The following is a 72089-nucleotide window of genomic DNA, read 5'->3' as shown; positions in this document are numbered from 1 at the left end:
CTAAGGACTTCAGCATATAGTTTATCAAGAGATCTTTGCCCCAAGTATATGCAACTCACAGAATCTAGTACAGTAAAAGGAATAAAAACCTCTAGAATACTCTGAAAAATTAATGCATAATTAATTTACTACTCCCCATTTAATTTTGCCAAAGCAGTCTGTAAGACCAGACTAGTAGCCCATGGAGAATAAAGAATTATTATTTAATGATTAGAATCATCATGATCTCACTCTAAGATGGATCCATATACATCTGAACCATCCAGTGTGGACTCCCATACTCTCTGTTCTGATCAGCTCGTTTCCAGAATATTTTGGCATTTTCTGCTCACCAGCACATAAAAGACACTATCACTTTTAGGCTTACCAATGCTGGCAAGTTGGAGGTGTCTGCTGATAAAAAGAAGGTTTTTGTTTATGTTTTGTTTTTGCTTTTACTCTTAAGATTCTGGATATTAGTACATCTGTGGAAGGCAGAAAAAAAATCATGCTTGGTCTGAGGATATACATTTCTAATATTAGCACCATCAATACCAGACACCTATCCATGGGCAGGTAGTTGCTGCATTTTCTTAAGCTCTTTCCAAAAATCACTGATAATTTATAAATTTTAATATAAGAATGTTTTAGATTTATTCCTCTTGCACATTTTGAAATTTTGTTTTTGGGTTGCTCTGTCTCAAGAGGCATCTCAGTGGTATTAAGTCAATATGTATTAGTATACAAAGATAATATGATTAAACTATATTAAAAAAGCAACAAGAGAAGGAAGGAAGGAAAAACTGCATCATAAAGAATTTCAATTAGAGAGATGAAAGAATTTCAACAAAGAAGAGAGATTCTAAAAAAGATGGGGAATATACTGAAAATGTATGTTTTTCTACTGAAGTAAATTATTATTCAAAGGAGATATAGAAATAAAGATATTTTCATGCAATCACAATCCAGGCCAATTATTACTAGCATTACCTGACCAAAGGAACTTCCATAGAGTATTCCCGAAAAAGGAGACAATTGAACACAGAAGGATGAACTGAGATTGAATAAGAAATAATAAATTAATGTTAAATATGGATAAATGTAAACCAGTACTTATCAGAATACAATATATTTAATTTGACTAGAAGTGTAGAAATTAAACATTTAAAATAATGTAATATAATAAGGAGTAAATAGTTTGAAAATCAGAAACATGATATATCATTTTCAAATTAGAAATAGAAAAAAGAGAGTCTAAAGAAATGTACAAAAGATTGGGGGAGAGAAAAATATAAATTTAGGACAAAAGAAATCACAGACATAAATAAGATAAATCCAAATACTTTTCACAATAAAATTAAAGTCACCTGTTAAATGACAGTAGTTTTTGAGTCTATTTGTTAAAAGAAACTCTCCCATGCATTTTACAGATATGTAACTAAAATTCAATGGAAAAGACAGGTTAAACGTATGGAAAATGCATATTGGGTATTTACTTTTTTAAAAAAAGTAAAATTTGTATGTTTTTATTAATATCAAACAAAATTTTCAGTCACCTAAATATTAGTGGACATGATAATGGGCAACAAAATCATGGACTAATCCAGAAAATGAAACACTAAGTACCAGTAGAAATAAGGTAACTTAAGCAAACATAGAGTAACAATACAAGTTGCTGAAAGATAGATTTTTGATACAATTTCTGTTCATGTGTGATGAGGAGCATCAATAGCAGTTTTAATGATTACTTGGGTGGATACCCAGGTAATTGTTATATTTGTCTCAATACTTCTTATATCTCAATAGCAGATTAGAAGAACAATAAAATAATGAAAGGGACACATCTATTCTATAGAATTTGCAGTTTCTCTGGCTTATGTAAGCTTCTTTTCTTGGAATGATATTATTAGACTTTCTTTGTAGTGAAGGAATAAATCATTAGAGTCATCATAGGATTGATTTGGCAACAGTATTTTTTCCCCTCAACCCCAGCTGGCAGAACCTTGTCTAATTTGTAAATCCCAGGATGTATTGCTGTCCTTTTGAAGAAGTCACATTATTTATTTTCTACAACATTAATTTTATTCCAGTTTTTCTTCTCTAGATAATTAGGGTGTCTTGAAGTCTAACCCATTATTCATTTGGGGCTTATAAATCCTTCCACCATCTGAACTGCCTTTCCAGATTGGAACCTGCTTTCAAGGGTTTTTATTATCCCTTCCCACACCTTTTAGAACATGTGGCTTAAAGAGCCAAAATCTTTTCCTCTCAAACTATGAGCCCCAGTTTTATCTGCATAGTGTTTCTGATAATACAGAACAATAAAAAGAACATGTGGTTTATGTGTATGCATCAATACACAGGACATATACATGTAAGTATACATATGTGTAGACTTACACAAATTTATTATAAATAATTTGTAATATACATAATTATTACTGCTGCTACTATTATAAATAATTATTATTACTTACACATAAATATCACAACTAATATGTAAAATATATATGTACTTTTTTTTTTCTTGCTATCCTAGTACTGGGAATTAAACACAGGGGGCTCTACCACTGAACTAAATTCCCAGTCTTTTCTATTGTTTATTTTGACTCAGGTTCAATAAGTTGTTCAGGCTGTCTCTAACTTGCAATTCTTTTGTCTCGGCCTCCCAAGTAGCTTGGATTACAGGTGTGTGCCACCATGCCTGTCTTACTTTGATATTTCCCACACTATGTGTAATATGCATCTGTGTATATTTCTATAATTATGACCTATGTTTAGTTCAGTTTTGTTTTGTGTGGATCATGATGCCAATATTCTAGGCTTTCCTTTGGGTTCAAGAAAATGTATTCCTCTGTCTAAACTTGTTTTGTCCCCAGATCACCTCCATTTGAAGAGTTTCATCTCAACATCACAGTGTATGAGAAATATTGTGTGTGTGTGTGTGTGTGTGTGTGTGCACGTGCACGCGTGCATGTTCCCTTGTTCTTCTTGGCTTGTTTCATATTAATTAGATTCTTTTCTATGTGATCCCACTATGATTCGATTGAACAGTCCTGTTTCCAGTCAAAGGCAGGCCTATGACTAGGATGGGTCAAAAAATGAACCTCATAATACTTAGTATTATTTCAGGTGTGTGGCTCAAGCTTCTCTAAAAGTTCTTCTTGTTAAATTATGAAGTTAAATATGAAAATAGACATGTTTTTAGCTTCAGATATGTTTTTTTTTTTTTTTAATGAAGCCACTATTGGTCATCTGGTCCACTAGGAGAGGAGAGCCTTCCTAGCTAGCACCTACAGACAACATCTGGGCTTCTAGATTCAGTAAGCAAGCAACAGATAGAGTCTGGACAATACCATGTGCTATAGATTTGTCTCAATCCAGCTATGCCTTACGCCTTCTTAACCATGTGAGTCATTGTGTTCTCCTAAGTGAGTTAGGATTGGCTTTCTGTCACTAGCTATCAAAGGTCCAGAATAATATTTGCATTATTTTTGCATTTAACTTTGAAACTTTTTATTGAAGTATATAATTGCAAACAGAAACAACTGAGTGTCATAAGTATTCAGTCTGGTAAGATTTTATCAAAAAATAAAAAACACTCTCAATAACATGATCCATATCAATAAACTGAATGCTCCTCAAGTTCCCCTGTAGTGCCAGATTCCTGGGACCCCAATAGACCTCCAGGAGCCAAATCTGATGCAATCACACAAGAGTCTTTATTGCAAGGTCAAGCCTGGACTCATAACCCTTCTGACACAGCGGTCCCAGGGAGTGAGTCCTGGTCCTTGGTTCAGTGAGATTTTATAGGTTTGGGGGGATACTCTATGAGTCACAACATCACACAGCAAATCATTCCACACTGCAGGAAAGTCAGACAACAACTCTTAACATTGATTAGCACATTCACTGGTGGGAACAAGTTGGGTAGGGGTGATTGGTTAGTACAAGAGGGGGATTCCTTTGAACTGATTGGTTTAAGCTACAAGGGGTATATTGCTAAACTACATGGTTTCCCAACATGTTATCAACCACCATAAACTACTGGGGGGTCATCTGGCATCCCAGGTATTTCCCTGTCTCATGCTGATTGGTGGTTGCTAGGGGGTTGCTATGGGTCCTCACCTAGCCTAACTGAGTCAGGGACACCTGATGCCACAGATCTCTCCTGTTATTTGTAGATAAACAACTCAGCAGGATAGGTAAGTGCCTAGGAGTGCTCTGTGGGTTTTTCCAAGGACAAGGGTCATGCCCCCTTCCTTGGACAGGCTTTCCTCTGAGGTACAGGCTGGTTTCTCAAAAATGGAGTCACATCAGTTTCTCACCCCAAACTTCTTTATGCCTTGTTATAATTTAGATATGAGGTATCTCTCAAAAGCTCCTGGTAACATGGTAATATTTGGAGGTAAAATAGGCATGCCCTAGAAATGTGCTACAGCCCCTCCCCTTCTCTCTCTCTCTCTCTCTCTCTCTCTCTCTCTCTCTCTCTCTCTCTCTCTCTCCTAACCCTGCCATGAACAGAGAAGCTTTCTTTCCCTAGCCCTTCCTCCATGGTGTGCTGGGACTCAGAGTAATGGACTGAGACCTCTGAAATCATGAGCCCCAAATAACTTTAACTCCTCTAAATTGTCCTTTTCTGGTATTTTGGTCATAGTAATGAAATCTTACTAAAATATAAATTGGTACTGAGAGGTGGGGTCACTGCTATAACTAACCTTACCATGTAGTTCAGGAGTTGGTTTGTGGTAGGGATTTTGAAAATTTAGAGATGCAGGTGGAAAAGCTTTAGAATGGTTCTGGTAGAAACTCAAAAGACCAGAATGCTGAAAGAAATGCAAACTGTACTCATGAGGTTTCAGAGGAAAATGAGGTCTCTATTAGGAATTGCAGGCCATTCATACTATATTCTGGCAAAGAACTTGGCTACATGTTGCCCATGTCTTGAGATTTTTATGTGAAGCTGAATTAATTAGAAGTGATGCACTAATTAATCTGGCAATGAAAATTTCAAGACAGCACAACATTTAGATAATGGCATGGGAATTATTAGCAACTTTTTGCCAGGTTTATTGTGAGAAACAGAAGCAGAAAGCAGAGATGAGGGTTTTTAAAAACGTGCTGTTTGGTGAGAAAAGTGCATGTACAGCAGGACCAAGGATGTTGTGGTTGTTGAAGAGATTATAGTGCCTCAAGATGTTTTAAGTACTTTACACAAAGACAATAGGAAAGATGCCCTGAGGGCATCTCAGGAATTTGAAGATCTACCTACTGCAAGCACAGAATATAGAAGGGAAAATCCATTTGAGAAGATATCCTAGGGCCACCCTGCTTTCATTAGGAGCATAGGAAGTTGCTTCACCATGCTGAGCCATGTATGTACCACAGGTACCAAGAGGCCACTATAGCCTTGATTCCAGGGCCCCAGAAATTGTGTGAACTGGCAGCAGACCTGGGCATCATCCACATGGTGCTGATTCTGCAGGAATACAGAGGTCATAGAAGCTTCCACTGGGATTTCAAAGGAAGACCTGGGATGCCAGGCAAACTGTATCAGGGTCAGAGTCTCCATATACTTCCCTGACAGGGTGATGCATGAATCTATGATGGTGAGGTGGAAGGTGGAATGTAAACCCCAGGAATTAAGAGATGTCAGTAATGTGGACTATATCCCAAGAAAAGCTGCTGATTGAATACACAGCCAGGCTGAAAGAGATCCCATGTTCACTACAACCAGAAAGGCTAAAGTGGTGAGGCTGTCCAAGCTCTTTGGAAAGCATACCACATAGCCATGTGTCATTGATGCTATACAGAGAGCTATAGGTGGGGTTCTGAGACCTGTTTGTCTGGCTAGGTTTTGGTCTTGTGTTGGCCCTATCCCTTCTTTCTATGTCCCCATTCCTCCATTTTGGAATGAGATTATTTACTTTGTGCCACTATATATTGGATATATATAATATACTTCTGATATTTACAAGGGCATACAACCAAGAATTTGCCTTGAGGGTCAGAGGAAATTTTTGAGTTGGATTTTTGGGTAATACTGAAACTTTTAGAACTATAGGATTCTTAGGAATGTACTAAAATCATTTTGCATTTTGGTCACCAATGTTTTGGGAGCTGGGGATGAGATGTTTTGGTTTGAATATGAAAGTCCACCCCAAAACACCTATTAATTCAGGAATGTTCAGCAATAAAATGATCAGATTATGAGAAATGTAACTTAATCAATCTATTCTAGTTTGGATGGACTGACTGGGTGGTACCTATAAGTAAATAGGATATGGTTAGAAGAGGTGCGTCACTAGTGGTATGCCCTAGAATTGTGCATATTCCCTATGGCCCCTGTCCCCTGCCTGTTTGCTCTCTGACCCTGCCCTGCACTGAGGAGTTTACCTCCACTGGGCCTTTCTTCCATAATGTGTTGGGTCACCTTGAGCCCAAAGTAATGGAGTCAACCATCTGTGGACTGAGACCACAGAAACCATGAATCCTAAATAAAGTTTTCCTGCTTTACATTGGTCTTGTTGGATGATTTGGTCCCAGGGATGATAAGCTAGCTAAAGTATGCCACTTCTAATTATGACCCCTTGACAAAGAATTATAATGTTGTTTTCTCTTTATTCAATATTTCATTATAAAAACTTTCAAACAGGAAGAAATTTTATTAAATTTTTATGGTAAACACTTTTATAACTAGCACCTATATTCTACAATTAACATTTACTATATTTTCTTAATATCATATCTAGACACGTATTCATTTCTAAATCCATTCTTTAATCAAAGAAATGGGATGCCTGCTATAATTTTTGCTGGATCACCTTTAGGGGTGACATTTTATGTAATGATCACACTCTTTTTCTCTTTGAGTACTCAAGGAGATCTAAAGAATATTTATATTTGTTCTTTCCTAAACTATTTAACTGTTATATTTCAAGCTGACCTAGGCTTTCCATTTTGGAGCAGTAGTTCTTCACAGAAAAGAACTTCAGTGGGAAGATAATATCAAAACCATAGCAGAGACCCAATGTGCTCAGTCATTAGCCTTTATCCTCTTAATGCCTCTTCTTGTTATGAGCATCAATTCTATATAAACATAAATGGAAAAGCAGAAAATATTTGAGAAATTAAAATATAGCCATTCATCCTCAGTATGATATTTGGAAAGTAGTTTAAAAAATCAGTATTTCAAACAGAAAATTAGCCTTTGATTTATTGGGGAAATTATTAAGTTCAAATTATTATTATTTTTTTAAAGAGAGAGAGAGGGGGGGAGAGAGAGAGGGAGAGAGAGAGAGAGAGAGAGAGAGAGAGAGAGAGAGAGAGAGAGAGAGAATTTTAACATTTATTTATTTTTTTCTTAGTTCTCGGCAGACACAACATCTTTGTTTATATGTGGTGCAAACCCGGGCCGCACACACGCTAGGCGAGCGCGCTACCGCTTGAGCCACATCCCCAGCCCAAGTTCAAATTATTTAAAGGCTGTTCTCACCTAAGCTTTCGTTCTTATATGAAATTTCTAATAGCTACACGATAGTTTGTGTTAATGATCATGAGGGTTTTTTTGACTCATAATCTATTAAACTTATGTCATTTGTAATTGTATGAGACATTAAAAACTAAAACCTGTTATTCTTTTCTGGGTGAAAATGGTACTGATGCATGCTTTGATGATCTAATAGACTTGGCAAGATGCTTAGAGTATTGAATATGGGTACAACTTCCTAATGTTGTGATGTACCGGAGCACATATTATACCATGGAGTCTATGGTACCATAGAATCTGTGCTCTAAACACATCATTTGCCTTTCTGGTCTCTTCTCTGATTCCCACTGCACCCCAAAGGTGGTGATTGAGTCTCTAATTTTGACCCTCTTTTCAACCATGATCTCTTTGCTATTTGTGGAAGAATATGCTTATTTGTGCTGTGTTCTTGTTTTGCCTATAACAACCCTCATTAAAAATATTGTACTTTGTAATTCTGCTCAATACTTAGAAACTAAATTGAATCTTCACCAAAAAATCTTGAGTATATACAGAAATATAATTTTTATGTGAACATTAACTATAAATATCTCCTTATAATCAACAAGGCCAGAAAAATTCAAAGTTATAATAAAAATGTTGACTGGCTTTAAAACTAACAAATTATGATCTTAATTCTTTTGACTTAATTAATTCAGTTGGTCATTCACTTTGTCTTTCATTGATTCAATCCTCAAACATTAATTAAGTGCCTTCTCTGTGTTCATTACTGTTTAGAGTACTGAAAGAACAAAGGTGGAAATGAGAAAAGTCCTATCTTCATGGAACCCACATAGAGAGAGGAAAATCAGGATAAAAAGCCTAAGAATAGAATGAGCTTGGCATTTTTATGGAGCTTAATGAAAGACGGTATAATGAGGGCCTAGTGATCAAATAGGGAAATAGTAGGAGAGCAGGACAGTAACAGAGAGAGGATTCAACTCTTTCCAGGACTCATGGCATAGTAAATATTTTGAATTAAATTGTATTTGATGAGAGGTTATTAGAGTAACTTCATCAGGGAGTGACAAATTTATCAAGGCTGGCTTAATGTTCCCTACAGCTTAACTGAAATTTAGGCAGGCTTCTTCCTGTCTTTAGGCCTCAATTTCTCTGTTCTAAGAGCATTTACTTTAGAAAATTCATAATCATAAATTATTTTTATGCCCTTTTTATATGTAATTGTTTAAATCCTGTTTCATGTATTATAATCCAAGATCATTTCCCTCTAGGACCTGGGAGACATCCCTTGAAATGTAAATAAGTAATAGAGGGTCCCTGTCTCCCAGGCTCTGTGGGAATCTAACATCAGCAAGGACCTTATTCCAGGTTACCATTTTGCCTCCTTCCATGAAGACATGGAAACATTTTCTTTTTCTTTATGTAAAATCAATAAACAAACACAGAGGATGCAAGATTCCCCACCTTGGTTCTTAAAAATTCTTCAGCCCATTGACCAAATAGCATTGAGCTTAGACTGAGTTCTGGCAACTTTTTCCTATTGCAATATTCTTGGAAAAAAGTCATTGTTGCTTGTTTAAGTTTTTTCAATGCAATTTTTGCTTTTGTCTTGTCAAAATAGCTACCCAGTTGTGATAGTTAATGCTGAGGAGAGACCTGTTAGTTACAGAGCTATTAAGAGAAACCATAATGGAAAGTTGTGCTGCTCCAGTGGTTACAGGAAAGGATCCTCACAGGGAGCTTGATCTGGGAGTTGAAAAGAGTGTGGCAATTAATCACAAGTGAGTGTGGGAGTTGTGAAGAAGTAATGATTTTTGCAGAATGTAAGGGCCCTGTGACAAAAGGAAACATGGCCATGAAAGGAGCAGGAGAAGCACAGTGAGCTAATCAGGAGAATGAGATTCCCCCTGTAGCGGGTCATCAAGTCGGGGGTCAGTCCACATAAAATGTAACAGGCTAAACATCTGGGCTTATTCCAAAGCAAGTTCAGAAATTCATGAGGCAAACGAAGTAGACAGAATTCTGGGATACCTTGGAAGACATAAGGAAGTAGGAACATCAGAGGTCTGCCAGACTTGCACTGAACATGCATATAGCTACTATTTGCTAAGAAAGAGAATTGTAACAGTTCTGGGAAGAGAAAGTGCTGTGATGGGGGAGAGATATACAAAGAAAGAATGCAGCTGTCAAAAATGAGTACTGAAAGCCCAAGAGGAGAATCAGAGAGGCATGTATGCACAGGGACCTTATGGTAGCTGTCCATGGTCATGAAGGGATTGGCAAGGGAAGCCATAGGCAAAACAAACAAAACAAAACAAACAGAAATAACACCCTACCATCAGAGTATCTTAATCTCTTTCATTTATTTTTTTAAGTTCATTGAATATCAACTGTGTGCCAGAAAGCTTGACTTTAAATTTTTAGAATCCACACAATACCACCCATTTTGTGACACCATATGCAACTCTCTTTTATTCATAATTTGCATTTTTATAGAGGTTTTCTAAAAGGAAAAATAGGCTGGCCATAGGACATGAGTTTGTGAGAGACACTTGGCATTTAGATTTTCATTGCAACGTAATTAATTTGTATTCTAGCTTTAAATATCAGTCTCTGTGGCTTAGAAAATGTGAATTTGCCCAGATATATAGGGCCGCTCTGCACAGGCTAACTGCCTCCTGAGCTCTCTGAGCCTGAAAGACAGACTAGTATACACTCAGAGGTTTTTATCACTCCAGAATTTATGGAAAATTCTTCCCATTGGTCAGATTCACAAAATGTTCACATACACGTTAAGTGTAATGTCTTGAATGAAAAGCCTCCTCAGCTGAGAAATAAAACCGTGGTGTCTCTATAAATATCTCTCAAGGAAGCATTTTTTTGGACCATTCCATACTTGAGTTACTTTTAAAGCATGAGGCATAGTTCACTTATCCCATGAATACCATTTAACATTATTTGAATTAACACTCACCCTTTCAGATCTTATAGCTACTAACATTTAACTACCTTGTTGATTGGTTAATTCATCTTCCACTAATGTTCCCAGCATGCAGACTTGACAGACTATTACCTTACTTGTAAATGGATTATTTGGTGTTTTAAAGTCAGATGTGATTTGACATAACATGACCTATAACTAAATAAACAATTTAAAAGCCATATGCCCACTCACTTTGCTATTCTATTGATTTTCAGTTAGTGCCTAGTGGCATGTAAAAAGATTTTTAAAAAGTAGCTGCTTTTATCCTACTGAGGCATGATGTGTTATAAAAAGCTTAGCAATATTTTGGAGTAAGTCAGATCTTGAATTAAATTACTGTCAGCTTTTTATATATCTCTGTACTCTTCCTTTTTTTTTGTACTGAACAGTTATTAGGAAGGTTGGGCATAATATATGCAATGAACAAGAAAAAGTTCCTTAATAAAGAGATAGTAAGAATTCATAATAATATTATTAACAGTGAGAATTGTCACTGTCATTTTTAGCAAGAGTATTTTCTGACATATTTTTTTAGGAAAGCAGCTTTTGAATTATACTTAAGGAAGTCCTAGCCTTGAAGTTTAAATTGTATGTGTTCTCTTAAAAAAAAAAAAAGAATTACAAAAACAAAATTTGGTGTAGGGTCTTGGAAGAGGCCCATGCTAACTAAGGAACCCTGAAACTTAAGTTATATTTACTGTAAAGTAAATAAAACTCTAACAAAACAGACTATGGTTTATAGTCTAGAAAATCTATACTGTTACAGTAATTAATTTAGTTTTCCCTCAGGAGTGATATAGAACTGAATTCAAGGATGTTCTTCTCTCCAGAGATATCCATATTCTTTTTCTTATACCTTTATTTAAATTTGGAAAATGGCATCAGATTAAAGCACATATGTCAGCTAAAGTGTCACTGACACATAGAAAGATGAGTCTACATATGTATCCTTGCATTTTAGAAATAGATGTTCACCAACAAAGTTCAGAGAGAAATCAGAGCTAAATAAACAAATATTGAGAATTGTGAGATTAGACCTGGACTTACTTATAGTTTAGGGAAAGTTCTCAAGTGTCATTTCAAATAAATTTAACAAACATTACTTAGTTTGAGCCAAATAAACCAAAACGAGATCTGAGAAGGCTTCATGGATAGAGGGCATGCATGTAGTGCCAGAAGGTGATTTGAAACCATCTAATTACTTTTTCTCTTGATATCCCTATTTCCCAAATTAGGCACTCCTATCCTCTTGAAAGAATAGTTGCAGCCTCTTCTAAGAGGTCTCTAAATGCATCATGATCAGGAATTATTTTTCCTTACACCACTACCTATTGCTCAAGACTGAAACATAGGCACATGAAAAGTGTAAAACATCTAAAGCTTTTTTATTTTTATTTTTTTCCAGAGACAAAGGAGACACTGCTAGAAAATACAGGGCTATGGGGCTCTACTCATATACAAGATTAGAAATTGAGGTCAAGATGACTGTGCTCCTTGACTTACAAATGGCAGAGACAGAATTTAAACCCAAATTTCCCGGCTGCCTCTGGCCCTAGAGCACATACCTTTCGTTTCTTTTGATGCAGATCCACATCCTCCCTGATTACTTCTCTGCTCCTCTCTCATTCACTGAACATAAATTGCTGTTTTTAAAAATTGTTTATTGTACAAGGTGTTCAGAAAATTATAGACTTATGACAAGGTTTTTTCAGAAATATGTATCTCTTTCATATACCAAGAGCTGATTTTCCAAAGTGCCTTTGAAAAGCAGTCTCAGCATTTGCAGCCATATCATGCAAACTAGGATCCACACATAGAAATTGTTACTTTTGCAAAGGAGGTAAACTAGCCGCAAACTGTTATGTGAGCTACTCTCCAAAAGGAAAAAAAAAAAAAAATGTGGACTCCCTGAAGAAAACTAAGAAAACTAGTTCATGAAATACACTTATAAGTTTTAGAATTATTAGTCACCTTTCACCAATTTAAATGTGATTTTTGATGCTTGTGACATGTTAATAAATGATTTATTTTATTAGATAATTTTTAAAGTTATAATTCTAATAAAAATATTTAAGATTGAAGTTCTAATATAATGCAACTTTTTCATGATGAAATAAACCAAATTTTACTATAATGTTTAACTAGATTCACGACATTGTTAGGTGATAGACAGGTGTGAATGGTGGGAACATGAGGTTAAAAGAATAATTATATAAAATGGACTCACTCCTCACTTGCTTTCTTTTCCAAAAAGCAATTCACCTGCAGTCCTGACTTAGTTGAACTGGATATGTCACATTCCTCACCAAACTAACTGTTAACTGCAAGAGAAATGCAGGCCTCAAATAATGTTGATAAGAAGAACCCAAATTACCCTGAATGGGGAGACATTTGTGACCCTTTTCATAACCAGATCATGAAACTCAGGGAGATAATGACAATTGCTCCTAACCATAAAATCTGTAAGAATTGGTCAACATGGGCCAGTTAGAACTGGTCAGCATGGGCCAGGGTGACCTAGAGTTGTCATGGCAGTGGGAACTTAAAAGTCTAATATCATTCTGCTGTTAGTCAAAAATCAAAAGGCAGACCTTGGTAGGCCTCTCTGGAAACTTCTCTGGGATCCTCAATAAAACTGTAGTGCAGAAGAGTTACCGTCCCACTGATATGGGTCTTGGACATCAGGATCAGATCCTCATTCCTCCAGTGTTGAAGATTAAATACCTGAGAAATGCCAAGGCAAGTGTAGAAAGCAAGTTTTATTTAAGGGATAGAACAGAGATTATAGACTTCTACAAAGAGAAGGGGACCCAGGGCTGGTACCTCTGGGAGGGGAGGGTGTCTTGCCCTATCATATATCTCAGGTTTCCTTTTTCCCCTTCTTCTTTCTATTTTGCCTGTGTGGCCATAAGGTAAGAAAAAAGTCACCCAGGGAATACTCATTAGCAAGTCCTTATGTTGGGAGGAGCAAATCCCTGGAGGTATTTGGTGACCAGTTAAAAGGGAGAAAGTGCTCTGGAGGTGTTAGTATTTCATTTCCCTTTCTTTGAATTAGACTCCACTTTTCTGACTGGATCATTCATTATCTACACAGACTACCTGTTCTTTGCCACCATCTCCCTCTCCTTTCTGAGGGCCGACTCTCTCCCTTGAGAGTGTTTCCTTTCCCTTTCCCATCCCTTTAATAAACTCATTCCTATTACCCTGAGCAACATATCTGAAATCTTTCTGACTTGACCCCAAGAATCTGGGTCTGAAGGGAGGGTCTTTGAGCTTCCTCAGCTTCCCAGAAGGCCTCAGCTCAGTAACAATGTGGAGTCCTTAAATAGTTTTCACTTTAGCAGTATCTTCCTCTCTTCCATTTTTCTTTTTCTCCCAGTCATCTCTTTGGCTGAAATTTTAACTCTGTAAAGGGCAAAGGGCTTAATCTCCATTTGAATATGAAAAAAAAAGACTCTCTCCCTAGGAGTAGAAGAAAATTTTTATGTCTTTGCTCCCAGTAGGAAACAGGATACATTGTAAGAAGGAAAAAAAAATCTAAAAGAAAAAGAAAAGTATGCAAATTAAAAGAAAAATCTGTTATCTGAAATATTTTGTTAAAGTTTTAGGAGGAATTAAAAAATGACCTTGAATACTGAGCATGCCCAATAACTACAAAAAAAAGAGACATTTTTCCAATGAATCTGAGCTTTCCTAAAAAGAAATCTGCAGGGAGCCTGTGAATAGACAAGTGGAAACAGAAGAGAGGCAGCAGGCTGCTGTCACCAAGGCAGACACTATGAAGAATTTGCTTTGCTTTGGTAACTATCTCAATGGGGATGCAGCTCAAAAAACTAACAAACAATTTTTTCTTCCTCCATAAAGTTTAGGAGAAAAAGAAAATAAGTATGGGGAGAAATTATGTAAATAATAGTACTATGAAGTTTTGCAGTAGCTTTTTCTATGAAACATAAAATCCTCTCAGAAAAATGTCTAATTAACCCTCTGAGCATGCTTACGAACCAAGAACTCTGAAACTCTCCACATGTGCACAAAGTGATTTGAAAAGACTCTGTGCCTTACTAGGGCAATTGCAGAACTCAAGTGCTGCCTATGGTTGGGTCACAATTTACTAATCAAGCCTCAGGAGCTCACTGGTGTATGCCAATGCAAAAGCCATGACCCAGACAATCAGTATGGAAATGTATTTTAGCATGGATCACCCAGTGGAATACCCAAAGCCTCACTCTGTTTATTGAATTCTCTGCTTAATCTAGCAGTTAAGTATCTTTTTTATTCTGAGTTATAAATGCAATACAGTGAAAGCTCATTAATTTGGATTTCAGTGGCTTGTGAATTTTATAATTTCAAAAGAGGTTTATACAGCACTTTCTTTAGAGTATCAATAAAGAAATATTTAGTAAGCAAATTAATAGCCAAAAATAAGATCCTGGGGGCATTCTAGAAACACTACAAAGAAAGAACCTTTCTATCACCCTTAAATAATTTATTATCTATCACCTGCTTTCTTACAGAGGCAATTGTATGCTAATTTGAAATTGGTCTTATATTTTTATTTTTAAAGATCTCCACAAAATTCTTCCAAATTTTTTTTGTTAAAATTATACTTTATTTACAATACATACAAATATTGAAACATTTAGTTATTTTTTAAAATCTATCTTTTTTTTCTCATGGATGCCATCATAAGGATCTATCTATCATCATCTTCTATATATATTTAAATTTTCTTTTTACCATGGTCAGCCTCCACTTTTGATATTTGTTTCGTACAGGTATTGAAGCCAGAATTAAGGACAGGCAGTTAGTGTAGCATAAGTGATCAGGTTCATGGATAAAATGGAGGTCAATTTGAGTCCTGGAAGTTGGAAACTGCCCTTTGGAGATTTGAATGTTCTTGTTTTCAAGAACATTTTCAAGAATGTCTTTGTTACTACCCCTCCCCAAAAGCTCCTTAATGAAGCAACTTGTGAGCTACTAATCAAGGCCCCCATGGCTGCCACTCCCTTCCTGCATAACACTTCACCTTGGCCTTCCCAGTTCACCTGCTCACCTGCTGGCGACATCTCCCAGTCATTATATAGGATGGGAGAAATGAAGGAGAGAGAAGAATGCAAGAGAACAAAGGAAATTTAGATGTATAAGAGACAGGACTTCCTCATCCCATAGACTCTGACTTTGGATCCCCTTCTTCTACTGGGAGAAGTCTGTTTTACTATCTTTTAATAAAGCTTTCTACTCTCTACTCTGCAATTGCCTCTGCCTGCTTCTCTGGTGTTATATTTCAACATTGAAGGAAGCAGCACTCCTCTAGGTAACCAGTAACTGGCATTATCAATATCAGTACCTGTTTCCATAACCATTCTTTCCTTTTTCTTAGAGAGATTTGGGGGCCTCTCCTAACCTGCCCTTGTTCTGACTCTTTAATCCTATATATTCTGTGCTTCTAAATTTCCTGCTGGTTGCCATTATTTCTTCCTGGTGCTGTTACCAAAACTTTGGTCCTTGACCCTAATGCCAATTCATGCCAATTTAATAACAAGGATATGGTTTTGAGAAAAAGGGGGAAAAAAAGTTTTATTGCTTTGCTAACAAAGGGGAATCTACATGGGATTCCATTCCCAGAGGCTGTGGTTCTTCAACCCTTCAGGGAGAATAGAGGGTTTTAAAGAAGCTCTTCAAAGGTTGCACTCTTGGTTGAAATTCACTTGTTAATTTGGAAATAGTCACTTCTTAGATCTTCTGACAACATCTCTTTCCTGTCCTGGGTGTGTATTCTGGGACTAATAACTCCAAGGGGAAAAGGTAGTCTTGTTCCCAGCCACAGGTTAGTAAAGGGGAGGGGAGAAGAGGAAAATAAAAAACAGTTCCTTTAAAAATAAGTAGGGAGAGCTACATTTAAAAGGTGAAGTAGATCACTGTTAATTTTCTCACTGTCAATTTCTACATTCCTTTTCTATGGGAAAATGGGAACAACATCTCCAAGCTGTTTCCTTCTGAAAGAGGGCAAAGTTGGGGGGAAGTAACCCAAAGTTCTTGTTATCTGACAAGTGGGCCATGGACAGACAGTTAAGGGTATTCAGCATCAGGGCAGTCCAGAAGCCCATGGTGGCAGTTGGCAGGTGACTGAACCAGGCATACCTAGGGCAAGGTTCATGTTCAAACAATAATAAACAAGCAAAGCATTACTTTTTTTGTAAATAATTAATACAAAAGCAATTAGTTTTTCAGCTGGTCTCTGAAATGCAGGACAAACTTGTGACTCTATAGTCGTTTGTGATAGTTAAATATTAGGCAGTCCCACAAAATAACCTTCCCTTTACAGCTTCTAGCTTTAGTTGGTTTTGGTAGTGCTATCACAAGTGTGCTCAAGGACAGATAAGTAGACCTCAGTTGAGGAAATGTTCCCCACCCCCAGGGTAGAAAGGGGGAGAACAGGAAAAGAAAAAAAAATATCCCTTTAAGAATGAGCAATGAGGGTTATGTTCAAAAAGATGAAGTGGACCACTGTTACAGTGTCTAAGGAATAGGTCAGGAGACATTTTTGTGTCCTCATCCCTGGTTCAAGCCTATGACTCATTTCCTAAGACTATTCTTGCTGCAAGGTGATCATGGGCAAAGATAAAAAAATTTAAGTCTGTTTAATGTATAAATGAGGCTAATATTTAGGTTATCTAACCAACCGGGTTAATTAACTCAACTTAAAAGCAGATGTTTTCACAACTTTCTGTATGACAGTATGGGGGTGCTTGAAAACCTGGGAACTCTTGGTTTGAGGTAGGTTATCCTTGAAATCATGGAATTACTATTGATGTGATTAATGTTAGTTAGCCATGAACAGGGGGATAGAGGGATAGGACAATGAAGGACAGATATTAGGCCTATGCACCAAGACAAAATCAGGAGCCATAAAACTGAAGACAGGCAAGCAGTGAGAAATGAGATCTGAAATGCTTAACCTTCTCCAGGCTACACTGAACTATGATCCCTTGAGGGAATTATTACGTAAAAGCTCGGGGAATCCCAACTAAAACATATAAGTACCAGAAAAGTGGGGTCTGGTCCATCAAGACTCCCTATAGCTAATTATAACCCCTTAAGGGGCACTGTTGTTATGCTCGAGTTCGGGACCTCCAAAAGACCCCCAGAGACCCAGATTGATATAAGCAGCAAAGAGGTGTTTATTGTGAGCTAGCTTAGTCCTCTGTGCACAAGGCAACTGCTGACACTGAGAGGCTCTGAACCCAGGGTTTGCAGCAGTTTTATACACTCTTTGGGGGAAGGCAGGGACCCCACATACATCATAGCATCTCTTAGCAAATCATCACACACCATGGGAAAATCATAAAACAACTCTAAAACATGGTTAGCACATTCACTGGCGGGAACAAGTTGGGTAGGGGTGATTGGTTAGTACAAGAGGGGGGTTCCTTTGAACTGATTGTGTACGTGCTGAACTACATGGTTTCCCAACATGTTATCAACCACCATAAACTACTGGGAGGGTCAACTTTCATCCCAGGTATTTTCCCTGTCTCATGCTGACTGATGGTTGCTGAGGGGTTGCTATGGGTCCTCACCTAGCCTGACTGAGTCAGGGACACCTGGCACAGCAGATCTCTCTAGTTATTTGTAGATAAACAACTTAGCAGGGTGGGTATGTGCTTAGGAGTGCTCTGTGGGTCTTTCCAAGGACAAGGGTCACCCCGCCCCCCTTCCTTGGACTGGCTTTGCTTGGAGGTAGAGGCTGGTTTCTCATGGTGGTTTTCAGATAAGTGTCATCCTTATATCTTGCAACCAACTAAGTCACAACCACCCTGTCAACCATAATATTCAGACCTTCACAAAGGAAGTTGCTGAGGGCTATCCAAATGTTAATAAATCAATTTAGGAGAGACAAGGAAATCCAAGCAAGAACAAAGGACTTAGTTACCTTAAAAACTCCAGCCCATGAGCACCTTGGTGTTATCTCTTCCAGGTGGTCCCTAGAGTCCTAGCTAGTTCCTAAGTTTGATGCTGTATGCAACCATCTCCTTTCATTCTCTCTATTAAACTTTTGCTTACTACTCCATATCCACCCAAATTCTTTCTGGCAGAGTCACAAAAACTGGCACCCAAGGACTTCAGTGGCGTCCCTAGCTCAACCCAGCAGGTCCCCAGCTCTGTAACACTAGAACATGGATTTTTTTTGTAAATGGGGGAACTATTTTCACAAATTCTTCCATTCAGTTCTCCTCTCAATCACTGATTTGAGATGGTTAATCAGATGTCCTCTGCATGGGGAAATTTTAAGAAATAGAGCTCTTAGGCAGAAATATGTTATTTTCTTTCTAATGCAGGTTACTATATCACTTTAATATTATCATTAACAAATTTTACAAGCTGACAACAAAATAATTAATATAGGAGATGAGAGCTTACCTAATAATCTGATTTTGAAAGTCATTTTTAAGCAGAAATTATTAAGAACACAAAATAGTCAGTATGGGATCCACCTGTCTCAGTGTCCCTTCATCTGTTAAATGCAGATAATGCATTTTATTTGACAGAATTGTTCTCTGGAAACTACATGGCATGGTGCTTGAAATGAAGGCTTTCAATGTGTGATGTTTATATTCTCTTCTTTTTCCTTTACACACATATGTCCATGCACACGTATATGAATAGAAAGCAAAATCCCTGTATTTACTTAAATGTTTATTTAATGTAGGTTTAGTGGGTTTTCTTAGAGAATCTCATTTTAATATATACTAGTAAAAATTTCCCCAAGCTTTCTTTCTATTTTTGGAACAAAGAATACATATGCATTGGTTGCTAATTTTGCCTGTATATGCTTGATCTCAACAGAGGTTATCATTATTTTAATGCATCATGGAAAGTGTGCTTGTGTTTACTTAATCCAGTGGCATGGTGTGGCGGCCATGGGGGTGTCCCTTCATGAGAGCAGAAGTCTTTTGACTCATATTCCAAGATACTAATCATGTCATTTTGAGGAACTGAACATATTGTTTAAACTCAAAAGGACAGAGACTCAGCCTTAGCACTGTGATTGAGTTAATTTACTTCTCTTGAATTTATATTGCAAATTTTTGTTTTAGAAATAACACAAAATAAGTTCTTGCTAAGTATTTATGAAAGAATAGAGGATTGAATACAGAAAAAAGTCCCATATCTAATAGAGGTTATCCAATCTTTAAATATGTCTTGACAATTAGAAATACTCTGTCACTTAAGGACTGTGGGTTTTAGGTTTTTGAAATCCTGATCTGTGCTTACCTACATGCAAATGCATCACACACATACAAACACACACTCAGCACTTTGCTATTTCAGGGACTTAGTCTTAACCTGAAGGGATGAATATTTATGATTGACTTTGATTCCATTACGCTTACTTGCTTACTTTTTATATTGATTGTTGCATCTCCTCCTTGCCATAATGTTGACACTTGTGCGGCACTGGCAAAATCGGAGCAGATGAGTAGGCTGGACTTCAATTTTCTGGTGATTAACTTTCCTCTGTGCAATTTAAGTTGATGTAGACTTTGTTCACTGGCCAGAGAATTGCTGGCTGTTAAAATTGTCACTTTTGTTTAGCTTTTACCTCATCTATTTTTACTTGTTGGAAATCCAATAAATATATTATTATTAATAATAATACTATCCACATATGGAAACTTTGGAAATCAAAGTCCCTCAATCCTTGTGGATGCTCATAAGGCCACATAGGAGTTAGATCTGAAGCTCATTATCTCATTATCTCCTGTGTATAGGATTATAATAGGAGTCTTTTTTTTTTTTTTTTTTTTTTTTGAGAATTCCTCTCTGTGTGATAGAAATCTAAAAGCCAGGGAGCCTAAATAGCATCTTGTTTGCAATTCCTAATATAATTCCTGGTACTTTCAAACCTTCCTTGTTTCTACAGGAACTCCACCATTTAGCCTGGGCCAGCAGTCCTCAGCCTCTTAGCCTCCTGGTCACTACAGATAATTTCCATACTTTTACTTCTCCAAAATCCTCTTTGGGGCTGTGTGTGTGTGTGTGTGTGTGTGTGTGTGTGTGTGTGTGTGTGTGTGTGTATGTGTGTGTTCTCTCTCTTTAGTCTTTGTCCTCTTTCCCAAGGGCTGGTTTCTTGGTGCTATGGTTTGAGGGTTCATGTGTGGGAAGGTAAGTCCCTATTTAGTGATGTTGGGAGGTGGTGTGAGAACTTTAAAATCTGAGGCCTGCTGGAAAGTAATAAGGTCATTGATGGTACTGCCCTCAAAAGGAATTATAGTTCTGTGGGACCCTGGTTAGTTTTCCTGAGAAGTTTGTTATGAAGAAAAAGCAAGCCTGTATTCTCCTCATCTCTGTCTTTCTACCCAGTTTCCAAGTTCTCCCTCTGTTCATGCTCCTGGCACTTGTGATGTCATGAGGCCTTCATCAAAACCAAATAGAACTTAATGTCATATGCCTTTGAGCTTACAGACTGATCTAAATAAACCTCTGTATTACACAAAGTTCCTGGACTCAAAAATTTTATTATAGTAATGGAAGATAGGCTAATACCATTGGTATCAATGCTGTTCAGCTATTGCAATTTTGCTTTGGCTGCTGACCAACCAAGCCATGCTCTTCCAAAAGATTTATTGGGATGTATTTTCTTATTTTTTTTCCCTGTGAGATAAATGCTGTCTCTAGTTTATAAGTTTAAATTTTCAACCTGGTAATTGTTAGTAAAAATATTTATGTCTATTGGAAAATGTATGTTTTTATTAAGATGAATTGTGAGAAAAGGATATAAATTTTGTTTTTCAAAAAAACATTTTAATCCCTATGAGTTTGCCGCAGTCTGGCTAGGCACAATTCAGGAGCCACTTGTCGAAAGAAATGAACTTTATTTTTAGAACCACACAGGCCAAATAAAACAGCTCCTCAGGAAAAACCCTCAGAGCCCAACTGCCACCACCAGGTTCCCACAAGCCTCTCCCTCAACCACCAGCCTCCCCACCTCCCACAATCCTCCTGCTCTTGAGACCGATTGGCTGGGTCGCGTGGACAGAGCCAAAAAAGTCCCCCAATGAGCAGCTCTGTGGTCTGAAAGGGAAGGGAAACAGTCCAATGAGCATCACCGCAGAGGAGCCAACCAGCTAGATGTTGCTGGGGCCACCGTGAGCCAATCATCAGCTGGCAGTCTGAAAGTTTGTTGGGGCCCCTTCGGCTGTGGCTCTCAACATCAGTTGTCAAATAAATTCCTCAGAAATCACAAACAAAAAAAAATATTTTTCGTTTTATCTACATTACTTGTGTCTTATAAAATTCTAGGTCAGGATACTACAAAAATAGTTTTAAAAGACTACAAGATAGATACTGACTAATCTGATGGAACCAACAACTCATCAGAATGGATGTTGACCACAAACCAGCTGTCCTAGTGAATTAGGACTAAACTAAGTCTTCCTTTTAGTCACTTTTTGAAGTTTTCTTTCTATTCATTCCACATATTTTTAAAAACTAAAATGAATCCCAAATAATATTTTAGTTGCCACTTTTAATGAAATGATTCTCTATTACATTTTCCTACTCAGTTGTGTATGGGTGTGTTAATCCTATATCACTCTAGAAATATTATTAATGATTCAAAATATTAATGAATCCTTTACGTATTTGGTTCATTTGCTTCATATTCAGATTGAGTACTACCTCTCTCTTTTCAGTGTTTGGTGATCTTGCGCTTTTTAATTTTTTTGTTTTAATTACTTAATAATTATCACCATTTCATTGTTTCATATTTTCTGTTATTTTTTAATACATTTTACATATACATAGGGAAAAGAAAAAAGAACCTCGGGATTACAAATGGGACTAAAGTGCAAAAATAGTTACCCTAAAATCCATTCCCAAAAGAAGCTGCAGCAATATATACTTTCACCAAGATGTCTTTTTCCAGAACTTTCCTGAGCATAGAATCAATGTTTCTAATTTTTATGAGGGTGATATATAATATAGGGCATAATTGAAGATTCAATCCCCACATCTTTAAGATGAGAGATTAACCTCAGTTTATATGTGATTAAAACCATGTGTGTTTGTATTTTGTGCACTCACTTCCTGTTCTTAAGAAGAAGCATGTGAAAACTGCTATTACAAAATAAACATTACAGGTAGAACATATATCTCTTCATGTCACCAATTCCAATTCTGTTATTTAATTGCCTTTTTAATACATGCATGTAAATACACATACACATACAATATTTATTTTGTGTGCATATTTTGTTTTCATAAATGTTATTGTTTTAGTTAGCTTTTTCACTTTTGTGACTAAAAAACCTGACAATAACAATTAGAGAAGAAGTTTATTTGAGGGCTCAAGGTTTTAGAGGTCTAAGTCTATAAATAGCCAAATCCATCCCCTGGGGCTCAAGGTGAGGCAGGATGCCTTGGTGGAAGGGTGTGGTGGAAGAAAGCAGCTAGGGACCTTCACATCAGGAAGCAGAGAGAGAGCTCCTCATCACTACAATATATAAATCCTCCAAAAAAGGTACTGCCCCAGGGACCCACCTCCTCTAGTCACACCCTACCTACTTTCAGTTACCACTCAGTTAATCCCTATCTGTAGATTAATTCACCAATTGGATAAAGGCTCTCATAACTCAATCAATTCACTTCTAAACTTTCATTGTCTCCCATGTGAACTTGTGGGGGCTACCTCATCAGTAAACCATAAGAGTTATTATTCTTTTTTTTTTTTTTTTTTTTTTTTTTTAAAGAGAGAGTGAGAGAGAGGGGGCGCACAGAGAGAGAGAGAGAGAATTTTAACATTTATTTATTTTTTCTTAATTCTCGGCGGACACAACATCATTGTTGGTATGTGGTGCTGCTGGGGATCGAACCCGGGCCGCACGCATGCTAGGCGAGCGCGCTACCGCTTGAGCCACATCCCCAGCCCGAGTTATTATTCTTTATGAATTGTTCTTCAAATTTCTTTTCATTGCAATAATACTATGACATTTTACTTAACTAAAAACATATAGATCTACCTCATAGCTTTAACTGTTGTACATTATTACTTTGGATGTACATTTTCATTTGCCTTTTCTTTACTTATGGAAAAATTGTTTAAAATCAATATCCTAGTATGTATGTTGTTGGATGTATATATGATTATTTCTCTGAAGTAGAAAAATGTAAAAGGAATTATTACATTATGCAGTATTTATATTTAAAAATTTTAAACATTGCCAGACTGCCCTTCAATGTAGCTGCATAAATTTACACAGCCACCAGCAAAGCACAGATATGGTTAGTTCTCCATGTCCTTCTCTATACTTTATATTCTCAGGGTTTTTTTTTTTTATAATATGACAGTTTTAAGAAATTATTTCAGTTATTTTAATTTGTATGCTCATGTTGCTTAGACAGGTCACACAACTTTTCATATCCTTATTTGCATTTCTTTATAGGTAAATTGCTTGTTCTTACTCTTTAGCACATTTTCTATTTGCTTGCTTACCTTTAAATTATATATGAATAAGTAAATTCTCCAATCATGTTTGTTGCCTTTTAAGTCTATGGCTTATTGTATGTGTGTGTGTATATGTGTGTCTGTGTCTGTATGTATGTGTGTCTGTGTGTGTGTGTGAATGTTTATTCTGTATATGATTTTTTTTTCATACATAAGACTTGTTTAAATTTTTCACATAACTTAATAATCTAAAGGTTTTTTTTTCCTTTTGAATCTTATTTTTAAAAATCTTTTCCAACTCAGTGTCATAGATATAAATATTACATTTCCTTCTAATATTTTGAATGTTGCTCTCTAAGTTTCAAACCTGAATCTATGTGTCAAATACATAACAAAATGTCAAAATATAATTTACTGAACAATTCGTCCTTTCTCAATTGAGGTCTGACACTTTCAGGTTGTGTGTGTGTGTGTGTGTGTGTGTGTGTGTGTGTGTGTTACATGTGATCTATTATACACAGATACCATGGCAGTTCAATTACTAAGTTTTATAATACCTTTGTCCTATAATATTTTCTATTTCAGAAAAGTGTTGCTATTTTTGTATATATGTATGTTGCTACATGAATTTTAGCTTTTCTTTGTTAGCATACATAAGAGAAAGAATTAAGTGTGTGGCCAAAAATACAGTAAGTGCAGGGATTAACTGAGGGATAAGCACTCCTGCATTCTCATTTATGATAAGAATAGCCTTCTCTTGAAAAATTAATGACTTTAGGATGATTTTACTTTAGGAGTGATACTCTGTACATTCAAAATGCTGTGCGCGCATTGCTACAATTTCTGTTAGCATTGTTGGTAAGAAGAAACCATGGGCTAGATTTATTTTCTCCTGTAGATTACCTTGTTTTAAAAAACAATGTTATTTTGGGATATATGTTTCTTTCTGTCCTAAATCACTAGTTCAAACATTCTACTACTTTGTAATTTTGTTGATTCTTTCCTTGATATTTCATAGTACATTTAATTGACCATGTTCTTTTTAGCTTACCTCTAACAGTTTGTACCTTCCCTGTCTCAATTCTGGAATCAATTTTCTCTAAGGGCCCTGGTTCCATTTAGTAAGGAAATGACATTTAGGAACTGAAATCCAAGAGTTTCTGTGCTCATTGCTATATTGGTATTTTTGTTTCCAAGCTAATTCAGAATACAGAGCTGAATTATAGTATAGTATATCCATCTATTAGTCTGTCTGTCTGGCTATTTATCTGTTGCCATCATTGTCATTTTTCTTACGACCATAAACCACGAGTTCATACACATCTCTCAAATTCAGATTCAACATCAAAAGTTGATTCAATATCATGCTAAGTGAAGTAAGTCAATCCCCCAAAACGAAAGGCCAAATGTTTTCTGATAAGTGGATGCTAATCCAAAAGGCATGGGACATGGGATGAATGGAGGAACTTTGGATTGGGCAAAGGGGAAGGAGCAGAGGGAGGGGAATTGGGGGTAGGAAAGATGGTGGAATGAGATGAAAGGTGACTATACTTCATGTACAACTAGAGAAGTGAAAAATTGTGCTCCATTGCGTGCAATGAATAGAAGATCATTGGAGCATTTTGCTGTCATGTATAACTGATTAGAACAAATAAACTGAAAAATTAAAAAAAAAAATCACAGAGAGGGCTGAGGATATAGCTCATTTTGTAGAGTGCTTGCCTTGCATGCACAAGGCCCTGGGTTCAATACCCAGCACCACACACACACACACACACACACAAAAAAAAAAAAAAAAAAAAAGGAAGAAAGCAATCCCAGAGAGGTTCCACATTCTGAAAATGTGAAAAGATGATTAACAGTTAAGATTGCAAATATGAAACTGAATTTAAAGCAGAATATCATTTTGAAATTAGTAAATAAAAACATTGTTTACCCTTATTCCACCCTAATAAAATCTCTTTCTCCAGTAGTCAAAAAAAAGTTGATTCAAGACATTCACCTTTCTATATTAACAAATCCTTTCTCAAGGAATGAAAAACCAGGTTCCCATTACCCCTGATATGTTTAGCTCATTTGTTTCTGCAAACTGTACACAAAATCTATTTTCAAAATTGCTGACCCATGGCTTCAATGAAATAAACAGTCAATATCTGTTTACATTGCTCTCTATCTTAGACTTAAGTTATACTCAGAACAGTGAGTTTAAAAATCACTTAGACCTGTCCTTCTCCCTCCTCCTCACTATCTTTACATTGTCAATTTGGACTTTGGTTTAGGGTCACATGTTTCTGTTTACAATATATTCTGTATTTTTTTGCTGGGGAGGGACTATTTATTCCTTCATCCTGTTGACTTTACATTTTAAAGTGTATAGAATGTACCATGGTCCCCAATATCAAAACTATAAGTAAGGTGCATGAGGAAAGTGTCATTGTCCACAACACCAAACATTCCATTCCTTCATACCACCCTTGTAATTAACAACCTTCACTATTTTCTGATTTATCTCTTGTTAATTATTTTTTATAATATAAGTAGATACGTGTGTATTTTCTTGTTTCCCCCTTTCATTTCTTACATAAAAGTTAACATGATATGCAAAAGTTTTTTACCTTTTTAAAAAACTTAACAGTATAACCTTGATATGGCCTCTTATCAGTTCATGGAGAGCTTCTTTATCCTATTCAATAACACCTTTTGTTATTCAACCAATATCCTACGTATGAGCTTTTAATATTTTACAAATGTAAATAATCTAGAATGAATTATCTTATGTAAATTTCTTATTGAAAAGCAAATTTTTAGAGCAAATCTCTAAAGTGCTAATCAAACTATATTGTGAAAATCCTTTCTGTAAGGTTGTATCATGTTGTATTTCCACCACCAATGTGAGAGACCGCCTTCCCCCACAGTCTTACCAACATACAGTATTTACAAATTTGATTTTTAATTTTGTATTTTGGTTAGTCTTAGTAGAAAAACCCTGAAACCTCACTGTAGTTTTAAATTATTTTTCTCTTATTGTGAATAAAGGAGAATATATTTTCATATTTAAAGAATTAGGCTAATACATCCATTCTTAAAATTGCATGTTAATTTTATTTGCCCATTTTTTTTCCAGAAGACTTTTCCCTAATTTTTAAATTTGTTTTGTATGTTCTAAATAGCATATTTTTTTCTGTGATATGTACTGCATATTTTTTTAAAAGTTGTCATTTTGTCTTAGGTTAGCCTATGGTTTTCTTTCTTTCCAAAGCAAAGCGTTGTTTTTTATTTTTTAAACAATTTTAATGTAGTCAAGTGCCTTGATTTTTTTGTTTGTCCATCTGAGTTTCAAGTCATATTTAGAAGCCTAGGTTATAAAGAAGTTCAGTCATATTTTCTCCAAGCATCTGTTGAATTTCATCTCTTTGTTTTAGAACTATAAACTATTTGGAGATAGTTGTTTTATATGTTGTGAAATAGGGAACTAATTTGCTCATTTTTCTATTGAGAGAAACTGTTGTTCAGTCATTAGACCTTAGTTTTTCTGAACACTACTTAATAAAGATATTCACCTATTTTAAGCAATTGTTTTTCTCATTTACTAAATTTACCTGTGCATGTGGGTGATTCTCTGGTCTGTTTCACTGCCTGTTCGTGTTTTATGGCCATATTGCATCTTACACAGAGGATACAAAGGTCTGAATATGTAGCAGAGGTAGTCTACCTCCCTCCTTCCCAGTCTCATATCTTTTCTTTTTTTTATTGTTAAGATATTCTTCCTGGTTTTCTTTCTAGATGAATATGAACATCATTTTTTCTTGCCCTCTTAAAAATACTGCCATTTCTACTGAGAATGTGTAAAATATATTTGTAAACTTTAGGAAAGTGAAATCTGTATGATACGGAGTCATCTAATGCAAAAACAAGGAATATTTTCACATTTGTTCATATCTGCTGTTGTGCATTTTGTGAGTGCTTTAAAGTGTTTCATATATGGGTTTTAAACACTTATTAAAAATGCTTTAAATATTTTCTCTTCTTTGGAGCTATTGTAAGTAGTGCTTTTGCTGTAATTTTACATGTACTTTTGTTCATGAAGGGGAGAATTTTGATTTCTGGTATATTTTCTTAATAGTTTTGCTATTAATAACAAACCTTGAATTCCTGAACTAAATTTTATATTCTCATAGCATGTTATTTTCTTGATGCTAATGGATACAGTTTTCTGAAAAAGTAATATTCATGAGTGATTCTGATCTATAGTTGATTATTTTTCCCCTCCTTTTACTCACTCTCTCTTTTCTTTTCATTTTTATTTCATTTGGTTCATTAGAAGAGAGTTTCTAAGATTCCCTTCATTTCTTTTCTCTGTATTATGTAGCATTGAAAAATCTGATTTTGCTGGGACAGTAGAATTTCCTTCTCCATCTATTTAGGCCTGATTGTTTGGAGCTGGTTCCTTAATAAAGTTCTCTACTTCATCAGTGAAATAAGCTTATGTTAATTGTCTACTTTTCTTACAAGTGGCACCACTTTCATCTATGCCAGTCAAGGAAACACAAATACAGGTTTTCTAGGTCTGCTACTAAATTCTGTAAAACAAATATCATAAAAAATAGAGCATGAAAGAATAACATCTTGAGTGTTTGAGAACCCTCCACCAAGGCACATGGATCTGAATTGTAGAAAAATAAAAAAAAGATTTTCAAAATAATTATATTTTTTAATGCCCAGTTTCCATGTTAAAAAACAGCTATTCACAGGAAAATGCTTAGGTGAACCCTCTAACTCTCCTCCTCCATCTTCCTTTCTCCTCTGACTGAACAGAAATATCTAAAAGCAAACAAAACAGTACAACTTGTTAAAATGTGTGGAAGCTGATTTAAGGGGAAATAAGAACACATATCTAAGAGAGATTGAACCACATAAAATTGTTGATATATGAATGTTTTGTGCCAAAAATGTCAAGCTGTTGCAGTTTAATCTATTATGTCCATTTAGAGAGAGCATTTCTCACACCACAGGATAGGTGGAGAAGTGGTTGCTTATGAGGTAAAATTGCAGTTTTTGATGGAAATAAAGATTTTTTTCTCGTAAAATTTAACCTTTTTTTGGGAGGGGATCTATAATGTAAAAAATAAGAGTATAAAACTAGTAAATAACTAAAAATTTAGGGTTTTTTTCAATAAAAAGCTATTTTTTTTAAAGAAAAAGGATGACTAGCTAGCTGATTGAAATAAGAAGACAAAAAGTACATGGATAAAAGAAACTTTAATGCACAGGGAATTAAAAAATGTTGATACTAGCTTATAGAACTCTGTACAGTAAAATGGAAAAATCTCTCTCCCTTTCCCTCCCACCACTCTTCTCTGTTTAATGTTAATCTTTTTCTCATGCTCTTCCTCCCTGCTCTGTTCTTAGTTGCTCTCCTTATATCAAAGAAGATATTTGGCATTTGTTTTTTAGGGATTGGCTAGCTTCACTTAGCATAATCTGCTCTAATTATAAATCTTGAATTAAAAGTGAAAATCTATTTCATTAGAGATATAAGTGAAAAAATATACAAATATATATCTATGTACTTATCAATTTATATATTTTTGCATATATATATATATATATATCTGAGAGAGAGAGAGAGAGAGAGAGAGAGAGAGAGACATTAAAAGAGATTTATGTGAGGGATCGATCCACATGATTATGGAGGCTACTGTCTGCAACCCGGAGCTCTAGAAAAGCTGATAATTTCAATTCAGTTTAAGCCCCCAAATAAATAGCAATTCATAGAGTGGGTGGCAGTTGCTGATTTAAGTCAGAGAATTCCAAGGCCTGAGGGGTACCCACATCTGGGGGCAGGAGAAGATGGATGTCCTAGATTGAGAGAGCAAATATGCTACTTTTCTACCTTTTGGATATATTCAGAACCTCTGTGAATTGGAAGATGCCTACCCATATTGGTGAGGCAGATCATCTCTACTGAGGCTATCATTTCAAATGCTAATTACTTTCAGAAGCAACTTTACATACACATTTAGAAATAATATTGTATCAGCTCTCTAGATATCATTCAGTCCAAACAAGTTGACACACAAAATTAACCATTATACTTAATGTCTTATACCTTCAAGTTTCTGAATTCTCTTAGTATTAGTACACATTGATACACAATTTAATGACCTTGGCAATTAGAGGTATACTTATAGACATTTAATTAAAACTAGAAAACATACTTCAAATAGAAAAATGACAGATAGCAGGTTTAAAAGTCTATGGAAGAGGCTAGGGTTGTGGCTCAGTGGAAGAGTGCTTGCCTAGCATGTGTGAGGCACTGGGTTCGATTCTTAGCACCACATATAAATAAACAAAATAAAGATCCATTGACAACTAAAAAATATTTTTAAAAGTCTATGGAATACAGAAGGAAATGTGTCTAGAGAATTTTATTTTACCTTACACTAGTAACACTCTAGAAATATGTTTTATAGTACATCTATATAATTACACTTTACCACCATTTCATTTTTGGCCAGTGTTCAGGTAATAAAGACTTTTTGCTTTTTATCCAGAGGCCCATTTTCAAAATGGAATTGACTCTTTCAAATGAAGAGTTCTTTTAAAATGAAATAGCAGAAAAGTGTAGAAATTTGGAACACAGGAAACAAACTCATAAAGTCCCATTTTATTTCAAAAGCTCTATATTTATTTTCAATGTCTCTTTCTTCTAAATAAAGGGGAATAATTTACAATACTCAGCTTAACACAGTGTAGTCAGTGGCCAAGTGCCACAGACAATACTCTACATCATAAACAAAAGTGCATAGTAATTGTCCTTGGAAGTTGGAAGTGAAATGCATCATAACAAAGCAAAATTCATTATCCTTTCTATGTCTTGATAATGTTAATGTGTCTCAATTGTGTTTAAACCATAAGTAAAGTCCAATTCTGCAGGGTTAATGTCTTTATGTTTGACTAAATGATTCAGGGAATAAAACAGCTTGAATTTAATTAAGCAATTTGTTAGAATTACACAATGTAATATAGCAGTGATTTTTTTAAAAAAATTTAACTAAAAGTTTGTTTTGACAGGATAGAAAAACAAGTGTTAGTATAAAACAAAAGTGCAATGAATAAGCTGAAAGCAAAAATAAAGAAGATATATAGAGCACTATCATCAGATACAGGATAAAATAGGTTATCCAGATAGCACACATCTGCATTTTGTGTTCTCAAATTTTTTTGAGAATGCCCAACAGTCCAATTTTATTCATGCAACAAAATACTACAAACATTATATAATGTGTGTATTACTTTGTGGTCTCAGATAATTTTTATTTTATAGTTTTCAAATCCTGCAAGTCCACTATAAAGGGAAACAAAAACAACCAAAAATAATCCTATAAACACAACATAAAGAAAAATGTACTTGGGAGGTTTTTGTATGAAAGCATGGAAAATGGATATTTCCTCACTGTTCTGAAGGGATGAAGTTCTTGCTTTAAGCCTCATTGTGAAGATATTTGGGACAATTGGTCATTAAGCTTTGCTATAGTTAATATTTATGTTTCATTCATCCAGGGTCACTAAAGTAACAGTGTAGGAACTGGTAAAAACCATCACTGGAGCATTTTGTTATCAGCATTTTTGAAGACCTAAATCATTTGATGTGAATGTTTGGGATCTCATTTCTAAATTGGTGTAGAGTTACTGAGTTCATCTTAATTCACTTCCTTGAACTCCTCATCTTTCTTTCTGTTTGTCCTCTCCTCTTTTAGAGTACTAGGGGTCTCAGAAGTCAGGTCACAGGGATTTCAGAGGGAAACTTTCATCTAATGATGAACTTTCCACTGAATTTTGAAAAGTAACAATAAAGAAAATTAGGAGAACAATTCCTCTTTTAAAAACATACTTTAAAATATTTTATTCTGAAGCCACTATAAACCATATTTCATTGTGTTACAGTTATTCTTTTTCATACAAATTTAAAGTTTTGTTGTAATTATTTTATTTTATATTAGTAAAGTACTATAGGCATTATTACTAAGTGAAATATACAGTTGTCTCTTAAAGGGGCTCATTAGGTAAGTTAACATTTCATGTAACCCATAGAATGGCCTTTGTAGGTATCCCTCTGTGAACCAATTATACCTTTCCTTTCATAAAATGTGTGAATATGGAAATGTGATGATTCACATTGAATTATCATAAATTGTAGTTCATATTCTGTTGGCCTCAGGCAAACTATGTGATTTCAGTTCTGGTTTTAGCCCTCACTACACTAATGTGAAAATAATGGTGCTTCATATGGGTATTGTGAGATTTGCTTAAAATTTATGTAGAGTTTTGTATTCAAGTCTATAAAATTATGCATAAAAGTTCTGTTTGTTTATATTGCTGTTGTGTTATCCCAATAGGTAAGAAAGAATCAAAAATTGTATTTCATACAGAAATCCAGTTTCAGGGAAAATAATATTAAGCCTGAAATTGGAAGTCCTGTAGTTGAGTCCTGATCACAGAAGCAATGGGAATTCCCTGGGCAAGTTAAGAGACCAACTTAAACCTTGATCTTTCTTTTGCAAAACTGGTAAAATAGCACTGACTTCATATGATTTCTTTAAATTGCAAATGTGTAAGTGTTCATAAATTAATTTGCTGAAAGATTAAGATGTTAAAATTGTGGGGGTGAGTCTCCTAGAAGTGAGGAATAGGAAGGAGTCCAACTCAAGAGATGATGGTGTGGTGACTTGGCAAGGATGCCATCTCTACACTCAAGGGAATTTATTATATAATCAATAATCTGGTTCACAAGAAAATGAAAACAAGAGTATGTGCAGGCTGCTGTCACGAACCACAGAAATTGGGTACTTTCTTGCAACTCAAAGAGTGGTTCATGGACTAGCAGCCTCAGAAATAATGGGGGACTTATTAGACATGCTTAATCTCAGTATATATCTTATATATACTGAGTCAGATCTTTATTTTGAGAGATATCCCAGGGATTGATATATGCATTAAAGTTTTAGAAGTACTGGACTTGATTACACAATATAACCTAGAAATACCTACTCCTGAAACTAATTATAACTGTATATATACAGGAAGATGGAGAACAAGGCTGGGTAATATTTTATAGTTTTATTCTCCCTTATACTGTCCTTAAATTCTCCTACTCACAAATCTTCTCTAGCCCTGGAACATCTACTGACCTCTATACCTAGTGACCAGTATATTTAGATAACTCAGTGACCTTTAGGACTTAGACTCTTTACAAAATCAAGGATCTAACATGAGACATCTGTTCTGGTAACCTGATTAAAAAACAACAAAAAAATATTACTATGCAGAAAGAGTAGCTACTTCCTTTACTTGCCTACAACTATCTCAAAAATAGCATACTACAGGGACACAGCCACGTCAATGTTTATAGCAGCCCAATTCACAATGGCAAACTGTGGAGCTAACCTAGATGCCCTTCAGTGGATGAATGGATAAAAAAAAAAATGTGGCATATATACACATGGAATTTTACTCAGTAATAAAAAAGAATAAAAATCATGGCATTTGCAGGTAAATAGATGGCGTTGGAGAAAATAATGCTAAGTGAAGTTAGCCAGTCCCAGAAAAACAAATGCTGAATGTTTTCTCTGATGTAAGGAGGCTGACTCATAGTGGGGTAGGGAGGGGGAGCATGTGAAAATAGATGATTTCTAGATAGGTGGGAGGGAAAGGGAGGAGTAGGGGATTAGCAAGGACTGGTGGATTGTGATGGACATCATTATCCACAGTACATGTATGAAGACACAAATTGGGTATCAACCTACTTTATATACAGAGATATGAAAAATTGTGGCATATATGTGTAATAAGAATTGTAATGCAAAAAAACCCACAAAGTACATGTTTAAAGACATGGATTGGCGTGAACATACTTTATAAACAAAGATAGGAAAAATTGTGCTCTATATGTGTAATAAGAATTGTAGGGGCTGGGGTTGTGGCTCAGAGGTAGAGCTGCTGCTTAGCACATGCGGGGCCCTGGGTTCATTCCTCAGCACCACATATAAATCAATAAAATAAAGGTATTATGTCCAACTACAACTAAAAAATAAATATTAAAAAAGAAAGAAAAAGAACTATAATGCATTCCGCTGTCCTGTATTTGAAAAAATAAAATCAGTAAAATAAAATAAAAATAAAAATGCTGAAAAGCAAAAAAAAAAAAAAAAAAGTTGAGAGAGGGGCATCAGAGTTCTTTGCACAACCAGACTATATTTTCAGATCATAAGAAGCTTGCCAGTCACAGATTCCTGGCTCCAACCCCTCAAAAATAATTCCCTAGAGCTCTACATTTTAACAATGGTCTATATTTTGTTCTTTTATAATATTTTTTTCTATTCGGTTCTATTCAAACTTCTAACTTTGCCAATCCAGGAATTGATGGACAGTAAATTGATGGACAGGTCAATAAAACCTGTCTCAGTGTGTGCATGCATTAGAGACTTAAGTTTGGAGAAGTGTTTTTCATCAAGGTCCATGGACTGTTTATATCAGTAAAATCTGGCATCAGATTCAATGGCCACACCCCCCAAACCAGGAATACTTCACGGATTCCTGCTAAGAGCCATAGCCAAGTAGTATGATGCATGGCATTTTTTGTTGAAGGTGATGCCAGCAAGCCATTGAGATGATATGATTATGTTAAGGTCTGCATTCTTATGGATATTAGACCCCTGCTGTCCACCTTGGCCTGCTAAGGGATTCCTGGAGAGTTCCCATTGGTTGGGGAAGTACAGTAGGAGGGAATTCCTGAGGAAGGACTTCCTGTTGGGGTCCGGAGAACGCAACGTGTGTCGGTCCCCGTACAGGACATTGGCGGCAGTTTCAAAAATAAAGTTTGTTCCTGCTTGAGTGGCTCGTGATTTTATGCCCAGCCAGACTGTGGCAGATTCCATGTTATTTTTTCTTTCCTGAAGAAAGTCTCGTACAATAACTAAGACTTTCTCCAGGGTATTAGTTTGTATTTTGGTGTATGTGTGTGTGTGTGTGTGTGTGTGTGTGTGTGTGATTGAACCCAGGTGTGCTTAACCATTGAGTTATTTCCCCAGTCTGTTTTGATTTTTTATTTTGATATAGGGCCTCACTAAATTGTTTAGGGCTTCACTAAATTGTTTAGGCCCTTGCTGTTTCTGAGCAGTTTTTGAATTTGTGATTCTGCCTCAGCCTCCAAGGTGCTAGGATTACAGGGGCGCACCACCACACCTGGCTCTCTAGGGTACAGTTCTTAACCCTAGTCCATTATTTGAAATCACTTAAAGACATTTTAAAAGACACTACTCCTATAGGCCCTCAACACATTTCTTCTGGCTCACTTGGTCTAAGCAGTGGGAATGTGAATTCACCAGATTTAAATATCCTATAGTGATTCTAATTGGTGTTCCAGCTAAAATATAGCATGCAACTTGCAATGAAAAATTGAAATTTCTTTTTATGAAAAACACTCAGGTCAACAGGATTCTCTGTCATCCTGGGTAATCGCACCTTCTATATCTGAAACCATTTTTGATGTTCGTGGAACTTTCACTCCCTTGCAAAGCAAATCCAGTCTACTGTCATAAATATACAGTAGTGAAGAAATGTCTATCTTCAAATCGAAAGGAGACTAATTCTCAAGTATATTCTTAAATACCTTGATTTTGGACTCATTCCCCTTAGCTACTGTTCCTAGCTCTCAAGAACTGACACTGTATTGTATTTTGGAGAAATGAAGCATATTCCAAGCAAAGGAAATGGTGCAGAAACAATAGTTTTCAGCAAAATGTCATAAGTTACTTCTTTTAATTCATGAAGCTGGTAATGAATAGTAGTAGGAAAATGAAAGTTTCTTATTCTGTTTTCCTCTTCATCATTTTAACAATCATATCATGTAGCTCTTTTGTCAAAGAAAACAGGCAGAATTATCATTATAATTAGAACAGGTGCATTTTGATGGATAGCTATCATAATAAAAAGTTGTGTGTAAATCAAAACCATTGTAAATAAAGTAAGGTGCTGCTAGAGGTTGCAATAAATTGGATCCTAATGTTTCAAATACAAATTTTAGCAAATTTTGTTGATTTATAAAGAAAGACGTACTTTTATTTGATTTCAATATTTTTATATAATACCTTAGGAATTGTCTAGCACTCAATGATTTGCTTATATGCGAGCAAACAAATACCATATTTTTATAATTTAGAGGCTGTTTTGTAGTTAAGGGCAGATTCAAAATTAGAATTCGAATATCCTGACTTCCAGACAATATTCTTCCCTCCCCCTCACTTTGTCTTTGAAAGGATAACTAGAACGAAGTATAGGAATTTGAACACTTAGATTCCTGCCATGAAATCAGGTTTTTAAAGATATGATTGATTTTTAAGGTGCAAAAGATCACTAATGCATGAGCATTTAAATATCTGAATTGGCTGTAATAATACTTTATATTGAAGGTTGAAATCCCTTGCTTTTAATGTTAATAGTTTTCAAACATTTACTAATAGGTAGGGCAATTAATGCAGAATACTTAGTACATTTTTTAAATAAGGTGAAAGTTGGATGTGCTTCTTCAAAACCTCCCACCTGCCTGCTGCCTTCATTCTAAGTGGTAGTTTGTATCTGTAATTTTCCTAGTTGCACATTGCTTTCTAAATTATTTATTTATTTTAGTACAGTTTGCAAATGTAACAGGATTTGAACATGAGTTCAATTTGTAAAACAAAATTTATGGTCAATGTTATATTGCAAAGTTGGTTAGAGGGCAAATGGATAGAGACTTGGCAAATCACCTAAGCTCTCTTATCCTCATTTTATAATTTGTAAAATGGGGTTTATAACTATTTCATAATGTGTGTTTGGGGATTTTATCAGGTATCACCCAAACGCCTAGAAAGAAGACAAGGCACATAAGAGATTTGGGTATTAGGACATTGAGATTTCCCTTTCTCATTTCATTTAAAAGAGATAATGTGGGTAAAGCTTCAATATTTACTTATTAAAAATCCATTCAAACTTTTAAGGGCAACATTAGAGGTAATTTCTTTTGAGAAAGAAAAATGCAGCATCTTGATGAATCTAAACAGGGAAATATTGAAGAACCAGTTAAGCAAAAGAATTATGATATAGGAAGATTTTAAGGAGGCCTCATATTTTCTTCCAATTTCTTTCATAATGATATAAACTTGGCATTCTACTGCTAAAATATTTAAAATAAAATTTATCAAAAGAAAATTTAAACACTTTCTGATGGAAGTTTTGAGAATTTGTGATAAATTGGATGAAAGAATTGAAAGCATGATGCAAAACCCCATGTATGAGAGATGGGGGCAACATTATGGATGTATGGGGACAAAATATAGTTATCAAAGCAAGCCAACATTCCAAAAGAAGGCACTTAGCTCAGTTATGGTTGGTCTAGAGCCAATTCATTATCTAGTAAAAGGAACTAAAAATAATTGCCTCGTTGATCTTAGCAGACTCTTTTTCTACATTTGCCATGTTTGCAGGTTTAATATTTTCCCACATTTATTTGTGTGGGACACTTTTTGCCAGTGAGTAATTGTACCTGCCTGCCCAGCAACTGCAATGCCACATGGTTTGTTTGTTCTATAGACATTATTTCATATGCTTAGGTTGGGAATTTGAAACAAAAGAATTAAAAATACTATTTCACTTTTTTAAGAAGTACACGCAAAAAAAGAAATACAAAGGGCATTGATACTGAGAGTAAATATAAAACCAAGAATTCTTAAGACTCGCTTAGCCCATTTAATGACCCATATTTACTAATTTTTAGATTTGCAGAGATATCTTTCATTTTCACCCAAATTCTGACATTGAACAAAAGATGTGGGAGGTTGTTAAGATTTTTAGGATGGCTCCCCCTTCCTTTGAGAATATTATAAAACATATAAAACATAGTTAGATTAAAATTCTGGGCTAGAAGAGTAATTGAAGCTGGCACATTGAAAAATCTGGATCAGGAACAGAAGTTATGTGTGTTTGCAAGAATCTATTTCCTAAACATAATAAGCAATTAGTTCATAGATAATTCTGTTGACATTATAAGTCAACTGTAGTCCATTTCACTTGGAAATATTGTTTTAAATGTTCTGTCTTGGGAAACTGGGCATCTGGTAAGTTTACAAATAATAAGCCTCTTTCTTTATGTTGCTTCACATTTGATTGAACTGAATTAGATTTAACAGTTTTTTTAATTAATTTAATCCAGATGGACTTAATCTTTGAGAATGAATTCCATTGAGATCAGGATGACAGAAATATGAGAAGAGAAATGCATTTGTTTAATTCACACTCATGGGAATCACTACTTAATGGTAGCTACAGAGATGATCAGTTGTCAGAGTCATAGCTGGAAGCTTCTATGCAAAAAATAGCTACCAGAGGATTCCACTTCTTCAGGAATGCTATTTTGAATTGGAAACATTTGTCCTATATTGTAACAAGCTAAGAATGGAAAGAATGAAAGGCACTTTCTAACTTTGTGTGTGTGCCTCTGTGTGTGTGCATATGCATGGTGTAAGAAAGAGAGACATTTTTAAAAAATGGAGTCATTTCTTAACTCTCAGCCCTGTAATAAATATTAGTTCTGTTTGATTGTAATGGTCCATGAAAGATTTTAATATACAGAGATTTCTGATACCAGAAATGTACTCACGTCGGGCTAATTATACAACTTCATGGTAATACATCATTATTTTTAAATAGTTATTCTGAATTCAAAGCACAAACAAACAAAAGTTACTCTCCTTTATAATATTCATCTCCCCTCCTTAACTGTGTGGATGGCTAGACACCATTTTTGTCTCTGGTTTTATTATTCTGTTTATGTATTTGCTGGTTATTTTCTTATTTGTAAATGAAGGTTTAATGGTCAGTTTATTTCATTTTTTTGTTGACAGTAGTTTAAGAAGATATAAAGGGCTGGGAGTACAACTCAGTGGTAGAGGCTTGCATATAGCATTCATGAGGTCCAGAATTATGTAGACCTCAGTTTTACCTTGATTTCCAATATAGTTTCATTAAGCCAATAGGGCATAATCTAATATATTTTTAATGTGGATTTCATAGTTAATAGCATATAATCAGGTGTATTGTTCATGAATGCTTAACAAGTAAATGCTATATAGATATAAAATTTGTTCCTAACTATGATCATTTCAGCAAAGTCATATGCTACAATTCTAGGGGACAAATTATCAGCATTTATACCAAATGGTTTTCTGAAAATTAAGGTAGACTGACCTGATTTTATCCACTACTTTACATCTCCTTTACAATATATAAACAGGCTAAATTATCAAGGATAAGAACTACAGATGTCATTAGTAGTCAGGTCATTACACAAATTTAGAAATATAGAAAAAAAACAAAGAATGGAAGACAAAAAAGACCCATTCACAACCTGTTGTGATTTTTTTCCTGGTCTTTTCTAAAAACTATGTAAAAAAAAAAAAAACCTATGCAACTCACAATTTCTTATTTTTGTTTGTTTGTTTGGACAAAATGATTACTTCCAATTTCTGATTGCATACTGTGGCAAATTTTTTAAGGAAATACTTGTAAATGCAGCAATAACATCTTTGCCTTCTTTTTAATTTTTTAAAAATTTTAAATAGTTTATTTTTGATTGACACATAATAATTGCACATATTTGTGAGGTATAAATAATTCAACCAACAATGTGAAGTGATTTTATCAAGGTGATTAGTATTTCCATCTCCTTAAACATTTCTTTCTTTTTGTTTGGAGCTTACAAACTCCTTTCCCCTAGTTCTTTATAAAAAAATAATAAATTGTTGTAAAGTAGTTATCCTACTGTGTCTTAGAACACTTTGTGTCCTTGAACGGAAAACAGAAAGCCTTGTTGTATATCTTATTGTTAAGTCTGAATGGTCCCCAGGAACATGATGAGTCACTACCTGCAGCAGTCCTTCTGGCAGTCCTGGGGATGTGCACACGGACTGACATTGCACACACTGGGGCTATCCCTTGCTAAGCATGTGTGGATGTGTTTCAGTCTAAACGCCGACTACATATCACATATTCATGTAGATTGTTCACACCAACCTACATCAAAATATTCATTTCTACTTTTTTGCTTTATAGGGACCTGGAGTCCTTATCTATAAACCAACATTAACAATCTTGAAAGACTTTTTACACACTGAATAAGATAGTTTCTTATCTAGCACTCCTCTCTTAATAAGTACATAATCAGCAATGATTTCTGTCTGAACAAATGCATCACTCATGTCTTCAGAGAATGCAAGCCATTATTCTTCTTGGTGCCAAATTTAATCAGATTATCCAAGCTTTGCTTTTTAGAGATGAAATATTACGTTAGCTATAGGACATTAACAAGAAAAAACAATGCAATTGTAGACTGAAATGCCTTTGATAACTCGATTTTCAAGTATATTATGTTAATACTGACAAGCAGATGTTACAGCTCAGTGGCTGTTTTATATGAGCTGCTGGAGGAAAGACTGAAGATGCTTTTTAAATCAATAAAGCATATGACAGTGATGATGAGAGAATATCCATTCTGATAACTTTTAAATGTTATTCCCATTGGCAATGGTTGTTCTGTGGTATCTGTTGCGAGATTTTCTTGCCTTTAAGTTAAATCCAACTATGATTCATTGAAATCCAACAAGGAGCTAGATATGACTTTTATTCTTTGAGAAACTCCAGGGGTAGTGACACAAGAGTTTGAGCATTTCACAAATAATTACACACATTTGGTAAAACCAATTCTCACTTAGTTTAGTGTTAAGAAGGAAAGTGTGGCTCTGGGGACATTTAATGACCTTACCACTACTGACTCTGTGCAGGGTATAATTGGATAAGAGGATTCAGACTCTTGAACTCTCCGATTAGGACCTATTTTATAGATCCTAAGCCTGTAACTGCTTCTTTAATAAAGCACCTGGCTTTCAAGTTAAGCAGGAAGTAGCATCAAACCATTGCATAGAGGTGATTTTTTTGTTAGTTACTTTTTTTCCTTCTTTTTAATACTTTCAACTTGTGATTTTACAAAAATCATTTAATTGATATCACATGATTTCACTGAAGTGATAATGATTTTCTTATTTATGTGCTACACATTTCTAAAGTATCTACCACATAATAGGGTAACAAAATAGCTAATGTAAAAAAGTGAGAAATTAAAAACAATTTTATAATTTCCTTTATTGTCATCTCAAAATACTACTTAAATTAGAAAACCACAGAAAGAAGAAAATATGAAATTAGAAAATTACTAATTGTCAACCACCATAGAAATTGTTTAGACAGGAAATATCAAATGTTACTAAATTTTAAGGATGAAAATCTGATCAGAAGCAAGATACTTTCAATCCTTCCTGATAAGGTACTTATGAATTACAAACACAAAAATAGAGAATTTGCAGTATAGAAATTTAACAGAAACTAGCTTAACTATATGATCAATATTAACTTTACTATTAAGATGAAAAATAAGTATCATATGCTTCCTAATGAATAATTAACCCAAAGTACAGAAACTCATTGGTTTCCCTGCCAAAAAATGACTTAAATTATGGGAATATATCAGAAAAACTTAAACTTCTTCTATAAAATAAAAGACTTGTACTCTTCAAAAATGTCAAGGGCATGAAAGAAAAAGCAAGACTAGTGAACATTTGGGAATTAGAAATTACGAATGAGGAATGTGAACCGCAGTAAGTTTTCATTCTTTCTATATTTGAATCTCAATCATTTATTATTGTTTTAGTCAGCTTTTTTCGCTGTTGTTACTAAAATATCTGACAAAAACAATGTGGAGGAGAAAATGTTTATCTGGGGTTCACTGTTTCAGAGTTCTCAGTTCATAGATGACCAACTCCATTGCTCTGGGTCCCAAGATGAAGGCAGAACATCATGATGGAAACTTGTGGCAGAAGTAAGCAGCTCAGGACATGGTTACAAGGAAGCAGAGAGAGTATTCAGCACATCAGGGACAAAATATATACCTTAGCCACATCCTGCCTGCCTATAGTTATTACCTAGTGAATCTCTACCAAATGTAAATGCTTGGATTAAGTTGTCTCCCATGATCTAATCATCTTACCTCTGAAAATTCTTGCATTGTTTAACACATGAGCTTTTGGGTGACACCTTATATCTAAATCACAATAATCATTAAAATCATTGTTGTTATTGCTAGTAAGAACATAAGTGGGACAAATAAAATTTAAATGAAGAATATAAATTTCATAATAATACTTCTCAATTCTAATTTTCTGAATTGGATCATTGTATGTGGTTATGTCTTAAGAATATAAGTGCTTATAAGAATTATATGGTGAATTACTTTGGGGTAAAAATGTATCATTTCCACATTTGCAAATTATTCAGAAAATATGTATGTGTGTAGATAGGAAAAAATGAACAGTAAAAATGCAAATGGAGGAAAGTACTAACATTTGGGGAATCTGATTAAAGGTATTTGAGAAATATGGTTGCAATTTTTCTCTAAGTCCAAATTATTTTAAATTTAACAAAACTCAGTCTCCAGTTTCATCTCTGATATTAAAAGGCTGAAATTTATAACTGTTAAGTTTACAATGAATAATCTTAAAATTAACAACTTTCTAGATCTATATGCTGAAAATTATAATACTGTGATTGTTGATCAAAGAAGGTCCAAACAAATAAAGAGAAATTCTTGACTCAGGGATTGGAAGACTAGTTACTGTTAAAATTTCAGCCATTCACAACTTCTTATATAAATCTTCTCTTAGTCAAAATTAAAGCAAGCTGGAACTGCAGGAACTCAGGCTCGCCCAGACTCACCTTGCTGACCTGCATGAGAGCTCAGGCCTAGGGTAAGTTTGGGGCCACACACACACACACCTGGGAGCGTAGGCCTAACCTACTTCCATCTTGAAACACTGCAGCCATCCCCATAATCTTCCCCATGTAGTAGCCTTTACATTGGGATAACAGACAGCACCTAGAAGCAGCTGCATCTTGGAGCAGGCATCCCAAAGCCAGTGTAAGGCCCACCATTTTAGCCCTATCTCTGAAAGATGTTGCATCCATTTTGGGGAACCTCCCCTGCTATCTCGAGTTATCTCCTGCTATTATTGCCACCAAATATAAACGCAGTAGCATCCATACTAGGACACCAGCAGGGTCTGGAAACCCAATACCAAGGTGAGATACAGGTAATCTGCAGAGACACTACAGGATTATAGGGAGAACTGTAATACCTCAGATCCACACTGCAAGAAAGGAAATCACATAGACAATACGAAAAAACAAAGGAGGAGAGTGCCCCAAACAAACCAGGATATGACAATAACAGAACCCATGTACAGTGCAGTTGATGAAATAGCAGAAAAAGAGTTCAGAACATTCATAATTAAAATGATCTGTGAATTGAAGAATAACCACAATGAGCAAATACAGGCAAAAATCAATCACTCCTATAGAGATAAGAGAGCAAATACAGGCAACCATTGATGATACCAATAAACTGATAAGGGAACAAATGCAAACATCCAATAATCACACAAACAAACAGATAAAGAAGCAAATACAGATAGCAAAAGATTAGTTCAAGAAAGAGATAGAAATTCTGAAAAAGAAAAAAAGATCAGAAATCCTTGAAAAGAAGGAAACAATAAACCAAATAAAAAACTCAATAGAAAGCATAACCAACAAACTAGATCACTTGGAAGACAGAACATCAGATAATGAAGACAAAGTATACCATCTGGAAAATAAAGTTGACCACACAGTGAAGATAGCAAGAAACCCTGAGCAGATTATCCAAGAATTATAGGACAGCATTAAAAGACCAAATCTAAGAGTTATTGGGATAGAGGAAGGTACAGAGATTGAAACCAAAGGAATGCAAAATTTCATCCATGAAATAATATACAAAAATTTCCCAAATACAAAGAATGAATTGGAAAATCAAATAAAAGAGGCATACAGGACACCAAATGTAAAAAATTACAACAGAGCTACACCAAGGCACATTATAATAAAAATGCATAACATATATAATAAGGTTAGAATCTTAAAAGTCACAAAAGAGAGAGAAATCATATCACATATAGGGGGAGACCAATTAATATCTCAGCAGATTTTTCCACCCAGACCCTGAAAACCAGGAGATCCTAGAACAGCATACAGCAAGCTCTGAAAGAAAATGGATGCCAATCAAGAATCTTATATCCAGGAAAATTAAGCTTTATATTTGATGATGACATAAAAACCTTCCACGATAAACAAAAGTTAAAAGAATTTACAACTAGAAAGACTGAACTATGGAAGATCCTCAGCAAAATATCCCATAAAGAGAAATTGAAAAACAACAGTGAAAATCAGCAAAGCCAATCAAAGGAGAAATCAAGTCAAGCTAAATACTGGAAGAAAAAAAAAGCTGGGAATACAAATAATGTCTGAATGTTAATGGCCTAAACTCACCAATTTAAAGACATAGATTGGCATATTGGATTAAAAACAAAAACAAAATACGCTGCCTCAAAGAGATTCATCTCATAGGAGAAGACATCCACAGACTGAAGGTGAAAGGTTGGGTAAAATCATACTACTCCCATAGACTGTGGAAGTAAGAAGGGGCTTCCATCTTCATATCAAATAAGGTAGACTTCAAGCCAAAGTTAATGAACAAGGATAAAGAAGGATATTTCATACTGCTTAAGGGAAGCATTCATCAACAGGACATAACAGTAATAAATATACGTGCCCCAAACTATGAAGCATCTACGTTCATCAAACAATCTATTCTCAAGTTCAAGAGTCAAATAGACCACAACAAATAATTCTGGGTGACATTAACACATCTCTTATACAACTGGATAGATCTTCCAAACAAAAGCTGAACAAAGAAATTATAGAACTCAATAAAATGATCAATAACTTAGACTTAACTGACATATATAGAATATTTCATCCTTCAATGAGCAAATACAGTTTCTTCTCAGAAGCACATGGGTCCCTCTCTAAAATAGTTCATACATCATGCCACAAAGCAAATTTAAGCAAATATTAAAAATTAGAGATACTATCCTGCATTCTATCAGATCATAATGGAATAAAATTAGAAATCAATGATAAAAAAATAAAAGCTATTCCAACACCTGGAGCCTAAATAATATACTACTGAATGAACAATGGGTTGCAAAAGACATCAATGAGGAGGTTAAAAAATTCTTAGAGGTGAGTGAGAACACAGATACAACATACTAAAATCTCTGGGACACTATGAAGGCAGTACTAAGTGGAAAGTTCATTACATTGAGTTCATTTCTTAAAAGAAGAAAAAGTCAACAAATAAATGACTTCACATTACAACTCAAAGCCCTAGAAAAAAGAACAAATCAACACCAAAACCAGTAGAAGACAGGAAATAATTAAAATCAGAGCTGAAATCAATGAAATTGAAACAAAAGAAATAATTGAAAAAATTGACAAAACAAAAAGTTAGTTCTTTGAAAAAACAAATAAAATTGACAGACCCTTAGCTATGCTAAAAAAGAGCAGGAGAGAGAAAACTGAAATTACTAACTTACGTGATGAAAAAGGAAATATCACAAGAGACACTATAGAAATACAGAAGATAATTAGGAATTATTTTGAAAACTTGTACTCCAATAAAATAGAAAATATCAAAAGCATCAACAAATTTCTAAGGTCATATGATTTTCCCAAATTGAATCAGGATGATATGCACAATTTAAACACATCAATTTCAACTGATGAAATAGAAGATGCCATCAGATTCCTACCAACAAAGAAAAGCCGAGGACTGGATGGATACATAGCCAAGTTCTACAAGACCTTTAAAGAAGAATTAAAATCAATACTCTTCTATTTATTTCGGGAAATAGAAAAAGAGGGAGCACTTTCAAATTTATTCTATGAGGCCAATATCACCCTGATTCCAAAACCAGGCAAAAACACATCAAAGAAAGAAAACTTCAGACCAATATCTCTAATGAACATAGAAGCAAAAATTCTCAATAAAATTCTGGCAAATCGAATACAAAATATATCAAAAAGATAGAGCACCACAATCAAGTGTGGATTATCCCAGAGATGCAAGGTTGATTCAACATACAGAAATCAATAAATGTAATTCATCACATCAATAGATAAAGATAAGACTCATATGATCATCACAATAGATGCAGAAAAATCAATTGACAAAATACAGACCCCTTCATGTTCAAAGCACTAGAAAAACTATGGATAACAGGAAAATATATCAACATCATAAAAGCTATCTATCCTAAGGCCCAGGCCAACATCAATCTAAAAAAAGAAAAACTGGAACAAGTGAGGAGTGCTCTCTTTTACCACTTCTATTTAACATAATTCTTGAAACACTGGCCAGAGCAATTAGACAGATGAAAGAAATTAAAGAGATACAGACAGGTAAAAAAGAACTCAGATTAACACTATTTGCCAACGATGTGATTCTACACCTAGAAGACTCAAAAAATTCCACCAGCAAACTTCTAGAACTAGTAAATAAATTCAGCAATGTAGCAGGATACAAAACCAACACCCATAAATCAAAGGCATTTCCATATATTAGTGACAAATCTTCTGAAAGGGAAACAAGTAAAACTATCCCATTTACAATAGCCTCAAATAATAAAACACTTGGGAATCAATTTAACAAAAGAGGTGAAAGATGTCTACAACAAAAATTATAGAACGCTAAAGAAAGATTTAAAGAAGACCTTAGAAGATAGAAAGATACTCCTTGTTCTTAAATAGGCAAAATTAATATTGTCAAAATGACCACACTACCAAAAGCACTATACAGATTTAATGCAATTTATATCAAAATCCCAATGACATTCCTCATAGAAATAGAAAAAGTAGTCATGAAATTCATCTGGGAAAAATAAGAGACCCAGAATAATAAAAACAATCCTTAGCAAGTGCCACAGTCTGGCTGGGCACAAATCATGAGCCACTGAAGCAGGAACAAACTTTATTTCTGAACTCTATCAGCACACTCCACACACGCTCCCCGGGAACTCTCCCGAACGCCACTCAACTCCTCCAGGAACCATCAACCAGAAATCCCTCCTCAGGCACTTCCCCGACCAATGAGAACTCTTCAGGAATCCCTGCAAGAGCTCAATCAGAACTCAACGGGAACTCCGCGAGAACACAAAAGTCATCCTCTTAATGGCTTGCTGGCATCACCTCTCAACCACTACTTCTGGCAAAAATGCCATGCGTCATCCCGACTCGGCTGTGGCCCTTAACAAGCAAGAAGAGTAAAGGAGGTGGCAACACTATATCAACCTTAAAATATACTACAGAGCAATAGTAACAAAAAACAGCATGGTATTGGCACCAAAATAGACTTGTAGACCAATGATACAGAATAGAGGACACAGAGACTAACCCACATAATTACAGTTATCTTATATTAGACAAAGTCACCAAAAATGTACATTTGAGAAAAGATAGCCTCTTCAACAAATGGTGCTGGGAAAACTGGAAATCCATATGCAACAAAATGAAATTAAACCCCTATCTCTCACCATGCACAAAATTCAACTCACAGAGGATCAAGGACCTAGGAATTAAACCAGAGACACTGTGCCTATTAGAAGAAAAAGTAGGACCAAATCTCCATCATGTTGGACCAGGCCCCAACTTCCTTAATAAGACTCCTATAGTGCAAGAATTCGTATCAAGAATAAATGGAATGAATTCAAACTAAAAATTTTCTTCTCAGCAAAAAAAAAAAAAAAAAAAAACAAAAAAAAAAACAAAAAAAAAACAATCAGTGAGGTGAGCAGAAAGCCTATAATTTGGGAACAAATTTTCACCACACACACACATCAGATAGAGTACATACAGAACTCAAAAATCTTAACACCAAAAAAAAAAATGAATAACCCAACCAATAAGTGGGCCCAGAAGCTGAACAGACACTTCTCAGAAGAAGATATACAATCAATCAACAAATATATGAAAAAAAATGTATAACATATATAGCAATTAGAGAAATGCAAATCAAAACTACTCTAAGATTTCATCTCACTCCAGACAGAATGGCAACTCTTAAGAATACAAACAACAGTAAGTGTTGGCGAGGATGTAGGGAAAAAGGCACACTCATACATTGCTGGTGCAATTGGTGCAGCCAATATGGAGAATCCTTGGAAAACTGGGAATGGAACCACCATTTGACCCAGCTATCCCATTCTTTGTTCTATACTCATGAACTTAAAAACAGCATACTTCAGGGACACAGTCACATCAATGTTTATAGCACCACAATTCGCAATAGCTAAACTGTGGAACCAACCTAGATGCCTTTCAGTAGATGAATGGATAAAAAAAACATGTGGCATATATACACAATGGATTATTACTCAGCAATAAAAGAGAATAAAATCATGGCATTTTCAGGTAAATGGATGGAGTTAGAGAAGATAATGCTAAGTGAAGTTAACCAATCCCCCAAAATCAAGTGCCGAATGTCTTCTCTGATATAAGGAGGATAATTCATAGTGGGGTAGGGAAGGGTAGCATTGCAGGAATAGAGAAACTCTAGATAGAGCAAAGTGGAAAAGGAGAGGGAGGGTAAAGGAGGGAATATGGGGGTAGGAAAGACAGTAAAATGAGATGACATCATTACCCTAAGTACATGTATGAAGATATGAATGGTGTGACTCTACTTTATGTACAACCAGAGATAAAAATTTGTTTGCTATATCTGTAATATGAATTGTAATGCCTTCTGTTGTCATATATAACAAATTAATATAAAAAAATGAAAAAAATATTGTCATGACAATCTAAAAATTAATAAAGCAAGCTGCTTAGATATCAAAAAATTTCTGTAGCTTCTACAAAATGTCCAAATACTAAACTAGGAAAAGAGAATTGAAGAAGAAAAACAATTTTGATGATTTCGCACTACCAATCCATTACCAATTTCAAGACTTACTGTAAAACTACAGTCATCAAAACTGTGAGGTTTTGGTGAAAGAATAATAAGTAGATCATTGAAGACAATTGAGAACCCAGGAATAGATTGGTATAAATATACAATTTGGAACACAAGAGTCAATTGAATGAATTGGCTCATTCCTTTTAAATAATTGAAGTTGGAATAATTTGAGCAATACAATAAATTAAACATAGTTAGATTAAAAAGTATAAAATAAATATTAATGTTTCCAGAAGTCTAAAATAAATATACAAGAGTCCAGATTGGTAGAAATAATGATTGAATCAATATATAGATGAGTGAGACTAGGACTATTCTGTGCAACTAATTCAAAATAATTTATATAATTTATGCAGATAATTGGTGCTCAAGAAGATTATACATAAGCTCTCCTTCCTTAGATATTCATTGCACTTCCTTCCAAAAAGCACAGCATAAAAAGGGAAATGGGATCAGTTTTATATGGAGAAATAGGAGAAATACTACCTCAGCCAGGTAAATTAAATGTTAACTTCAACAACAACAAGTCTTTGTAATGATTTGCACACTTAGCATGATAAAATGAAAGTGGCACCTTACATCCCAAAAAGCCAATGCCCCTAGTCTAATCATGAACAAAATATCAGATTTATTCTGATTAGAGACATTCTATAAAATATTTCACAACTCGTGAAGTCTGAGAATCTATCATAGTTGAGAAGAACCTAAGAAGACATGTCTGCTAAATATAAAACAGTCTCTGGATGGTATCATCCAACATAGAAAGGACATGAGGTAAAAGCTAAGAGCATGAGAGTCAAACGGACTTGGTAATGACAATTTATTAGTATTAATTCATTAATTTTAATAATTATATTATACAATGCACCATAAAGATGTTAGAGGAAATTGGGTATGCAATATGGGAACTCTCATCATAATGTTTCCATTTTTTTTTAAATAAATTGAGAACTGTTCTTCATGAATTTTAGAAGAAACTTAAAAAATCAATAAAAACTGGGGACATTATATTGTCATTCATTAGCAGAGAGAGATTAACTTGGGAAAGAGTGGGATACTGGGTAAAAATAAGTCTGAACTTTCAAGTCTATATATGAAAGTAGTTGGGGAGTCTGAAAAAAGTGGTCACCTACAGAAGGGAGAGAAGAGTAAAAAGATAGATGAAAATTATAACAGTGCATTTTTCATGGGTCAGAATTTTTAATTGTGCTTTCCCTATCTTGTACTCTAATTTTCAATTGACATCTATGACTAATTAATGGGTTATAAAATAAGTTTGTGATGATCAACATTATTTAAAATGGAATACAATAATAGAATGGGATAAAAACATGAAACTTATCACATATAGGAAAATGTTGGTGTCATCCTAACAAAATAGAATGACCCCAAATTTAATTTAGTTCTAAGTTGGAGACTGATGATGCCACACATGTACAAAGAAAGTGGGAAGAGGTTTATCATCCGTACCAAAGGCTGTGGGGAAACACAACAGGTTCAAGAATGATTTGAGAGAGCCAGGAAAGGAGAGGGTGTCTGTATGGGGAGCAGGGAATGAAACCATGATGAAGATTCCCACCTCTAGACAGGCCCCTGAGCCTTGTTGAAGGTCTGCATTGCTCTTGACCCCAAAGGATTGTCGTTTCTTATTAGTTGCCTAGATGTGGGGTTGAAAAAAAAAGTGGGGATGGTGGTGCATGTGTGAAAATGTATATGAACTGGATTCTGCAAAATATATTATTTTGGATTGTCAAAACAGTTTGAAACTTTGAAAGTTGGAAACTTAAAAGTCATTAAGAAGTTTACATTAAATTACAATTCAGTTTAAAGAACAGATTCATAGAATTTCTACCCAAGTTCATCACCAAATTAAATGCAGAAATGAATTTTAATGGTCTTACCCAGGCTCTTGCTATCTCTCTTTTCTTTTATTCCAGGAGATTTAAGGACAGGGAAATTCACAGTCTATTTATTAAAATTCTCACTACCTGCCAAGCCATTTGATTTATCTGAACCATGTCACTAAAGTTATTTCATTTAATTTCATTTTGACAATTAGAACCTGTGCTCCAATCCTTGTATAGATTTATATTTCCAAACAATCTTCTTGTATAAATAGTCAGCCCTCTGTATCTGTGTGTTCTGCATCCAAATATGCAAACTAAGCATGGATTTTAAATATTCATAAAAAATTGCATTTGTAATAAACATGTATAGGCTTTCTACCTTATTGTTATTCTCTAAGCAATATAGTATAACAGCTATTTATATAGCATTTACCTTGTATGAGGTGTTATATATGAACTGGAGATAATTTAAAGTTTTTTAGCAGAGGGTCATAAGTTATATACAAATTATATGACATTTTATATAAGGGACTTGAACATCCATGGATTGTGGTATCTGATGGGTCCAGGAACCAATTCCCTTTGGATAATGAGGATAATTATGCTTAAATTTGTCAGTCAATGTAGCAGTCTTTCTCAAAGGACCTTGCTTGTATACTTTACTCTCCCTTATTGTGATGCACACTGGGGGTGAGGGCTGATATACTTCAGCAATGCAGTGCTTTGCTGAGATGATGTCAAACATACACTCATACATACTGTTCACACACATACATACACACACACATACACACATTACAGCAATATTCTTTTGATAGGCAGATATAAAATGTTGATGAAAATAATATCACTTTTCAATGTTAATTGGACTGTGATCTCACTGCATAATAAGTTTCCATTTTCACAAAGCCTGCTATGTAAGGTGTTTATGGACACTGCATTTTAGATTAGAACCTAATTGAAAATATAGTCTGCTGCCTTAAAAAGTACAATTATCACCCTTTAAAAGAACAATATAAATCCCTGGGTGATCTGACAAGTGAATGTTATTTGTCTGGGAGCAGGGTCTTAGGTGTCTGAATTGGGAGCCAAGTGAGGAGAAAAAGAGAAAAGGGCACATGTCTCTTTTGTTTTCTTCTTCCTTAGGAAACTCTAATGGATGTCATCAATAAATTAAACAATTTTTTGCCTTTTCCTTTTCTATGGTTTTTAAATTTTGATATTTCTTTAAAAATTCTTCATCTATTATTTCATCTTCTTTCTGCTTCTTTTTGATCTCTATTCTTTTTTAATCTCTTAAGTGCTGTAAAAGAAAAAGATTTAGATAGACTTGTAGAGAAGAAAGGTTAATTACATAAGAGGGAATATAAACTGGTCTTTTTTCCTTGACTTGAATTCTTCTCTACACAGAAGTCTGTTGTCCTAATTTTCAGAAAATTCTAAGGTGTGTCTGAACTTGTATTCAGAAAATAGACTGAGAAAGTGCTTAGTCCTTCAAGCTTACAGTAGTAGGAAATTTTTTTTTTAAAAAAGGGGGCTTTGGCAGTAAATATTCCATATTGTTTTCAACCTATTAGAGAAAGAACCTTTTGAAACAAAAACCTTTCTAGCTGTCTGGGGACATATCCTCTATTATTATTGGCTTATCCTTGACAGAATCTGCTACATGGCATTCTAATGTACCTAGTATCCAAAATTCCAAAAGGAACATGTTTTTATTAAAATACCCTAGCTTGTTTTCATGGTCTAATTCCATTTAACCTTGATTACTAATTTCTCATACAAAATTATTACTGTTTAATTGAGTTTAAAGGACATCTTTTAGAATATCTGAGAAATACAGCTCATGTATTAATATAGATTAAATAATGTGTGTTAAACTAATCACACAAAAATTTCTACAGAATTTATTTCAAATTATAAATTTTAAATGTTAAGTTAAAATAAAAAAGATGTAATATGAAGATTAGTTATTTAATTATGAAGCCAGTCCCATTAAAAATATCTTAATTATTGACTAAATAGTTGATATATTTTACCAAAATTATCAAATCAAATAAAATGTTGAGAAGGAGAGGATATTAAAGTATCCTATGAATAACTTCATTCTATACTGATATAATTCATAATGAACATTAGCTCATACTTATATTCAATGAGATACCTAATATCACTATATGTTAAGCATAATCTAAAATTTGGGAATAACAAAGAAATTGTTAAATACTTTACTAATCTTATGATGAACATGCCTGCACTATCTATATGTAGATCAATACCCATGGACATATTGTTTTCACTAATAATAAACTGTCTGACCATAAGCTTCATTCATTTTCTAAATACTAACCAATCTATGTTCACTAATTCATATTAGGAATTCTATAAATCTTCCCTAGTGAAGCTCAGATTTCCAGAAGTCTTATTTTTTTCTTAATTATATTTTCCAGTCTTCATTAATTTGGCTATATTACCTTTTTCATCATCTTTAAATGATAGACCATCCAAACCAGCACTGAGATTATTTCCATATGTGCTTTCAACACATGGGATTATTTTTAACAAAATGGAGAATTGAACAAGATCAAATGTCTGTGTGTTATCACCCAAAGATGGAACATTTCAAAATAAACTTAAAGTCATTATTCATTTCATTGAGATTAAGAGAGGTATAATTATAAAGATTTTTTTTTTGAGAGAGAGACAGCAATAATGGTCCAAGTTAAACAAGATTAGTGAGGCCATCAACAAGACCGATGAGTAAGTTTAATATGTGACCTACCATGATGAATGATGGATCACTCTCAGGCTCTCACCAGAAAAATAAAGAGGGTTATACCTGAGTTAGTTAGTAGCTGGCAGATGAGCTGAACAAAAGGTATATGTACTTTCAGAGTTGGCTGGAGCAAAAGGTACCTGAGTGTTTTCCAGGATCAATGGTAGGTTATAAGAGAATGAGGATTGGCCTGGTGGCATTTTAATCTGAAAAGGACTGTGAAGAGTAGACAACTCTATTAGTCCATTATTTATTGCTATAGCAAAACACTGAAGACTGAAAATTCATAAAGCACAGCACTGGATCTTTCAAGGGCCTCATGGTTATGGCAAGAGTGCATGCAGAAGAATCATATCCAGAAACAGGAAGTCAGAGAGTGACTGAGGTCTGACCATCCCTTCTGAGAGCAGTTTGCAATTGCCTAAGGACCTCCAATTTGACCCTACCTCTGAAAAGGTCTCCTGACATCTCAGGACTGCCACCCTGGAGACCAAGCCTCCAAAATATGCACCTTCAGGAATGGGGGATAAACAACATCAAAGTGATAGCATTAGCAACATGAGGAGAGAAGTGAAAATAAGAGGAAAGTGCATTTGCTTGACTCATTCGCAATACAACAGACATTCACAATGGAAGTGCTGAAAAATCCATGAGAAACCCTATTTTTTTTAAAAAAGGTAGACTTTAAACATCAACAATTTCTAAAGACTGCAAAGCCATCTAAGCACAACGCTAGTTACATAAGCATCTCTCTATTTTCTCTTCTTTACTCTCTAAAGTCCAACCAAAGGAAATCAGAATCCTTTTTATTTATTTTATTTTTTTTGCAAATGCTTAAATAATTAAGAACAAGAACATGAACGACAATGCAATCATACCCTCTCTATTGACCTGACCTCCTAAGAACAGAATGTTTTCACTGGGGAAGGGAAGATTTAATTTTATAATGAAAAAGTCTGTTATTATGTGAATCATAAAATTATAGTTTCTGAATTGGAAGAGTATTTTCTGACTTAAAGAGGCCATTTGTTATTACTTAGGAATAGTCATAAAAGTCAGTGTCCGGACAAATTTCATCTGTATAGAAACAAACAAAAATGGACCACAAATTGATTTAAAAATATAATTATGAAAAATTCCAAGCACATGTAAAAGAGACTGTGGTTCAATGAACTCCTGTGCATGTGTCACCTCCTAGAAAAGTCATGAGCTCAAGAGCAGCTTGTTTTATCTGTTGCCACATTTGGATTTATTAAAGCCAGTCTCAGATATCACCCAGCAAATTAATTTTAAAGAGTCAATGGGAGACAAAGTTGCTTTAAGACTATAGTTTAAGAATCCTGTAAGTCTAACAGTTGCTACAGCAAAAGATATATGACTGTTTCTGAGTGCCATGTCAGGGACAGAGCTGACCTGGATTTTATATCATGCTCAAAGAGGGCTGGATTTATTGGACCCAAGAAAGTTGAACTGATTTAAAGTGATTTGACACTCTTTGTCTCCTAATACATTTTGAGTTCTGGGTAACAATTCACTTCTCTCTCTCTCTCAGAATTTATTGTGAAACATTTAATTTCTACATAGGAATTTTTAAGTATCTTAGTAAAATATAACTAATAACACAATCCAATTAACTGAATTACCAATACCTACCTCCACCAACTGAGCTCTCTGTGTCTATGATAAATTATGATCCTACTATTGTTATTTATTACACACTTGTTTTCTTTGAAGAAATACTTCATATGTGTGTATCTTTAAAATATACATTATTTCATCTTTCATGTTTTGTCAATTTTATATGAGAATTATTGTTAATAATGGACATTTGCACTCTTTCCTAGTTTTTTGAGTATTTCTGATAGGGACAGTCTTATAAATGACTCCTTTGGTATCTTGGAAAGAATTTCTCCTGGGTATTTGCCTAGAAATGAACTTGATGGAACACAAACCCATTGTTATTTTTATATGATAAAAGTCTGTGAGTTTTAATTATACTTTTTAAGTGATGGCTTTCATGGATATGGATAGAAGACTTTAAACATATCTATCATTTCCTTTGTGAATTGTGCTTTTCAAATTTTCTATATTAAATTTCTTCATACTTTAACATCACAAACATGTGTAAAACTGTTTTTACTATTTTATAGTTTATTATCTAGATTTGATTTCAGAATATAGTACAAAGAAGGGATCCAAATTTTTTTTTTTCCAAATGGATATGCAATTGTCTCTCTACCTTTCATTGAAATTCTTTCTCCACAGTTGATCAGCAGGGTTAGCTTGGGTTTATATCAAGATTGGCAAAACTAGATATAACTGGATTGGAATCTGAAGACTTTTGATGCTGTATTATTTTCTATCTTTCTCTCCACTATTCTTTATTTATTATTATAACTTTATAATAATTTATGGTGTGATAAGTTTCCTACATTTTTATTAAGGGAAGTCTTTTTTTGGAAAGTTTATAGACTTTAAAATTACCCTATGTTGGCTTTTGATTGAACCACAAATTAATATATAAATTAATACTGAGAAAATGTCAGATTTCTAATATTGTATCTTCTTTGTGGATACATTAAATTGAATAATATGAAATTACTAATATTTACCTGACAAAATAGCAGTTTTATGTAGTTCATCTTGATAATTTATCATTCAATTTATTTGTATCCTCTTGATGTTTTTCATTAAAAAATTATTTTAATTTTTTTGTAGTGGTTGGGATTAAACTCAGGGCCTTGTTCATGTGAGGTAGGCCCGCTACCAACTGAGCTATATCCCTAGCCCAAAAGTTTATTTTTTATCCATAAATTCACATATATTATATATTATATAGACACATTTACTACTCTAAATAAATGCATATGATTTAACTAAATTCAACATTTATTAATTATTTTATTTCCTTAACTAAACAAATATAATTTTAAAGGAAAAGTTACAGGATTCACAATTAAACTATGATATTTGCTGAAGAATTTTGATCAGTAACTTAATAGGTTTAGGAATGACCATTTTTTTATCCTTGCTCTCAAATAAGTTTTATTTTATCATGATTGAATGTTAATTATCAGTGGATTTTTCTGTATTTATTGATAGGAACATGTTGTTTTTCTGCATTTGACTAATGAATTAGAGTGATCTCTCTCTCTCTCTCTCTCTCTCTCTCTCTCTCTCTCTCTATATATATATATATATATATATATATATATATATATTCCTGTCAATATTTATACACATAAATAGATTTAGTTCCTTAATATTATATACAAAAATCCAAATGAAAAATTTTAAAAGTGTTAAAAATGTGAGTATGTGTATACCCACTTTTTAAATTAAAAGAGCAGATAACATCCTTACAAAAAAGAATAAATATGTAGATAAGGTACAAAATAATATTTATAAAACAAAACCCCTTTAGCTTTATCTGGCTGTAAAAGTAAAATACTGTCAATATCCCAAAGATTACCTAGAGAAAACATGATCTTATTATTGGGCAGTGGCAATAGGTAGGGAGTAAAATTGCTGAGTCTAGAGTATGTTTCTTCAACTGTAACTTGAACGTCAAATTATCTTCCTCACTAAGATATTCTCTTTTAGATACTTCCTTCCCAAATTTTTCCTCATTTTAGTACTAATTTTACATTAGTAGCAAAAGAATTTAAGTGAATAAAATATTTTATTGGTTGAAATCTTAATGTGGTCTCTGGAATTAGTTTCCATAGTTATTTGTTCATTGAAATCAGTTCATTGAAATCAGTTCTCCACTCTGATTACCTGATCTAACCCTAATTCCTCCAAGACGTCCTATCTCTAAATACCATGGTTGGGCTAAATTTCCAAACTCTTAATTCCTTACAGTGGGGATTAAATGTCAACCACATAAACCCTTGAAGACATACTGAACCCTAGCATTTACCTACCACCCTATATTAATGCTTGAGAAATAAATATCCAGCTGGAAGTAATCATCAAACAATGGCTGAAGAAATGGGAATGTAAGTAACCAAATACCCTACTGCTCCCTTGATGTTGGGGAACCTGAAATTCTGGGATAAATGTTCTATAATATTTTTCTAGCACACAATTATACTTTAGCAACTCACAGCTGTAGACGATTTGACAATCTATGTTTTTGGCTACTTTCCTTTCCATTTCTATTTGTCTAATTTTCACTCAGATTTTTCTCTGATCCTTTAAATCATTAACTCAGTTTTTTTTTTTCTTTTTTCCCCTTTAGGGACTTATTTAAGATAAAACCCAAACTCAACCAGAATATTTGAAAGAAAAAAGGGAAATTGCTCTTAGATTTCAGTCAGTTAAGGAATAAGATTGAAAAGAGCTTCCACTTATAAGCAATGAATGAAACTTCTCAGTTCAACAAAATGACATCTCTATAACAAAGATAAGATTAAGGATTTTTCAAATGACTTCCAGATATCTTTCATTAAATTGAGGAAGAGAGACATGAATTTAAGAAGAAAAAATAAGTATGTCATCATTAAAAATATATCTAGAAATGAACATGAATGTGGTTTTGATACAGAACTGACTGTTGGTAAATACATTGGAAGTTTATTAAATATTTCAATAAATCAAAGAAACCGCATTCTAGGGCTGAGAAAGATTGTGTTGAAGAATTAGAATGGACTTCAGGACTTCAAACTTTCTTAATAAGAAGCAAATTATAAAAGCTTGGAAATATTGTGAGAGTGCCGCAATCTGGCTGGGCACAATTCAGGAACCACTTATCAAGCAGGAATGAACTTCATTTTTAGAACACACGCTGCACCACAGGAGCTCTTCAGGAATTCCCTCAGAGCCCAACTGCCACCTCAGGCACTCCCTGTGAGCACCTCCCCCAATCTCTTCCCGCTCTTGAGGCCAATTGCCTGAGTCACATGGGCGGAGCCAAAAGAGTCCCCCCTTGAGCAGCTCCGTGTTCTGAAAGGGCGGGGAAACAGCCCAATGAGCATCACCGCAGAGGAGCCAATCAGCTGGTTGCTAGGGCCACGGTGAGCCAATCAGCTGGAAGTTTGCTGGGGCTGCCTCGGCTGTGGCTCTCAACATGAGAGGACATATAACATATCCTTTGCATATAATATTGAGGGTTTGGTAAAAAGACTAATTTCTTAGGGCAGAAGAATATAAGTGATAACCCCCCAAATGTGTCCTTGATTTGTATATTTTTAATGGGTACTTTCATATTACAATGGCTATGTTGAATAATTATCAGAAATCATATTTGTCTCAAAACCAAAAGAATTTACTGTACTAAAAGGTAGAACCAAAGACTACTGATTTCAATGAACAAATAAACACGGAAACTAATTCCAGAGACCACATTTAGATCTTGACCAAAGAACCTTTCATTTTTTTCTTTTCTTTTGTTCTTGTTCTTTTTTTTTTTTTTAATCCTAGGATACAGTATCTTCAAAGTATATTTAAAGATTCCCAGTGACAATCATATAACATCTATTTCATTTTCTAAATTTTTTTTCTGTGAATGTATATATAATATTCATGTTTTCCATCAATATACACAGTATTTTGATGTAGTTGGTTACTTGTGTTTTTATTTCATAGATTTCTGAGCTATGCAGCAGCACATATGTGAGAGGAGTTATATTAGCTCGTGATCTTTGATCTTTGTCAAGTATTTTAGAGGGTCTAAGATTTTATACTATTTTTAAATTAACAAGGTAGCCTTCTAAGTTTTAGCAGATAAGATTTTTTTGGAGGAGGGTACTGGGATTGAACTTGACCGCTGAGCCACATTCCAAGCCCTATTTTGTATTTTATTTAGAGAAAGGGTCTCACTGAGTTACTTAGTATCTTGCCATTGCTGAGGCTGGCTTTGAACTTTCAATACTCCTGCCTCAGTCTCTTTCTTGAGTCTGTTTCTAGATTATAGGAATGTGCCACCTCAACCAGCAGCAGATAAGATTTTGATAAAGATTTGTTTAGATTTTTATAAAAATATTATCTGCTGAATTTCTCATGTATATCCCACACCTCTTTCTATTTTACTATTTATCTGTATTCTCTTGCATCTCATTGAGCTTTCTAAAAAAATAATTCTTTTTAATTCTTTGCCAGAAATTTCATTATTCTGATTAATTTGGCCCACACAGGATTGGGATCTCAGCACCCATCAGCCCTGTATGCCTAGGAATAGGGTGATCCCCTGACTCTTTCAGCTGTAATGATTACTGCCCAAGGAGTGAGCAGTAGCAGGATATAGCTGGAGTTAGGCAAAGTTTCCCTCTGATCCTTTGACTGTGCCACCCTCTAGTTTTGTTAATAATGCATTCATCATTGTTGGTTAATATTCATTATTGTTCTAAATTTGTAGAAGAACTGAGGCTGTGACCATTTCCATGGAAACCATTTTCATCATTGTAATGTCTAAGCTCCTTACATGTTTTTGTATGAATGTTTTCATATGCATAATATTTTACTTATGTTACTAAATATCACTTCAAATTACATTGAAGAAATTTTAAGGTGGATGATAGAGGCTTCCTCAAGAACCATTCATGTTGGCTCTATTATTTTTAATGGTCTCAAATTGACTGCACCAACGGTGGTGAGGAGCCTGAAGCCCATATCAGTGGTATGGGTTAAGACACTTCACTGGGAGAGGTGTTTGCAGGAACCACAGTGCTCCCTCTGTGTTATTTACATGCAGTCCTGACAGCTGTGGATGGTCTCAAGGTATTTTTTTTCTTCTGTCCTTTTATAAAGTAAGTTACTGATCTGATACCTTATAAATTCTTAATTTACTTAAATAGTTTGTATTAACAAGAATGTTACATAACATGTAATACTATGGAATCATATCCCTCTCTCACCTTTCTCCCCCACCCATATAGTAGTGGGGCAGGAAAATTTTTACCTATATTGAATATTTGTTCCTTTGTGTTAAAAATTAAGTTCATACAAATATCTTCAATCATAATCCACTACTACATAGTGTAGCCTACTTTTCTACCTTTCCCAGTTTGTCAATTCTCTTTTCTTCAGTGAAAAAATAATTTTCACCATTCTTCAAAGATTCACTATGTTTAGAAAACATTTTCATCATCTTCTCCTGCACAGTCTTACTCATTTGCTCAGGCTCTAGAACCTGTTCCAGGTAATTGCATTAGTCAGCTTTTTCATTACTGTGAACAAAAAAACCTGACCCCTAAAATAAAAAATATATAGAGGAGGAAAAGTTTATTCTGGTTCACAGTTTTAGAAATTCAGTCTATGATTGGTCAACTTCATAGCTCTGGGCCCAAAGAAAGGCAGAACATCATTAGGAAATACATAGTGGCAGAAATTAGCTCATTACATGGCAACAGGAAGCAGAAAGAGAGAGTGCAGCACCCACCAGGGACAAAATATGTACCTCAGAGGCATATTCCTAGTCACCAACTTCCTCCAGCCACACTATAACTGCCTATAATTACTGCCCAGTTAATCCTTTAGTGGATTGATTCATTCATTAGGCTAAAGCTCTCACAATATAATTATTTCACAAATGAACATTCTTGCATTGTCATATACATAAGCTTTGGGGAGACACCTCTTAGCTAAATATAATATTTTGTTCCTACTTCCCAAATGCTTATTTTCTTTTCAAAATTCAAAATAAATTTAATCCATTTTCAAGAGTCTCAATAGTCTTAACAGTTCTAGCATTTCTGAAAATCCAAGTCCAAAATCTCATCTGAGACTCAAGGCAAACTTTTTTTGATACCCTGGAAAGATCAAAATCAATTTTTATATATCTAATATGCAATGGCACAGAGTAAGCATTTATATTTAATTAGGGGGAGATCAGAGCATAGAAAAAAGGGAGGGAACCAAAATAATAAGAAAATCTAGCTGCACAAATAAGTTCTGTAGCTCCATGTCTAGCATCTAAAACACATAGAATTATGATGCTCTCTCCAAAGGCTTATGTAGGTCTGTCCCTCTGGTCTTGTTGGTTGCAGCCCACATGGCCTACCTCTTGGCTTGTTTCTGCTTGATTACTATGGCTTTTCTTTTCACATGTAACTGGCATCTTTTAATCCCAGGGGGTCTTTACTATAGCTTCAACTTTCTTCTCACTTCTTCATGCATTATCCTCTCAGAGGCAGCCCACAGTGACTCTGACTCTGCTTCATTTTGCCTGAACTTTGAGGCCTCCTTTTGAAATCTCAGTGGAATCCCTCATAACCCACTAACACCAACATCCTGCATTCCTGAAGAATCAGCAACATGTGGTTGATGCCAAGGTCTGCCATTATGTTGGACAGTAGCTAAGCATTCTCAGAGTGCCTGGGTGGCTAAGAACAGTAAAAACAACTTCCTAGACCCCTGTGTGCAAGCAAAGTGCTTGTATGTTCTCTTCAAATAATTTTTCACTTTTACACTCTTGAGCCTGAGATGGGTGTGGACTTGCCAATTCCTGAACTTTCTCAAGCCAACTTTCTTATTGTATCTGGATAAAGTACTTAGCTTTTCCTTAGTGGCTGTAATCTCTTTAACTACACCTTCATTAGCCTCAGTTTTTCTTGAACTTTTATGGCCAAAATACAAGTTTTTAAATCTTTTGCTTTGCTTCTACTCCTGATTATCACAGGAAATTTGATTTAAAGCTGCCAGCAATACCTATGCCACAGCCTGAATGTTGGGCTGCCTTGAAATGTTTTCTGCCAAATTAATTAGTGCATCACTTTTAAAATCAGCCTCACAAGTCTCAAGACATAGAAATCATGTAGACAACTTCTTTGCCAGAACATAATATCTATGACCTCTCATCCAATTTCCAAGAGTTCTTCTCCTCTGAAACTGCATTAGCCCAGTTTTTACTGTCCACAGTCCTATGGACATTCTGATGTTCTGAGCTCCCATTGGAAATGTCCATTATTTCTTGTTTACAACATTCTAAAATATTATAACTTGCAACTCTAAATTTCAAAATCACTCCACAAAATTCCAAAAACTTCTGAACCATATGATCAGTTTAGTCACAGTAATGACCCCATTTCTAGTAACAATTTCTGTTTTAGTCAACTTTTTCATCATTTTGACCAAAGACCTGAGAAGAGCAATATAGAGGAGAAAAATTTTTATTTTGGCTTTTAGTTTTAGAGACTTCAGTCCATAGACAGCCTACTTCATTGCTCTGGGCCCAAGATGAGGTAGAATATCATGGTGGAAGGGCATTGTGTATTGTGGAGGAAAGCAACTCAGGACATGACAAAAGGAAGCAGAGAGAGGGCTCTACTCACCAGAGACAAAATATAAACCTGAAAGGCCCACCCCCAGTGACCTATTTCCTCCAGTCACACCCTAATTGCCTACAGTTAACTTCCATTTGATCCATATCAGTGGATTAATCATGGGTAAGGGTAAGACTCCCATAACCTAATCATTTCATCTCCAAAAATTCTTTCATTATTTAACACAAATTATTAGAGAACATTTTATTTCTAAACTATAACATTACACTTCCTCCGTAAACATTTTTCTTACTCTTCTTAGGCTCCACCAACTCACAGCAATCCTACAATGTGCATTTCCTTCACTCTGCACTTGGGCTCTGATATCTTGTACATGACCACTGCATGGATGCCTTCCTCATTTCACTTTAGCTCTAATATGCTGCTCCAGGCTGTCCTTTGTGGGGACATCCTTTTTTATCTGCCTAGGTTTGAACACTGAGCACAAGTTCCCCTCCCCTCCAATTTACTTGGTCACTAATATCTCTTGCAGGGAATTTACATGTTTTCCCCAAGAGTCTGGACACCTAACTTTCTATGCCCTACCTAAAGTTTCTGAGATCAAATAGGTCAGGAAAGAAAGAAAAGAAGAGCCAATTTGTAAAATTTTAATACTTGTATTTGTTCTATGAATGCACATTATTTTTCTTTATATTTTCCTATTCTTGAATGTCTTAAGAATCTTGAGCCAATCCTGGTGGCACATGCCTGTAATCCCAGCAGCTCCAGAGGCTAAGGCAGGAGAATCAAGAGTTCAAAGCCAGCCTCAGCAACTTAGCAAGGTCCTAAACAACTCAGTGAGACCCTGTCTCTAAATAAAATATAAAAATAGGGCTGGGGATGTGGCTCATTAGTTCAGTGCCCCTGAATTCAATCCCCGGTTTAAAAAAAATTCTGAATTTTTCTCCTGTTTTAAATAATATTGTAATAAGTTTTGGGACACAACTTTATTTCCTTAGAAAAGATTGCATTGAAATTACTAGGTTATAAAAAATCTTAAACATTTTAAAAGTGATAAAAGATTTCTTTTAGTGTTTTAATCTCTAGTTCTACAATTACTAATAAAATTGCACATTTTTCCTGTGTATCTTGCAATTTTTCCTATGAATTATTTTTTAATGTTAACTAATACTTTTATACTGTTTTTTCCTGATTATTTTATAAAGCTGTTTATTTTAAGCAAAGTGGTACTTTGTCATACTTTTTAAAAGTATGCTTACCATTTTTTCATTTATCTTTTAAGATAATATGTTTGAATTAACAATAATTTATAATTTTTTTATGTCATCCAATAATTTATTTTGCATAATTAGACAATTGTATCTCAGCACTCATTTGACTGTTTGCGTGTAGCTTTGTATTATGGATTCATCTTTCATATTTAATTCTTTAATATGTTTTTCCTTTTTAAAATATTGTTTTAAATTGCACTTAATGTATGGCATGTATGTGTGTGTGTGTGTGTGTGTGTGCATGTTTGTGTGTGTATGTGTGTGTGTCTTCATCCTCTTGGGTACAGTTTAATTTATTCAGTCCTGAGATCTTCTTTCAATTCCACAGTATTTTAACTATTGTTTAAGTATCTAATAAGCCAACTTCCTTTAATGCCTGATCCTATTCAATAATGTCTGAGGTATTAAATCCTGAGTATTCTTAATCTAGTATATTTTATGGCTCATTTAAATCTATAATGTATTTTCTTTTATCCTTTTGTCTCTGGCTAACATCTTCACCTTTTCTTCTTATATCCATCTATAGTTGTTTTGTTCATTTATTTATTTTTGTGCCAGGGATTAACCTGGGGTCCTTTACAACTGAGACGCATCTTTAGCCCTTTTAATTTGGGGGGAGAGAATCTTTCTAAGTTGCTTAAGGCGTTGCTGAGACTAGCCTGAACTTGTGATTCTCCAGCCTCAGTCTCTCAAGACATTTGTGAATGAATCTCTAGTTCTAATAAATTGGATTTCAAAGCCACTCTTTATATATAACCATTATTATAGATTTTAATGTTATTTAATAACAGCCACTTAACTTCTTTAGATCACTTCAACCGATTCCAGCATATTATAAGGAACTCTGAAGTACTTCATTGATAAATCGTATAAATGTGTCTAATGACTAAACTTGAACTGGAAAAAGATAATTTTTTAGATACTAACTTGAAAATGAGTGAATAGAGGCTATAATTCTTATTGACATCACAGAGTTTACTAAGGACAGGACATTTCCTCCTCTCTGTTCTATATTTCATTCTGCTGAGCTTCTTTACTTCTAAGCCAGGTCAAATTTGTGAGTGGTAAAGTACTTCTTATGAATTGCTTAGAAGTTTGTAATTTGAAAGAAAAAAAAATAGTCTTAGATATATATTTTTTTCTTTTAAGTTTAGTGTTATCATAAGGTAGTGATTTTATTGCTCTTTTCTAAATATTCCACATCTCCTATAATAGCTGGTCTCTTAATTCTATTAAAAACTACTTCATCCTTGGAAACTTAATTTCTGAACATATGAATGTTTATGCCACATCCATATAAGAAATTCTAATGGGTTCATTGGCATTCTCTTGAAGATAAATGTCTTTATTCACTTTGATTTTATCTCTTCACTAAACTTTCATCTATTCCACATTTTGTCTTCTCAAAAATGTGGAGAAAACAATTGTCTTGTAATATTAAGCTGTTTGGAGAACTAGGGGAAAATAACTGTGGCAAGTATCATTTTTCAAAATGTTTACAAGGATATGAGAAGGGCTAAGATTTTAATTTACCTTTTTAACAGCTACCTGGTGAAAGATAATATGCACCACTCATTCCACAGATATTTTTCTCTTCACCTTCAACAAAATGTTAACTGCTTTTAAATAGCAATTCTGTATTGTTTTATTGGTGTTAACAGAACTATTATGGCCTTTACTGGCCATCTTTATTGCTCTTTGATGGTTTACTTCCATAGCATGTATGTCTGGCAACCAAAAATGTAATTGATCATAGTTTTAAGCATCATCTTTAGATGATAAAATTGGTGATATCATTGAATGACAGATTCAAATGTATCATAAAAAGTCTCTCAAACAGATGGCAAATATACCACTGTTTACATTCTCTAAATGAATGTTACAGATGGTAAGAAATTATTCCACCATGTTTAATAGGAAAATTCCAAGCATTTTGACAAAGGCACTTCTCTTTTTATTGCAAGGGAATATATTGAGTAATTTAGTTAGAAACCACTCTCTTGCCTTCCAAATTGTATATTGGAAGCATATGGGAAAGATTTCTGAAGAGCCAGTATTCGTTTTTTCCTTTATGTATCCTTAAATTTATTGAGTAGTTAAAAAAAAGACAGGAATAGGAAAGGTGTGTGTATGTATTTGTTCTTTAAGAGACAAAAATCAATAATTCTTAAAGGTATTTAAATTTACTCATTAAATTTTAATATATTTCACAATTAACATTTTCTTTATAAAAGAAAACATTCAAATGTCATGTTAACATCCTACATAATATAATTTAGTATATCAGTCTCCTTGCTCTGTGTGCTCAATTTATGATTATTTTATGAAATGATGCTATAACATAATGCTTTAAGCAACAAGATAATTCTACAAATGAAATAAGTATTTGAAAATAAGAATTTAAATTCTCTCTTTGATTACATATCTGATTATAGTTACAATAGCAGAGATTATTATACTTTGCAAAAACAATGATCTGTATCTTAAAATATTCAATTCTGTTCTCCCAATGGTAAACATATATTCCTTAGACCATGTATTCTTCTATAATCAAATTCACCTTATATCACTTATTCTAAAAGTAAAACACTTAATTCTATTTTAAGATCCCTTTTTAGAACTTTAATATTGCTTTTTCTTTCTTTTGAACATCAGTATAATTTGTTTTCAGGTATACACTTAACATTTTAAAAATATAAATTTAACCAGTTAAAACTCTACATGACCACTGAAATTATATATGATCAGGTTTTCTTTTTCAAATTACCTGTTGAAGTCTTTCTTTTTGGGGCACATAAGGTTGTCCCTTCTGGCAGGGACTAGTGATAAGAATGATCTTGTGTCTTAGAAGAGATAATCTTTCAAGAGCAGAGTAGAGTGTCCTTGCATTCTGATTGTTCATTGTTCATTTCCATCACTTCTTCTTTACAAAGATCATCACTAACCACAAAAATCATTGTTAAAATTCAAAATAAATAATCTTTTTACTGAAAAATAAAGATATTGAAAATAATGAGACTTAGAAACTAATATTCATAGGTCAAGGTTTTAACACTACATGGCACAATTCTTTTGCTTTGTGGCAGGGTGCTACCTGTGGCCTCCCAAAGGTGGGACATAGAGACTACCTCAGTAAAACCAAAACAAGGGCCTGTAAGACATTAGTACAAATTCTTTTTTTCCCAAATTTTTAAATTGAGAGATAGTATTTTTACATTTTTATGGGAGGTGTTATGGCAATTTGATACCCGTCTACAATATGTATCAATCAAATCAGGGTAATAAGAATTTCAATATTTTCAAATAATTGTATGTGTTGACAATTTCATACTACATTAGTCATTCTGAATTATATAATAGATGGTTTTAGTTAATACTTATCATATTGAATGGAAAAAATCTGAAAGCATTTCTTATAAGGTCAGGAACAATAGAAGGGGACAAGTCTACTCTTACTGTATTTATTCAATATAATATTAGAAATTTTAGCCAGAATAATTAATCAAGAGAAAGAAATAATAGGCATACAAATAGAGAAGTAAAATTATCTCTGTTTTCATATGATATGATTGTATACATATAAAAACCTAGACTCAAAACTGAAAAGGCTCAGTCCATCACCATTAATTTCTGTAATCTTAACTGTTCCAGCATTGCTCCAAAATCCAAGTCTACACTTTTCTCTGAGACCCACAACAAACTTTTAGCTATGATTCCTGGTAAAAATCAAGAACAAAGTGTATATTTTCAGCATACTAAGTTACAGGCTAAAAATTCTTATTCAATATGGGAGGAATAAGGGAATACCAGGGAAGTATAGAACTGAAGCAAGAACAAACTCAGCAGGCAAACATCAAATCCTAGAATTTTATATGCAGCATTTAGTGAGGATTAGGAGCATAATTTAGGGCATGTGGTGGTGAGCTATAGACCCCCAAATGGCTTTAGCAGCCTCACCCCTATAGTATTACTAGAATACTTTTATACTGTGATGCTTGTGAGTGGTGGTGGTCTTACTGATTTCTAAGATTCTCCCATTCCTTCTTTCCTCATTATCTCAATGCAAAGTACCTGGATTCTCTTTAATGCTACTAATCTCTTTAGCAATTATGTTCTCCTTGGCTTCAACTTTACAAGCTCTTTTTTATTCTTTTTTTTAACTGTTTTTTTTTCAAATCTTTTTTTATCCCCCCAAACTGTATTTCAAATCTTTCTGCACTATATTTTGATCCTAGTTCACACTACAAATCTGGCTAAAAGCAGTCAAAAATACTCATATCACTGCCTGAATGCTTGATGGTTGAAATTTCCTATGCCGGAATATTTAGTCCATCACCTTTAAACTCAGCCTCACATGGAAAAAATGTAGACAAGTTCTCATCCAGAATGTAACATTAACAACCTCTAGTCTAACTCCCAATAGAGTCCTAATTTTCATGTGAAACCTCAGAGCCTGATCTTTACTCTCTCCATTCCTATTTGTCTTCTGAGCTTCTACCATACTCTGTCTGTCATACTTTGCTTATAGCATTCTAGGGCTTCTCTATTCTGTATCTTCAAACCTTTCAAAATTCTTCCTGAAAACCAGTTCCAAAGGTTTCTGAACCATCATCAATAATAGTCATAAGAACATCTCCACATCTTAGTACCAGTTTTGGAGTTTGTTCAGTTTTCCATAGCTATACAAAATATCTGAGAAAATCAACTTAAATGAACAAAAAAAAATTTTTTTTTGTTTCATAGTTTCAGAGTTTTCAGTTCATGGTAACTTGGCCCCAATCCCTTCAAGCTTGTGGTAAAGCAGAACATTATGGTGGAAAGTATGTGGTAGATCAAAGCTGCTAACTTCATAATGGCCAGGAAGCAGGGATAAAGAGAGAGAAGAGAGAGAGAGGAGAGAGAGAGAGAGAGAGAGAGAGAGAGAGAGAGAGAGAGAGAGAGAGAGAGAGAGAGAGAAGCCATTGGAAAAATACTCCCCATAGAGACTAATTTCTCCAACTAGGTACCACCTTCTGAAGTTTCGACCATCTCCCAATGTTTCATAGATTAGAAGAAGAATTAGTATGATTAAAATGTGCATACTATCCAAAATGATCTACAAAGTCAATAAAATTTCCTTCCAAATATCAGTTACATTCTTTAAAGAACCAGAAAATATAAACTTTAATTTCACATGTAATCACAAAAGAACTTGAATGGCCAAAGCAATCTTGAGCAAAAGAACAAAGCTGGCGGCATAACAATACCTAATTTCAAGACATACCACATATCTATGGTAACTAAAACCACATAGTATTTGCATAAAACTGACACACAGCCCAGTGAAATCGAATAGAAGGCCCAGAAATGAATCCACACATCTGCAGCCATCACATTTTTGATAAAATCAACAAAAACACATGTTGGATAAAAGGCATCCTCTTCAACTAATAGTGCTGGGAAAATTAGATATCTACATATAAAGATTGAAACTCTCTCTACAAAACCTAAATCAAAATGGATGAAACATCTTAGTGTAAGACTTGAAACTTTAAAACTACTAGAGGAAAATATAGAAGAAACACCAAGATATTGGTACAGATGATTTTCTTGAAGGAACTACAAAAGAGCCCAGGAAACAAAGCAACAATTGACAAAAGAAATAACATCAAAATAAGAATCTTCTGCATACTAAAGGAAACAACAGAGAGAAGTCACAACCTATAGAATGGAAGAAAATTTTTGCCAACTACTTATTTGACAGAAAATTAATATTCAGAATATACAAAGAACTCAAAACAATAAAAAGACCAAGTAATCCAATTTAAAAAGTGGAAAAGTGATCTGGGTAGACACTCCTCAAAATAGGAAAACAGCCAATAAATAAATAAAAAATCTCAATATCTGCCTTCAGAGAAAGGCATGTCAAAAGGACAATGAGGTACCACGTTGACCAAGTTAGAATAGCTACAATCAATAAAGAATAAACAAAGGCCCGTGAGGATGTTGGTGGGAATGTAAATTAACATATCCACTATGGAAAATAATATAGAGGATCCACCAAAAACTAGAAATACTATATGATCCAGTTGTCAGACTTCTGGATACATACCAAGTGGGATATAAGTAAGCACATGAAACATAATAAACTTCCATGCCCAAATTTATTGTAACACTCTTTTCGATAAATAATATATGGAATTAGCCTAGGTGGATATCAAAAGATGAATAAAGAAAACATGATAATACACATATACACATACAAACAATGGAGTATTATTTATCCATAAAAATGAAATCCTGTCATTTGTGGCAAAACGGATAGAACTGGAGGGAATTATGTTAAACAGAATAGTCTAGACACAGATAACATGTAGTTCTATCTTCTCTCTCATATGTGGGGAAGGAACAAAACAAAAATGACAACTCAACAGTAGAAGAACAATTATTAAAAAATGGGAGGGTTGTGTTGGAGCAGTGTAAGGGTAAGGAGAAAGACATAATCAATGTATAATCTGTGAATGGGAATATCACAGTGATCTTATTGATTTATATAATAATTATAAGTTAATAAGAAAAAGTTCTCCAGGCAATAATTGAAGCCATACAAAGAAGTTAAAAATACTGGTGAAGGTAAAATAAAAATCCATTGAGAAGACACATAAAGCCTATGTTTATAGAAACTTGAATTTTTAAATTAAATACTTGTAGAGAAGTATGATAAGGTGTTCAGTAGACCTTCAAGCATAAAGTCACATTACATTAGGATATATTTGCACTACAGAATGCGAATGAATATTCATAGAGACAAACCAAATGATATAAAAATTTCTACTATTAAATATTATTTGTTTTTGTGATTTTAAATTAATGATGTTATTGACTTATGGCAGTGTTTTTTACTCCATCCATATCAATATTAAAGTAGTATAATTTCCACTCTTTATACATATATTGAAAATATTTAGATGTTACTTTAAAATTTATGGAGAATAATATTATTTTAATCATTCTTTTAGAGATAAAAATATCAGGATAGCTGTGTGGCATTATTGAACAAAACATAGAATTGACAGCTCTATAATAGTAATAAGACAAATAATGACAACAACTGATTTTTAAAAGCATTTGTAACATAATGCATGGAAAACTTCATATAATGAGAAAGGCATTATTGTCTCTTATTTAGAGTTGAGGAAACTGACATTTATTAAAATGGGCAAGCTGCTTTCTCAAATATAAAATATGAAAGGTACAGCCATCACAAAATGATTTGGTGATTTCAAACTTCTACCAAACTACCACCTACATGTAGAAAGTAATTGAACACAGAAAATAATATATTGATTTTCACCTATACATCATCATAAGTACCAAAATTCTTGTGGAAGACCTCTATTTAGATCTGATAAAATGCATGAGTTCCTAATTCTTTAACAATCACTCTATCATAATGTCATGTGTTTCCTTCCTAGTACTTTAATATCTTTTTTATCTTAATCTATTCTTCTTTAATTAGTTTAGGTCACTCTTTCAGCTTTTGTTAAGATATTATTACTGAAGCACCAGTGGATATAATGTCATCAAATCCAATGGAGTTAAATTACTACTTGTGATTGATGATTCTCAGTAGCAAATTATCTCTGAATTCATCATGGAGATTAACACTTATAATCACCTTTATTTTTAAAAAGTCTAAATTAGTTTAGTAAGGGAAAGTGATAAAATATTTTTTATTTGAATAAAGAGATGCCATTGGCTATAATAAGATAATGAGTGCCTGAACTGCCAACTATCTTACTCTCACATTTCCCCTTCTTAAAAGGTGTCAGAATCAGCCTTCATTATGATAAGGAGTTATTCTCAAAGCTCAAATTTACATGGGCACCCTAAAACCTTGCCAACTCTAACTTGAAAGACAATTTTGAGCATTTCAGTTGCCACCTGCCATCCTACCTTTTGTTCTCAAATATCAATTATGGATTACTATCAATCATTATTTTAGTGTTTGTTGTGGAAATAAATATGAACTATTCTGAGCCCCTTTACAACAATCCACAAATTTAG

The sequence above is a fragment of the Ictidomys tridecemlineatus genome, chromosome 2 (genome assembly GCF_052094955.1).
Source record: "Ictidomys tridecemlineatus isolate mIctTri1 chromosome 2, mIctTri1.hap1, whole genome shotgun sequence".
In the NCBI taxonomy this organism is placed as follows: Eukaryota; Metazoa; Chordata; class Mammalia; order Rodentia; family Sciuridae; genus Ictidomys; species Ictidomys tridecemlineatus.
This window is presented reverse-complemented; position numbering follows the sequence as displayed.